The sequence below is a fragment of the Aedes aegypti genome, chromosome 2 (assembly GCF_002204515.2).
Source record: "Aedes aegypti strain LVP_AGWG chromosome 2, AaegL5.0 Primary Assembly, whole genome shotgun sequence".
Lineage (NCBI taxonomy): Eukaryota > Metazoa > Arthropoda > Insecta > Diptera > Culicidae > Aedes > Aedes aegypti.
Genome location: NC_035108.1, coordinates 71,366,874 through 71,427,821, shown reverse-complemented (window position 1 = coordinate 71,427,821; position 60,948 = coordinate 71,366,874). Strand labels below are relative to the sequence as shown.

Genomic DNA, 60,948 nt, shown 5'->3' with positions numbered 1-60,948 from the left:
AAATCACATTGAGGGCATTCAAGCCAAATGTAACTACCGTTAAGTCACCAGTCACCGTGCGGCCTCCATTCACCGTGCACATATACAAATTCCTACAAAATATTCATTCAATTTTCACAAATCATTCTTTGGTCAGCAAAATAAGATAAAACTGATGAAACGAAGTAGTTTTTGTCACAAATCATTTTAAAAAAAACCTAGTTTATGTAGACAAAATCATGTGAATTCTGTATGATAACGAGATATTGCAACAATCTCAGTAGAAACGCCAATAAACACATTTTTTATTTTAACGATAGAGTATGAAATTTTTCATAATTTCAACAAGTTTTCACTGTGGATATTATTAGTAAATGTATTTCATCGTATGATCAGTGAGATTTTATGCAAATTAGAATTTTTATTGTGTTTCAGTCGAAACCCAAATGAACGGTGAATGGATCCTTTTCTATATATGATTCCTATTACCGTACATTAGTGTAAAAGGCATGAAATTATGCGATTATATTAGATTTATTGTTATGTCGTCATTAAATTACTTCATATTTAGAATTTAAGTGAATATGGAATGGTTTGGACAATACAGTCAAACCTCCTATAACGGTTTTAATTAAAAAATAATAATTTAGCCAATTTTTAAACTTTTTATAGTTTTTATTGTAAATGAAGATTTGAATACTCTTAAAAATGAATGCGCACACTACTAGCAACATAGTTGCTCCATCAACAACGTTTCTTCAAGATACAAAATCAAATCATGACGAAAATTATACGCACGGTGAATGGTGCACTAGTGTGCACGGTAAATGGTGACATAGAACGGTACGAGGCGACCTTAACATGACATTTTCAAACATAATTTTTGAGTATTTTTTTGTTATACATCGCTAGTTTTAGATTTTTCCCTGAATTATTATATAAGGACTGTTCATTAAAGAAAGTGGACACCTGATTGTTAACATTTTGGTGTGAAAATTCCAAGGAACAATTTCAATTTTTGTTTCAGTGTGTACTCAAGTGTTTATTTTGACAGCAGAAGAAAGTTGACATCAAACAGTTGTAAATTCCAAGCGAAAGGTCGGTTTAACACGGCGACACGCAGATTTATTCTGCACAAATGGTGTTCAGAAAAGCTGTCGTTCTGAGATTTGGCTTAAATCGCTAAGTGTCCAAATTCCAATTTTTCAACACTGTATCAAAAACAGATGCTTATGACGACGTTCAATACATCCGAACAGAAAAATTTGGGAAAAAAGTTTTTTTATAGCAAGCAATTTGCTCCTGCGGTATGAAAAGTACTACATTTTTCACAACGGGTTCAATCAACGGCGAAAATTACAGAACTGAACGCATTTAAAAACGCCTTCTGCCCATCTACCGAAAGTATAACAAGCTTCGATTGTTTTGGCCAGGCCTAGCATCGACTCACTATACTTCAGCTACTTTGGAGATGATCAAGAAGAAAAAAAGTCTAATTTGTTGAAACATGGCAGATTCTACCGAATTGCCCATAACTACGCCCCATTTGGAAATATTAAGCAATAATCAAACAACATCTTAAGAAGGATGGAAAATAAGCAAGTCCCATGGATTTTCTCAAGAAAATGTGGTAAGCAACACAAAGAAAAGTTACGAAGAAAGTTGTGCAGAATCCGATGGGAGGCATCAAGAGAAAAGTCAGAGCATTAGCCAGGAATGCTCAATAAATGTTCAAAATTATGTGAATTTGGTCGAGATTACTTTGATTTCCATGTATTTCAAGAGAACTCATGAATTTGTTCGAAAATAAACAGTTTGCTTTAAAAAATACGTGTCCACTTTCTTAAATGAACAGTCCTTAATTGCCGCTACGTAGTGGTATTCTAGTACGCTTCAAATTATTTGGAAAAGTTATATAATTTTTTGAAGTGCAAATTTTTCTTATATGCACGGTGAATGGTAGCTTGACGGTAATATGTAAAATGTCTCTATCCTCTTATTAATAGAAAATCAAAACTTTGTCTTTAGAACAAGCTTTTGATATTCAAACAAATTTTCAGGCCAGCCATGTTGTATGCTGTACCAATATGGACTAGCTGTTGTAATACCAGGAAGAAAGCTCTGCAGAGAATCTATATAAATAAAAATGGAATGATGTTTGTATGTCACGAAATGGCTCACGAACGGTGCAACAGATTAGGATAATTCTTCCTTCATTTTGTTCGTCAAGGGTTCCGACGTGTTTGTGTGTTTAAAAGTTCCTGGATGTTCACCGGGAAAGTAGGGAAAATGGGACTGAACTGAACTGTCATTTTGTATGGGACGATTCATAGCGGTTTTCAACAGCCTACTTGATGGCAAGACGAAGTTTGCCGGGACCACTAGTTCAAAATAAAATTTTGAAAATGATTCTGAAGCTTCCTCCTTTGTATAGTACCAATGAGTTACATAGAATATCCAATGTTGGAACATTGGAACAAATGTCAAATAAAATAATTAATAACCAAATAAAATAATCGCAAAAATCGTTACAATCTTCTATTGCCACGATTAATGCGTTATATGTTTAGGTTAAGTTAAGTTAAGTTAAGTATATTCAAAGCGTTTTTTTTTCTCTTATAAGCAGGTGAAATCAACTCACCTGTAAAAAATTTGAACTGCTACGGCAAATGAACAAAATGTTAATAAAATCTTAAATTTGTTTTACCAAATTAGGATGATAGCAAAGATGGTTAAAAGGAAAAAGATGATCGACTCTTTATTTTGTCATATATTTTGACGAAGACACGTTATTCAAGTAACGCTACTGCCATCTGTTGAGTTAAAAGCGCGTGAATATTATATTCAGCTAAATTTAAATCATCGTGCAATCAAAAAATGAATAGTGGAAGAAATCAAAACAACCACGCTTAAAAAGTGTTACACAGAAGGAAGTTTGACTCACATAACATCAGGCTTTTCTGGACCAACACAAAATTTGAGTAATTTTTATACATACTAAGAATGTTCATGTGCTGGTTTTTTCTTCTTTTTCTCACATTTTATGCCATTTAGAGATGATTGGCAATATCGGACATCCCCGTTTGGGCTGTATACCATTTTTCAAGCGTGAATGTCATAAACGAACACCTCAACATCTGGTGGTAACTATAGGAGAACGTTGCATATTAGTTGGCTTTTGACTCACCAGAGCGGCGCTATTCATGTCGCCTAGAAAAGACGGGAGTCGGTTATCTTTTTCCTTCTAACCATCTTTGGCGACCGCTGGCGATTTTTCTTTGCAAAAGTAAGTTTTCCCATAGTAAATCCCATACAAACTTTGAACGGCTGGCGCTAAAATATAGTTTCTTCGATCGAGCTGAAATTTTGCACAGTTGTTATGGGTCCTAAATGCAATCCTAAAAGTGGACTGGAGCGAGAATCTTCTTCTTTCTGGCGTTACGTCCCCACTGGGACAGAGCCTGCTTCTCAGCTTAGTGTTCTTATGAGCACTTCCACAGTTATTAACTGAGAGCTTACTTTGCCAACGACCATTTTTGCATGCGTATATCGTGTGGCAGGTACGATGATACTCTATGCCCTGGGAAGTCGAGAACATTTCCAACCCAAAAAGATCCTCGACCGGTGGGATTCGAACCCACGACCGTCAGCTTGGTCTTGCTGAATAGCTGCGCGCTACGGCTATCTGGGAGCGAGAATCTATTTTGTTCATATAACCGTGTCCCAGGCTAGTGGTCACTCTACACACTTCGTCGGCGCATATTTTTTAAGTTGTGCCTTCAGAGCGCCAAGGTGTGCCAAGCGCGCCAAGCTTGCTATTATTTCATATGCTATAAAACCCAATGAACTGAAATTACGAAAAAACTTTTCAGCAAACATTGATATCTTAATTTTCTTGTGTGGACATTACGCAAACAAAATTGCAAAAAATGTTGTACGCAAATCGTTGCAGAACACGATTTTCACAGCACTCGTCGTGCTGTAAAAATCATTATTCTGCAACTATTTGCGTAAACTACTATTCCCGCGCTGCATGATAAATTGCAAAAACTACTTTTTCCCAATCTCCGACTAGTCAACTTCTACTTCATCAACATATGTTTCAGTTTTGTTTTGCTCTCTGTCTGCACTACCCCTACATGCGACCTGTCATCTTGCGGTTATGCTCCTGGGATAGGCCTATTTAAACAGCGTCGCAACAATGATGGTATAATAATGTCTTGAATTTCTTCACCATTTTTTTTTTCTTTCTTTATTAACGAGATTTTTAGCCCTGGGCTAGTTCATCTCGGGACCAACGGCTTTACTTTCCTTCCGAAGGAAGTCGTCACTACAACTTTTTTGTCAGTGACTATCTCGGGGATGGGATTCGATCCCAGGTCCTCGGCGTGAGAAGCGTGTGTTCTAACCACTACACCAGGTCCGTCCCCATTTCTTCACCATGATTAAGCACTAATATTTGCTTTTTCTTATATTTCCGTTACATAAATTTAAATCTTTTAAATATTTAGGTGTTTTTCTAATTCGTTGTCCTACTTCGAAGTCTTTCAAGTTTCTAAAAAAAAACTCTGATTTCATTTTCTTTGTCTTCTTTTACTGCTTGATTGAATTCTTGTCTCCAGTTTCCTGTCTGGATGTTTCTTCAAATCTTTCATGGCTACCTTCAAACGTTCGAATGCCTTCCTTCTTCTTGGTGTAGTATATTCCGGATTTTCTGACAGTTCTATTTGCTGCTCATTTTATTTTTGTGGCCAGTTCTTTATAGCACTCTTCTGTTGAATGTATTTTTGTATCTTTGGAATTTGGTAGAGATTTCAATTATTCCTTATATTTCAGTCTGATTTTATCGTCTTTTATCCTTTCCTGTCCTTTATGCCAAATGACCCCGACCCGTTGCATCTTTTGCGCTCCGATTCATTCACGTGGCGCTCCTTCTAACCAAAAAGAGGTAGGCTTGCTGTTTCTGCTTCAGCCTGTGTCGCTTCACTTTTATGCGCATCGTGCTACACCATGCATCTTCTCCTCCAAAGCCTTCAGCTTAGGTAAGCTTAGCTTAGGCAGTTGACATCAAATCAATCGTTTCTTGAGCTCTGTTCCGCTACTTACTTTAGAAGAAACTAGCAATCGAAGTTTTCAGAAGATTGTAGAAGTCCTTTCTCGACACGTCCACTTACTAGATAAGAAGTCCTAATTAAGAACTGATACGAGCTACAAGGATTTTCGGACAAATTTCAGTTAATAAAGCGAACAATTTCGAAAATCCAACAAATGACTGTCTTGACAGTGTGTATAGTTACAAATTACATAATTTAAAAATGAAACTAAAGAGGAATAGATCGGCTTGCCAGTGCCCAGCCCAGCTGGTATCATATACCTATCATCATTGGGCAAAGAGCTTCATCACTCGCACAAAGTACGCATTCATTCGAAGAGCCCACATTTCTCGACAGAACACAAAATTACAGCTATAGTGAAATCCTTCCTCCCCGGCAATATGTCTTTTAATTCTCCGTCCGTCGCATGCAAAATCCTTTGGTGGATAAAAGTTTTGTTTTTGGGCACTCATAATATCGCCTCTGACGGCTGCTTTCGTTCCTAAATGCTAGAGACTTCAATCTATACACCTGTCGCTACACGCGATTCGCGCGCTTTTATAAGATTCTATTCTCGTGATGTAATAGCAATCACTGCAGTGCACTTTCGTTCCTATTTTAATGTGGCTTGTGCTCAATATTTCAGCAGAGAAAAACTTTAACAAAAAAATATTTAGAGTGCTCTCGGTTCCAGAATATAGATCGTCTTCGTGTGGTGGAAATGGTTGTTGTCTTACGCTTACTGTTATGGGTCGAGCTTGTGGAATTGTAGATTGGCTTAGGACGACGATGAGTCACCATTTCCAACCGTTTTCCAACTGAGCAAATCGTCCAGCAGCGATTGCATAATTGGATTCTCACCTAGTCGTTCGATCTAGAAAAACGTATATGCATTTAACAAACATATCGGAAGTGAATTGGAGAATGTGGTTCAGTACGTACCTCTGCTCTAGCTTCGGTGTCCAGCATTTCCAATACTTCAGCGGTGTACTTAAAGCTTCCAAGTTTTTCGAGAAGTGAAACGCAATACCGTTTCACTTCGACGTCCTGCGTCCGTTGCCTCAGAATATCTGTGTAGAGAAAAAGAATAACTAGTATAATTTCGAAAGATTTTTTCACAAAGGCCTATACTTTTTAGCGGATTAATTTTACGGCAATAAACCCGGCAACAAATAAAGAACAACGATTGGCAGAGTGTGGAACGTGAGGACTTTGAAGGAATCCGAGCGTGTTGAATTTGTGCCTTGTGAACTGCGGAAGGTCGAGGTGAATCTGTGTGTTGAGAATGGAGGGAAAGTTCTTCAGCTACACCCTGAGTAGAATATATGCCCAAAAACTGATAAACCGGATGACATTGAGGTCGTTTGAACAGAAATCCTTCATTCCGTTACAAACGATAATGGCCCACGACTTGTAAACTTTGGCCATACACAATGGTTTCTGAAACCATTCTAGAAGATTTTTTATAGAAATCCCTTGAAGAATTCCTGAAACTTTTTCTCGAGGAATCTGAGAAGAACCCTACATATTCATGGCAACTGAAAAGTATTGTCCAAGACCGACGGAGTTCTACTAGGTTTTATATATCTACTTACGTAACACCTGTCGATCCTTCTGGTTCAGCACCGCGTGTATCACCGGAAAGCTGAATTTGCCCTCCGTCAGGTCCTCGCAGTAGCTCTTGTTGTCCGAATAGTCCTTCGACGTCAGATTGCAGTAATCGTCCCGGATCTGGAACGACAACCCCAGGATGGCCGTCAATTTGGTAAAGTCTTTCTTGTCGTCGCTGAACAGCTGCATCAGCCGGATGGCCAACATAAACAGGCCGCCAGTCTTTCGAATCACCATCTGCTTGTACTCCGCCTCGGTGGGACAGATGAAATTATCTCGCCAGTAGATTTCCATTCCCTGACCTCGGTGCAATTCCAGCAACTGTTCCGTCACCACTTGTTGGGCCTGTTAAATAGAATTGAGAGTCAATTTCCGTTAAGAAACCATCAAACCAAATGCCATCTACCTCGGGGTGCCCCAGACCATGGACCTTGGCGAGTGCCAACACTAGGACGTAGTTTCCAGCGTTGATCGTACTCGCGATACCGTAAATCTTGTGTGCTACTGGAATTCCTCTACGGAGGATAGAGTTATCTTCGATATCATCGATGCTGGATACAGTTCACAAAATGGTTTTTTTCCCGAAAAGACATTGAATGTGCAAAAAAAGAGAGGAAGAAAGATACGGATGGAATTGTGCACCCATTAGTGATGTTAGTTGTAATGGATTGATTTGGTCATTGGATTTCCAAAATTTGTATCAGTCATGTTGGGTTTATTAGCATGTACCCCCTTCTATTAAATTCAAATAATTATGAGAATATCCCATATGAGTTGGTTCTTTAAGCAGGGCTGGTAGCGAATTTTTTGGAATTTATTGTAACATTACAAATACTACTCTTCGTGTTACTGTACCTTTGTATTTTTTAATAATTTCAATTCAGATGTTATTTGAAAAATTTCCTCATAATTTTATTTAAAGGTTCTTTTACTGACTTCCTAAGGAATCCCTCCAAGAATTTTGTCCAAGGTACTTTCAATAAATCAACCTGGAGTATTTATAAGGACATCCACAGACAATTGTTGATTATCTTATCGTTTTTAAGAATTTCTTAAAAGTTTTTTGTTTTGGATATCTTCCAGAATTTGTGAACCTTCTTTAGTCTAGTGGAATGGTGCTGAAGGCAATACATCCCCACTGGGACCCTGTTTCTCAGTACACAAATTATGTCACGCTAAATTTCAACTTTTTCGACCCCTCATGACGCTTTTTGTATGAGACCTCCAAAAATTTGGTAAGCCTTGTCACGCTTGGCTTGAAAACCGTCCCCCCACCATCCCTTGGAGCGTACATAATTTGTGCATGGTCCCTTAGTGTTTTTATGTGCATTCCCACAATTATTCATTGAAAGCTTGAAAAATCCTGGACCAGGAATGCTTTCAATAAATGATCGAGGTAAGTTTTTCAGATTTCATTGGAGAAAGCCCTGGCAAAATACGGCTGGTATTTCGAAAGAAAAGCTGAAAGCAAATTTTGATATAAGTTTTGAAGACGTCCCTGATGGACTCCTAAGAGCATCTCTGAAAAAACCTCCTGGACTCTTGAGTATATTCTAGATTCATTGCTAAGAAAATATATAAAGAATTGCTCAAACAGACTTTTCCTTGCTGAAAACAGTATATTCTTTAAAATCAGAAAACAATATCTTTGAGTAATACATATTTGAATTAAAATGTCTCGTGGAATCTAAGAGGAAATTCATTAAAAAAAAGTTAAAAATCATTATTGTAGTCATTTTTTTATGAATTAATAAAAATGGTAAATTAATATTTAGAGGAATGTCTGGCAAAATGGAGGCAACAACGAAATATCTACTTTAATTCACAAATAACTTTATGAAAACATTTAAAAAGAAATTGTCAAAAAACCTTCTTTGAGGTTATTCTAAAGAAATTATCGAGAAATAGCAGAACAACATTCAATTTATTCGTAGAAGAGGTTCATTGAAATATTTTTTGAGCTTTTATTAATTTTTAGGGATAAAACTGTGGTGCAACTTTTCAGCGGTATTTTTATAGAAATTCCTTGTGAATCTCTAAAGAATCCAGAAGATTAATGAAGAATATCTTGACATAATTCGAGAAGTAATAATTGTCATTTCTCTCATAGCAGTAGTAATACAGTAATGACCCGATTTTGTCAGCCCCTTTTTCAAAACTTTTTTCAGCTCTCCTTCAAAAATAAAACAAGTTATCATAATTCTTTCTTCACTATTTTATGCATATTTACACTAACTTTGACTGAGTTGAATAAGATTTGGAGAAAATTTGAAATTCAAACCGTGGGAGCAAAAGCTCTCCGCAAAAAGGGGCTGACAAAATCGGGTCATTACTGTAGATGCTATTAATGAAGAAATGTTTCGAGAACTTCTTGAGAAGAAGATCCTTAATAAAACTCTAGCAAAATCCATAAAGAAATGCAGCTTCAATCTACCTATCTCCAGAAAATACAATCAGATTTCTGTTGTTTTACTTGTTCCATGTGGAATTCGTAGAGGGAAATCTTCCCTAGATAGATTTTCAAAACTTGCTCAGAGATTTCATCAGTAAAAAATGGCAGAATTTTGTCAAAAATGTTCTTTTATGAGTTTTTTCACCTCATGATATAATTGGAAATGTTTTTAAACTTTTCATCGAAATACTTAAAACTTTCTTATACATTGCTGAAAATCGGTTGTTTCTATTAATGACCGAAACTCATGTATAGTATATTGCCACAGTATTCGGCAAACGAATGAGTTTACCGAGATTCGGAAAATTGGATTAGTCAAAAGTCTTAAACAGTCAATGAAATCGACGAAAGGGAAAGTGCAAAAATAATTTTGGAACTCGGATTTTTCACGTATTTTTTGTTCGTTTTTCGGTGGTGTTTGTAAGATTTTTTCTATTCCCTTATAGGTATCGAATATTTGTATATGTATTAAAAAAAACTCCATTAAAATAGCTTTATTTTCAATTTTCGAATTTTGTTTCCTTTTTCTGCTTTTTTTTTCTAGTTCAGTAAACAAGAAAACAATAAATATTACTGAATCTCGGTAAAAAAAAATCCAAAATTCTCTGCTGTTGAAATCTCGGTAATTCATTTTGCCAGCCTCGGTGAAATTAATGATGTGTGTAGTTCGTCACAGAAAAAAATAAAAGAATCGGTTGAGAAACGGCGGATATAAAACTATCTGAATTTGACAATATTGAAAAACGGCTTTGGTGCATTAGACATATAGAATGATACTGTATGCCGTGTAGCAGGCACGATGTTTTTTTACGCTCATCAATAAATTTTTCATTACGAAAAGATCACAGACTCCTTCAGAATGGCTTTCCTTTGTATCAGTAAATGTTACAACTAGGCAAAGGAAGTCACTAAATTGATCAGTCATTTCTCAAGGAATATTTCAGAGTTTTTTTTGTTTTGAATTCCTTGTAACATTACAAATATTACTGTACGTATGATCATGATTTTCAAAGACAATAATCCAGCAATTATCTCAAAGTTTCCATCAAATATCATTTCGAAAGTTCTTCAGCAGAATTTCATCTAATGATGCTAGTTTTTACGGACTTCCTAAGGAATCCCTCCAATAATTTTATTCAAAATACTTCCAAAAATACAACCTGGAGTATTTCTAAGCATAACCTCATTAATTCGTCCAGAGATTCTTTTAAGAAATTTCTCAAGAAAGACCTAAGTTGTATGGAAAATTATTTAGGGATTCTCCTATTAATTTCTTTAAGGTTTCCCGTAAGATTTTTGTTTAGGACACATTCTAGATTTCAACCAGTCAGTGCTACAGAGATGGCTCCAAGAATTTCTTAGGTTTTCCCTAAAAATTGTCGTTTTGAATTTCTTTAAACATTAATTTCTCTAAGAATGCCATTAGAAATTAATTCAGAGATTTCTACTAAGACTTCTTTGGGAATCCCTCCAGAAATGTTTTGGGATAAATCCAAACGAACTCCTCAAAGAATCTATCCGGAAATTTGTGAGAGAAATCTTACAGATGTTTTTGAAGAAAGACCTTGAAAAATCCAGGTGGTATTTCTGATTATGAATAAAATTTTCTAATGAATTAGAGGTTACTCTAGACAAATTGCTAAGATCATTATCGAAAAAATAATCGAAATATCGGACAGAACCCCTGAAGAGGAAAAACTGGAATAATTGCTATAGTATTTGCCAGTGTGAAATTGTAAATTACCTTTATAAGCCGAGATTTTGTAGGCAAGATTGGAAGCGTGTGTCTTAAAAATAACAGCTTTAGAGACCTCATGTTTGAAAAAAGGCCAAAAAGAGCAACCAAGACAACAAAAAGAAACCAAAGAGGAAGTGAAAACAAGTATTTACATAATAATTTATAAGGAATTCAACCAAACTTTGCTCTATGGATATTTAAAAAAATGGAATTCCTCGTAACGTTACACATATTACTGTATGTATTTTTTTCATTTTGGCATTTTCATTAAAAAAAAAATAATTCAAGTATTTATTAAAAGTTTCCTCCAAATCTGGGCCTCGTGGCCGTGCGGTTAGAGTCGTCAGGCATTTAAGCGCATCGTGTCATGGGGTGTGGGTTCGATTCTCGCTTCAGCCATTGAAACTTTTCGTCAGAAATGTTTCTCGGCTGAGCCACTGGAGCATGCTTGTCCATTGTCTAATGTTAAGTTCCAGTCTGTGCAGCTAAATGGCTGAAGACGGTGTCCGTGTCTTTTTTAAATCTTATTTCGGAGATTTCGTCAGGAGTTCATGTAGGAATTCTTTTACTTAAAGGTGGCTGGGAACTGGGTTCGATTCCGGTCGGTCCAGGATTTGTTCGTAATGGGAATTTCCTTGACTTCCCTGTGCATAGAGTATCATCGTACATGTCACACGGTATACAAATGCTAGCTAAGAAAGCTCTCAATTAATAACTGTGGAAGTGCTCATAAGAACCCAAGCTGAGAAGCAGGCTGTGTCCCAGTGGAGATGTAATGACAAGAAGTAGATCTTCTGAAACTCAACAAGTTATTTCTTTAGAGATGGTTCCATGAATTTTTTTTTAGAAAGAATATCTCTTAGAATACCAGCAGAAATAACTGCTTCAAAGATCGTTCCTCAGACTTTTTCAGGAATACCTCCAGAAATTCCCATTGAACATTTGAACATTTTCCCAAGGCACTCATTGAAGAATACATCCAGGTACTCTTTCAGTGAAGAAACATTTTCAGAAGTTATTGAAGAAAGTTTTGAAATATTTGGGTATCTTCAATGAAATTTATACAGAAATTCTTGATGAACTCCTGCAAGGATCTTTGGACAAACTCCTGGAGTCTTGAACATGTCTTGAAGGGTTTTCTAGATAATGCATGATGAAGTTCTTATGAAATTTTTGACTATCTGAAGGCATTTTATGAGTAATTTTGGAATCATACCTGGGAGACTGTGAATTAGGGTATTCCAACATTACATTTTATCGGACAACTCGGGAACTCAACCAACAGCATTACAACACTATTTTAAAATTTTAAGAGCAGCTAAGGAGTGCACGAGAAAGAAAAATATAATCTGGATAGCTGAAAACCGTCTACCAAACATAAAATCCAGCCTTAACAACAATTTAAATGTCAAATATGATGCGACACTGATTTTCTTCCGGTTTTTAATTCTTGATTGCTTAAATATAACTAAATCCCATTTCTAAGAAATCCAAAGAGTGAAGAATAATATGTAATAGTATTAAGTTTGATAGTTTTTCATGATATTGAAAAAAACTGTGCTAAAAAATATCATAGTTGTTAAACATTCAAAAAATCATTGTGCCATATTTTCGTGCAGAACATAATGATAACAGTAAATGATTTTTTTCCTCAGATAGCTTGGACTTCGAGGGAAATTGGCTGGAAGAATAACATCTTCCAACGTAGGAGCTCCTGGAGGAGTTCTTTCAGGGTTTCATGTCAAATCCTTAAACGAATTTATAAATCTTTGTAGATTTGCGTAGAAGAGCTCATGTAAGAACCTTTAAAAGATCTCCTAGAGCAGTGATTCTCAGCCCTGTTTTTTCAAATATTGGTGTTTTTAGAAACATTGGAAATAAAGCAGCTCTCCGAAGAAAAAAAAACTGCGGAATTATCAAATTTAAGAGATATAGACATAACGTGCGGGCCGCACTTTGGTGACCACGGTCCTAGAGTAACAATAGGAGAAATCGGCGGCAGAATTTGTGAAATAATTTCTGGTGGAAATCCTGGGATAGTCCCTGGGTAAATATCCACAGGAATAGACCATTTCCTCATGCTCATGCGAATCAGTATCGTTTACGAATATCTCTGGAGTACCACAAGGCAGCAACCTTGGACCCTTGTTGTTCTCTTTGTTCATCAATGATGCATCACTGATTTTGCCACCCGGAACCAGGCTTTTCTATGCGGACGATGCTAAAGTCTATATGATCGTGAATGGCTTAAATGACTGTATTAGACTGCAGAGTTTGTTGGACTCATTCGAAGCATGGTGTGTTAGAAACTTCCTAACGCTGAGCATTGAGAAGTGTCAGGTCATTTCGTACAGTAGAAAGCGTAACCCAATCAGATTTCCATACAAGCTTTCAGGAACGACACTTGAACGTGTGCAACGGATTCGTGACTTAGGCGTCGTTCTAGACGAGGAACTAACCTTTAACTACCACTATGACGATGCCATCTCCAGAGCAAATAGACAACTCGGTTTTGTGTTGAAATTGTGTGATGGGTTCAGGGACCCACTCTGCCTAAAATCGTTGTACTGTGCTCTAGTACGTCCTATTTTGGAATTTGCTGCAGTTGTGTGGTGTCCTTTTCACGCAAGCTGGATCACGCGAATTGAATCTGTTCAAAGGAAATTTGTACGCCGAGCTCTCAGAAACCTGCCATGGCGCGATCCAAGAAACTTGCCATTGTACCACGACCGTTGCCGCCTAATTGGAATCCAGACCTTGGAGAACAGGCGACATGTTGCTCAAACAGCTTTTGTTTCCAAACTGCTGAAAGGTGAAATCGATTCTCCTTCCCTGTTGGCTGATGTAAATGTGTATGCACCAGAACGAACATTGCGTAGGCGTCACTTCATTAGTCTCGGAAGTCGGAGTACTCTTTATGGACAGCATGATCCTGTAAGATTCATGACTGCAAAGTTCAACGAAGTCTACCATTTATTCGATTTTAACGTGTCGATTACAACCCTTCGAAATCGTTTTGTGGAGTACTTTAGTAGAAATTGACTGTTCATGTTTGTGTTATGTATAATTTGTTTATGTTAGTTTATTCATTAAGACAACATTATGTCAGATGGATTATTTGAAATACAATACAATACAATACAATACAATTTCCGTGAAAAATTGTTATTGGCTTATATGCTTTCTGTCAATTTACTGAACAAACTTTCCTAAGGAACCGATATGTTTTGGAGCCTTTAAATATTAGAAAACAATGAAAAACTTGCAGCACGTTAGTTCACCCTTCGGTCCCCTACAATTTGTTTCACCTCGAAAAAATGCAGACCCCTTTTTCCCCTATGGTTTAGCCACCACGTTGTGGTGAATTTAAGATCAGCTGGCATGACCAGATGATTTTTGGTTAATGTTTTCATTCATCATAATGGGCTCCGCTGGTTTCGCTCCCTCCTTCCTTCACGATTCCTGAAGTTTCCGTTATCACCGGGGAAACCACCTTCACCGCTTCGGGCTGCTATGGCCGCACCCGGTGAACACTACACGGTTCTGTAACGCAAGGATTGTACTCGACAGATGCCTGATCTCTCTGTTTTGTGCCGACGAGGATTGGATGAGCCGGAAGATTCCCGCCTAGAGGCAGCAACAGTCGCTCAAAATTTCCTTGCGCGGCTGTTGCTGCATCAAGCCGGAAATCTTCCGGATCAACAGCCAACAGATAGATATAGGCATTTGTCGGCATGAATAGTAAAAAATAGCCTCTAATAGAACTAGCGGTACCGTAACTGTTGGGCGGATGAGAGATTTGTTATTAGGGGGTGGTTTTGAATTTTTAATCTGTGGAGGAAAATATATTTTCCAAAAGGAAGGCCTGAATCGATATGGGGTTGAAACTATATGATTCAGAACGGGTTGCGCAAGTTCCAACCTGGTTCAAAAACGTTTGATTGTGTTGCCTAACTTAGAAATAATAAACAAATGTTGTGATGGTTGTATCAAAATTAGCTTGTTTGAGTAATTTCACGTTAGTTTCGTTGGCGCTCCTGTTTGGGGCGCCCTAACCGGGATCACGGTCAGTTTGAGCGCTTTGACGTTTCCAAATGTAAACAAGCATCCCAATGCAGGGGTGGAATCGAAAAACTGTTGCAAAATCACCACGCTGATACCCATAGGGTTGAACAAACTGTGCCGCATCTCGAATTATTTTTCAAAATGTGGTGAGTATCCATGTTTTCAAAAATTTGTAAGAAAATCAGGAATGCATAGAAACAAAATCTGAAAGCGTTAATATTCATTAAAAATGATTGTCTTTCGAAGAAAAATACAAAAACTGGGCGTTAGATCTGACGGAAATGGTCTATTCCTGTGAATAATACTGAAAGTAATAGCGTTGATGTAACTGAGAAATCACTAAAAGAATTCCTGAAGTTTTTTTTTCCCGTAGGAATCTGAGAAGAAAAAATCAGTTTAATAGTCGATTGAGAATCTTAGAATATTTCACTGAGAACTTTGTAGTGTTCCATTTGTAAGAATCAATTTAAGATTATTTCAAGGAATTCTTTTAAGTTTCATCAAATTTCTTTCTTGAGATACCCTTAAGGTATTTCTTCAAACATTACTCCTGATGATTTCACAGGGACTTTACCATTATTTTTATATGAATTGCAATCAAGGATTCTTCAATCGATCACTGTCCTGATGAATTTCTTTGGAGACTCCTAATGACATTAATACAAGGATTTGATCCAAAGTTTTTTCAGAGATAAACTCTAAACAACCGCTCAGCATTTTTTACATTTATTCTTCATAACGTATCATCTAGGATTGTTTCAAAATTTAAACCAGGAATCTAATAATTTATTTTATTTCACAAATATTCCGAACAAACTCTTGAAAGTTGTCGAAATCTCTATGAGAAAAATCACCGGAATCCGTAAAATTTCGACGGCATTACGGTGTTTTATTTCACCGAACTGTTCAGCTGTTGAGATTACGGTGAAATTCACCGTAAGAGCTTAGTGTGAAAGCTCCAAAATAGATCCAAAATCTTCCTACACAAATTCAAATTACCGGGGGGTACTCTACAAACTTCTTTGAAGACGCTCAAAAGGTATTCCTGGCCAAATTGTCTGGATAGTATCCGAAAACTATTTTAGACAAATAATTGTAAAGAACCCATTTAGCAATTTCTTAGAGAATCCATACCGAAAGCAATGCTTGGAGATACACCCGATTCTGTTTTTGCACGGATTTTTTTTTACACGGCCGTGCAAAAAAAGTTTCCATACATTTTTTTCCACCAAAACCTTATTTTTGCATGAAACGTCGAGAAATGGTTTTACTTTTTTTGTACGGGTTTTGAAATTTTGAACTGAAAATTTTTTTTTGCACGGTACGCATCCCCCGTGCAAAAACAGAATCGGGTGTATGTGGAATGATAATGAAATTCCTGATCGAATTCTTGAAAAATTCCTGTAGGAATCTTTTGATGATCTTGGCAGTTTTTGGTGGAATTACTCATAATGATTGTAAAAAGTGGATTTTGATGTGAATTCTGTAAAAAAAATCCACAAGCAAAATAAGTCGAAGAGGAGTCTTAGAAATTTCTCTGAACATGTTTTTTATCAGTTTCAGTGGCATTTAATAATGACGAAATACTGAAGATATCCTAAAAAAATGAACGAGTTTTACAATTAGTAACAAAAAAAAACTTCCTAAAACGGAACTCCAGGTTTTATTCCTGACCTAGTTCGAAAAGGGATGCATAGAAAAATTTATTAAAAGAAGAATTCATCGAAGGCGCCCTCTGAGACGAGTACTTGAAAGTATCCCTATATACTTCCCGGTCTGTTCTTTGTTAGAACTCTTGGAACAATCCATGAAGAAATTTCCTGTATTTTGAAGAAAGTTTTGGCAGGATTCTAAAGATGAATTCTCAAAACAAAATTCTTTATGACGACTCGTAAAAAAATGAGGTCCTCCGAGGAACGATTTCTGGTACAAACCTAGAGTGATTATTGAGCTTGAGCTTGAGCTTGAGCTTGATTGGCCGCCCGTGGATGCACTCCAGTATCGCCAGATCAGCTGCACTTACACAAGGAACCAACCGAATGACTGTTTGGGACTAACAGGCATCCTCAGTGTATAAGTGCTGGTGATCTTTTATTTTTAGGCAACAATGGCACCTGCCACGTCAGAATGCAGACCAATGAGGGGAAGGGGGAGGAATTGATGATGCATTGAACTGGCTCCCACGTAGACCGTATATTCCACTGCATCCACGCCAGTTCATGCGGGAGTGTATGGATGGGGGAAAGGCATGGCAGAGAGGTTTGCTTTTGTGGTTAGCAGACTGCCTATGTATCAGGCGTGCGCGTGAAAGTGGGAAGCGTTAGGGAAACGGTTTCTTGTCCGTCTCTGGTTCTAGCGTTTGCTATGAACGAATAGTTTGAGTGTGATATATTTAGAATGGAAGATAGAAGCAAGTGAGAGATATACAACTACAAAGTACGAGGAAAGGGACGGGCCTGGGATTGAACCCATGACCTTCTGCATATGAAGCAGAAGCGGTAGCCATCAGACCACCAACCCCGTCTTATTCTGGTACAAACCTAGAGTGATTATTGAAGAAATACTTTAGGAATCTAGAGAAAAAAAAAACAATGTAGAGAAATCCCTGAAAAAAATTCTGCGGAATATGTTATCAAATTCTTTTGACGAATTGTTTAAAGAATTCCTTAAAGAATTCGTTTTAAGATATCTTGATAGATTCTTGACATAAACTTTTTGAGTTCCATAGTTGATTTTTTGCAGATTACTCTGAAGATATATTGAAAAAAAATTGGACAATAGTCCAATTGTTTGGTGAACTCTAAAAAATCATCATAAAATCAATCAGGACGCAAATGATTAATAGGAAGTTTATATCTAGTAAAAAAAACATCTGCTATGGAGGACGAAGCATCGGTTAATTCTAGAAGAAATCTATGAATAGACCAATAGAAGATTTTCTTGAAGCTTTTGCCCAAGTAATGTTAAGGCTAAGTAGCCCGTCATTCGTTTTGGCAACAATGATGACTTTTCAGCATGCATTTCAAAGTGATAAAACTCAGTATTGATAATTTATATTGACTTAAAAAAGTATCACTGTACGCGCTAACATGCATAAAGTATGCTGATACTTTTTCAGCTGTGTCAGTGCAAAACCCACTGATTTTCTTGATTCGAAATCGTGAGATGAATTAGCAACAATCATCAACGACGCGTACAAATTTCAATGACGGCCTACTTCGCTTTAAAAGAAATTTGAAAGAACCGAATGATTGTCGAGTAGAATTTAGCACCAGGATTCATTTGAAGTAGGAAAAATTAAAAACGAAAAATGACTTTGAAGACCATTTTGGACCTTTTAAATATAGGCTATTTAAAGACTCTTATTAAAATAGTGACCAAATGTCTAGAAACGAGACCTGCTTAAGGAATGACTCACTTTTTAGCTTTGACTAAAGAGCGTGACAATTATCCCAAGGTTTTGCATTGCAAAGCTGACTGTGAACAATTTGTCCCTGTCAAAATGCACAACATTAGCTTCTTTTGCGTCCACAGTCAAAGCGTATTACCTCAGAATCACTTTTAAGTTCAAGGACAAACTCCCAAAATTCAGTCCGTCCGTAATACTTACAGCAAACTGGAATTGTGCATCATCTGAACCACTTCGCCGATGGCCGCCAACTTCTCCTCCGGTATGTTCAACCAGTGGTTGAAGGCCAGTGCCATTTTCGCCCGGAACTGCTTGCCCGGTATCTGCTGGATGTAGGCAAACGGTTCCAGCAGTATCTAAACCGACAGCAAACAACATATTAATCATCGTGTCCAGATTCTCAAGATAAGGATGATTCAACACTGATAAAAACAAAGTTCTGATTCATACATACCGCGTCCTGTTCCTTCTGGAGCGATTGATCTCGGCACTTTTCCAGAATCTCGTTGAATTCGTCCATGTCGAACTTGGCCATTCTTGCTGGAAGATGTATGTATGTATGTTTATTTACTTAACTTTTTACAAGGTCAAGGAAGCTGATTTTGAAATTTATATGTAGGATGTGCAAATAGAACGTACAAAATAGTTGTGAATTGAAAACTAAACTACAGTGAAGATTTGGAGTAAGTTGATCCGAGTGGATGAGATCTAATGACCGTACTGTATTTGTTGGAGGCACACGCTTTATCCTAAAACTCTGATCCACTACTGGCGCCTTACTTAATTTAAATATTCACTGGATATCTACTTATGATAATTTTTGTTGCAGCTTCGAATTTTAAGTTTTAATTTCCTCCAGAAATCTTTCGCCACCGAGACGAAACGAAAAAGCAACCGATAAGCGACGAAAAGTAAATAGATGCGACTGACGAACGCAACCGATGATGACTGATGACTTGCTGATTGGAAATGTCACATTTAAAAAGAATCATCATATGCGAGCTTGCGCTATCGGCCGTACCGGTGCAGCACTAGCGCTAATGCGATGTTTTTGATCGCATAACGTGCGATGGCGATTAAGGTGGAACAGGAACAAAGAGCTTCAGGAGCAATACGCTTCCAATCACGGAGAAATAAGAATACCCGAAATATAAGTTCTTTTTACTCAAATTTGGGTAAACTGCATTTAGTTTTTACCCACGGTTGGTTTGTTTTGCTTCTCTCGCAACAGCAATGTTGTCAAAAACAGAGAGAGACGCACCGACCCAGCGTCGAAGTTCAATGGAATAAGCCAAATTTGGGTTCTTTCGAGTTTACCTAACGTTAAGTTGTTTTAACCCATCACGGAGACTTCGAAAGCTAACGGCTGGGTACACTCAGAAATAATATAAATCGTGAAATGTTTAAAATTCACTCATTTTTGATATTATGTAAAGGTATACTTGGTCATGTTTACGAAGTATACAATTTCATATTAGTATTCTAAACTAAGCCCGATTAATGCGAGGTAATTTTGTTCGGTGTATTCATTGAAGACGTCAGAACTTCAGTTTTGTTGCTAATGATCGTCGGCTAGTTTTTCTCGTTTTTCTTCTGTGTTCTCAGGTACCTAAATATTCTTAAATTCCATTACATTTAAAGGAATTAATCATTGAAGTTTTCAGAAAACTCATTCGCGGCTGCAGTTCAATACGGAGATAGAAAATAGAGGAGCAATTGAACCGAACGGTTATCAACGCCAAGCTTGGATCAGGGGAGCGCATTCGTTTCCGGTGGACAGCAAGCAAGACGGATATTTCCTGCATTAGAGTGCCAACTTCAAATCTTATTTACGGACGAGGTCCAGAAAAAACGAATTCCATGAAGAAAACACCCGCGTCAGGTCGATTTCAACGCTACGGATAGTCGGCAGCAGTTCTGTTATTCTGTACTCAATTCCCCTCGAGGTTTTTCATCAGCGCTTGACAAATATGAAGAATTTGATTTGACTCTTCCTCTCTGTGTTGCGGATACATTCATCTCGGGAAGCCGTGCCGTGCAATGTTTAACGTCGGAAGTGTTCGTGGCAACAAAGTTGTACGTCTACGGAGCAGCTCCCCCTCCACTGCCGATCATAGTAAAAGCTCGTTGCACCCATCAGATAGTTCTAGAAATAAGCTTATTCTCTGTGATTCCTAATGTATCATCTTAATTACTTATGTGTCAACATATTTTCATATATAAATAAAGAAATGTTAAGTCAATTTCATGTTGCTTCCAAATAATATGATTATCAGCCAGATATTTTAACCTCACTTTTTTTGTTTATGTTCAAGACTTATACTGAGCCTCATATATATTCAACTTATACTAGGTCCGTTTTGTCAGTAGGTAGACGAAGCTTGGGGTCAACCAGGCGAATAGAGATTTAGTGTGGCATTTAATATATTTAGTTTAGATTTTTCTCAGAGTGTAGATTTTTGTTTGCACTGAGTTGTTTGTTTCGCCGCTGTCAAATGGAAACAACCTAATGATAGGTATATATCAGTTAACCCAATTTTGGGTTATCCCACAAAAGAGCCGAATTGCGTCAAAAGAAGTCAAGGTTGAGTTGATTTGCGGCTCCGTGATCGCAAAACGCAACATACTGTTAGCCATCTATACTTTGGTAGCGCAACTAGTCAGATGATGAGAGATTTGATTTTTCACGCATCCATCACATGCAGCTGGGGGGGGAAAATGTTTTATTTTCCTGATATAAGACGGTTCATAGTGAAACAGTTAGGCGGAAAAGGTAGGAATATCCATTCTCTATGTTCTACATACGTTTGTTTTTTGTGTTATTGCACTACTTTCATAAAAATTGAGATCCGGCTGGTAGCAGCACTAGTTTGAGGTTGGTAAACCAGGATATGTGAGGTTAGTTTCATTGGAACATTCGCCTGAGCGATTTTTGCGCTTGAATAAAACACGCTTCGGGACATTATCCGCTGCCCCTAAAAATACCATTGGGTAGATAAATGAATTCTCTACCATTGAATCTCATTAAATTTCATACATAAGTGAAGTAAGCTTTGAAAATAAATATTAAGTTTTCGGCTTAAACAGATATTTGGTTCTCCAGATCCGTGCTCTTGAAAATTTGAAGTTTGGCTTCGATTCATCTTCACCTTAATCACTGGCTAAAAGTTAAATCTTCAAAATATCATCTAAATTCATAAATCTTTAAAAGCATTCATGATTTCGTCCCCAATGCCCCAATGCTAAACAACAGTTATTCATGCAACAAATTGCAAAATGATGATTTGATCCATGTTATGTTGTATTGTTCATTTTTGAGGAAGTAGATTGAATTCAATGACAGTAAGCAGTAGCCTGGGACACGGTTATATGAAAAATTTAGATTCACGCTCCAGTCCGCTTTTTGGATAGCTTTTAGGTCCAATAACAACTGTGCAAAATTTCAGCTCGATCGGAGAAACTATATTTTAGCGCCAGCCGTTCAAAGTTTGTATAGGATTTACTATGGGAAAACTTACTTTTGCAAAGAAAAAACGCCAGAGGTCGCCCATTGTCCTCTATAAAAATTCTGAACACAGTTCTCGATAGGTATTTCTACGATGAACAACATTCCCAAAGACCACAAAGCAATCCGTCGCTTGTGAAAAAAGTTAAGTTAAGTTAAGGTTTTCATTGAATAACTTTTTTAACAATTATTGTCGGATTGTTTCGCGGTCTTCGGCAATATTCTTCATCGTAAAAATACCTATCGAGGTATGTGTTCAGCATTTTTATAAAGGTCATTTTTCTTTGTAAAAGTAAATTTTCCCATAGTAAATCCCATACAAACTTTGAACGGCTGGCGCTAATATATACAAATTGAACTTTAACACTTCACTTTTGCAAAAAGATACTAAAATCACTAGTAAGGCGACACTGAAGAAGTCTGTAAGTCACAGACGAAATAGGCCTATCTGTCAAGATAAGCAACACATATTAGAATAGGGTCTTAAAGCCCTGTCCCCATTTTAGTGCCAAACGCTTAAGTTTAGGTCAAAGACATATGTTTACTCAATTTTCTAATGTTTTCCGATGGTTCAAGTCCAAAAACATTTTTTTAATTTTTTTTTGAATTTTGTCACACCCCTTGGTTTAAACTCAAATTTTGGGTGCATTTTGTTTTCCGTGTCCCTTCCGAAATGTCAGAAAGGAACAACCCCGGTGTTAAAAAGTTGAACCCCTGTGGTATTTTTGTCGACTAAGCGAACGTCAAGGTTCATTTATGAATCCAATTTTTAAATTAAAGTTTTAATATGATATATCCGTTATTTGAGCGGGAAAAAATGCTAAAGTAGTTACAGTAACATGCTCTTTCGTGTTATTAAATGAAAACAAGATTTCGTTAAACATTTTAGGACCCTATTGAAAAGTATTTGCTCGCCTTACTAGTGATTTTAGTATTTCATTTCATTTTTTTTTTTGCAAAATTACTAAATACGCGCTTTTATCATGTTTGTTCATTGTTTAAGATCCGGGCTCACAGTGACAGTTAGTGACAGCAAAATCTCAGCTCACTGTGACGTAGAGAAATTTTGCATTGGTTTCTCCGTCCCAGGTAAAAATAGCCTTCTACAGAACCAGCGGTACAGTCCCAAGCAACCAAAAGTTCGGATAAAAGGGCATGTTTTGGCTTAATCAGCTTACTTTTTAAGTAATTAACCGGACTTTACAGTTCATATAAAGTTCGTTTAAGTTTGATTTTTACCACAGACAAACAGACGTCACACTCTCATCATTGTCCATCGACCACCTTTTAAACGGTCGATTCAAAAATATGGTAGGTGGCCAATCCACCACCCGCAGCGCTCGCATCGTTTTTGTTCGCGTTTGACGTTTACACACTACCGCCATCTGTTGGCCCGTCGGCCAAACACACTCATTTTAGCATTGGGCGTACATGTCCTCGCAACTATGATTTGGATCGAGATTTGTTCTAAGTGTTACGTCTGTTTGTCTGTGTTTACCTTCAAGTACCAAATAAGTTCAATTCGACCTTGTTCTGAACTTTCAAGTTGTTGATGAGTTCAAGAGTTACTTTTCTGAGAATCAAGTTCATTTAATGTCCGCAGTGAACTCTTAATCAGCGAGAAAGTTTAACTGAAACTAGATTTATACCAAAAGTGAACTACGGAGTTCACTGCTTAAGTACAATCCGAACTATTGGTTGCTTGGGGTAACTGTTGGGTGGATGAGAGATTTGTTGTTAGGGGATGGTACACAAATTATGTCACGCTAAATTTCAACTTTTTCGACCCCCTCCCCCCCCCCCTTTGTCAAACTTTTTGTATGAGTCCTGCGAAAATTTGGTAAGGCATGTCACGCTTGGCTCGACCCCCTCCCCCCCTTGGAGTGTGACGTAATTTGTGCATGACCCCTAGGGGGTGGTTTTGAATTTTGAATATGTGGAGGAAAACATATTTTCCTAAACCTGAATCGGGTTGGAGTTGAAACTGTGATTCAGAACGGGTTGCGCCAGTTCCAACCTGGTTTAAAAACGTTTGTTTGAGTACTTTCAAGTTAGTTTCGTTGGCACTCCTGTTTGGGGCGCCCTGACAGGGATCACGGTCAGTTTGAGCGCGCACCTGATTTGACGTTTCCAAATGTAAATAAGCATCTGCATTGGGGTGGAATCGAAAAACTGTTGCAAAATCACCACGCTGATTCCCATAAGATTGAACAAACTGTGCCGCTTCTCGAATTATTTTTCAAAATGTGGTGAGTATCCATGTTTTCAAAAATTTGTAAGAAAATCAGGAGTGCATATAAACAAAATCTGAAAGCGTTAACATTAATTAAAAATGATTGCCTTTCGAAGAAAAATACAAAAACTGGGGGTTAAACAAGGGGCGGATCACTCCTGATGCATTGCAATAATTTTATACATTCAAATGCATTTAAATGCACACTCAACAGATTTTCAATTCATGGCTTGCTCCAACAATTGGTTGTTTATTTTTTTATAGTGTCAATCTCGTTTTTTCACAAACTCAAGTACAGTTGCCCCCTCACCCAAACACAAATTCAAAGAGGGACTGAAACATTCCTAATGACTTGTTCGACAGTTAGTGAGCTTTTTTAAGTTATCCGTTCAATAAATGGTGAATTATGCTTGTACTATGGATTTCGGTTCAATAATTCCAGTTCCAGCAGCCTTTATGGCAACAATCGCAATGCAACTCCGACATTCAACGGAATGACAACGATGTGGATACATTTACAACCACGTAGATAAAGCATGTCCTACTTCAGAGGATAGCTTTAGTTGTGTTCTCTTTAATTAATGTATTAATCAACCCCAAGAGTTTACCGCTTATAAACCTGTACCCAACCCAAATCGAAACTGAAGAGAATAAAACAATTTATTTGAACAAATAATTCCCGAAAATCTTTCATTTATATTTGGATTTTTGAATTTGATGCGCATTTACAATCGCCACTAGTAATGAGACCAGTAAGGCTGTGCGTTTCTCGGGGAGGAGGTTCCGATGAATCCTGATTCTAAATGGCACTGTGTCTACGGGAGAGGGAGACAATATATGCCTGCTAAGCCACCATCTTCTCCCTACCCCATTATGTTCGCTGTGTGCTCCAAGATTTCAGAGCTGCTTAAGCCAGGCTTCTAATACGAATTTAATAAAATTTCAGTTTTGAGCTTCAGCTAGGTAACCTAAAATGAATGAATTTTGTGATTAATGGAAGAACATCAAAGAATGTTATTTTTTCGTTACGAAGAGTCAAACCATCAAATAAACAGTTTTAAAACAACAAACAATGACTCGTTGCTATAGCTCAATACGCTGGTACAGGTCAAAGCTAAGTTGATGTGGATGTCTAAAAAATGCATTTAATGCAAATCGATGTGCATTTGATGTACATTGAGAAAGTGATCCACCCCTTGGGGTAAGATCTGACGGAAATGGTCTATTGGTTTTATACCTTACAATTTTGGTCAAATTCCTATTTTCGCGTAAAACAACTCTTGCTTTTTTCTATGTAGCTTTGCTGAAAGAAGTAAACATACAAAGCAAGAAATGTTGGGTGACATTAGCTGTAACGACGAATGCAACCATGGTAAATATCTTTACTTCTATAAAGTTAAAATTATTTTGCTACTTTTGGCATAAATATCCGGTAATTTGTGGGACAATCCATACAAAATACAAATTCTATACTTTTCACCACTAATTGAAATACAGTTCATTGAATTGTTTTTGTATTGTACAACAATACACGAATTGCTAATCAAGACAATACATAAACAATATATAGTATTGTATTTTCAAAATGTATGTATGAGAAAATATCTAGATTTGTATTGTTACGATAATTAACCACCCATATTGCAAAAATTTCATATACCATACAGTGAACTGTTCAAAACAATATATTGTACTGTAATTGTATTGTCATTTCACAATATATTGTATTGTATTTCCAATATATCGAATGGTATTGTGAATTTTCTTGGAAGATGGATTTGAAGGGATATTGCTTCAGCTGGTTTGAAATCAGTGGTAAATTTCAAGGGGCACTCCAATACATTTAGGCGGTATGAATATTCTCTAACTCAATAGGATTGTGGCTCGCAGTTACTCACAATTCACATAAAACATCTGTGAATAGACGATTCTAGATATATCCATTACATTGAAGTCCAGTTTCGAACACATTTCTAAATGTTTGATTGAAATTTAAGTAATTGAAAACTTTACCAAAATAAAATTTTCCAAATATGCATCAAAACGCCCCTCAAAATATGCTTCCCTCCAGCTCATAGCATAAGCAAAAATTGTCAAAAGGAATCAAAACAAACCACACAAAAATCGTGTTAGTGAAAAGGCAATCTAACGTACGTGTTGCACCAACGGCAACGGTGTATACAAAAATGTCAGAGATTCAGCCAATTTCGAATACATCTCTCTCTTTCATCGACCGACGATTTGGACGGCGATTTGAGGAACGGCGGTTTAGAACCGCCGTGTCCAATCTGGAAATCTCCGTACAATACTGTTCCAATACGTTATATTGTTTTTGTATTGTATGTTTTATCCGGGACGGTTCACAGTGAAACAGTTAGGCGGAAAAGGTAGGAATATCCATTCCCTATGTTCTACTTACGTTTGTTTTTGTATTATTGCACTACTTTCATAAAAATGAGATCCGGCTGGTAGGAGCACTAGTTTGAGGTTGGAAAACCAGGATATGTGAGGTTAGTTTCATTGGAACTTTCGCCTAAGCGCTTGAATAAAACACGCTTCGGAACATTCTCCGCTGCCCCTAAGAATACCATTGGATAGATAAATGAATTCTCTACCATTGGATCTCATTCAATTTCATACACTGAGAATAATTCGCATCTAGTTTATATGTGCGGCACCCATAGATTTTTGCAATCAAGCTTTGCACATAAATTCTAATACCGATGCAGATAAAACCAGTGAAACTGGAACCCTTAATTTTTACATGCGACGCACACCCAAAATAAGGGTGGATTCAAATGCATCCAAATAAATCTACTTTTATAATTTATGTGCGGTAACAAGTAATAAACAAATGGCTTACTTTTATTATTATTTTTTCTTTGTTTGCTTTTCTTCGATGATTAAAAAAAAAAACAAAAAGCAAACGAATAGATTAATCTTTAAAACTGAATTATGTAATAGTCATTAGGTACATGTTAAGTTATATCAAGATTGATCCACGTTCCTGCTACTGATAGTACAGCAATTCGGGTAATGGTCGGAGTCTTCGGATTGTCTACCGTTGTCTCCAGGTTTGCAGTTTCCGGCTGCCCCAAGGTACTTGTTTCTATGCCAGTCATACCAGGTCCGTCCCACTTGGGTTCAGATTGGGTACCACTTCTAGTATTGAATTTGGTCACGTCCTGTTTATAAATGGATATTTCCGATTAAATCGGTACATAGAACTTTTAGACAGCATTTACCTTGCGTTCAGAAAAACAGCCCATCATCGAACACTACCGAGCAGCTGCAAACATGTTTTTTTTTTGTTAGCAGTTACGCATGACCCACATGTTGAAAGATATGAATACGCAATTGAATTCTAAATGCAATTCATTTGTATTAATGAGCGGAGCATGTAAAAAATATATGACGAAACATTAAATTTTATTGTAATTTAATAGCATTTAAATGCTGCACATAAAATACAGTTTGAGGCTCTCGAAACCATTTTATATGTTATTCGCACATAAAAAATAATGGAGATTTCATCTCAGTGTACGTAAGGGTTTATTCACAAATTTCATAACGCCAAAAATGGCCATTTTTTACACCCACCCACCCTCTCGTAACGTATTTTGTATGAATATTTTTCAAATTTTGTATGAGCTGTAACATCTTAAGGACACCCACCCACCCCCTTCAGCGTTATGAAATTTCTGAATGGGCCCTAAGTGAAGTAAGCGGTGAAAATAAATATTTTGTTCCGAATGTTTTGAAACCATGAATGAGTTTGACATTGCTCTCGTCAACCATCATCATGACGACAGCAGCACACCCCACCGGACGAATTGCCGTATTGGGAGCGAATAGTCGCTCCGTTAGAGATGTTCTAAGGGCCTGTTCTCAAATTTCATAACGCTGAAGGGGGTGGGTGGGTGTCCTCGTAACGTTACAGCTCATAGAAAATTGGTAGAATATTCATACAAAAAGCGTTTCAAGGGGGTGGGTGGGTGTCCAAAGTGCCCATTTTCAGCGTTATGAAATTTGTGAATGAACCCTAAACACACTATTTTTTTCCCGTGCGCTTAGGGCTCATTCACAAATTTCATAACGCTAAAGGGGGTTGGTGGGTGTCTTCATTACACGGAGAAATATTTTTACCTTTTTTTTAGTTTACTTTACCCAAAATTTGTTGAAATAACTAACGACAACAACAAGGCTATTCCGCTCCACACCGCAGGCTACTGACTGATATCACTACCAGCCAGCACAACTCTTTTATTTCATGTCTGGGTAAAGATATCTACAATTCATTCACTTAAATACTACCTCTACAATTATTACCCATTGACATCTCCACTGCAGGGTGTGTGATGTACCTGCTCTCCAACACTCCTCCTCATCACACAACCTTCAAACCGCCATCTGCCACCCGAGCTCTCTTGTCCACTAAGCTCCTCCTGGCACCGAGCTCCAGCTACCGAACTCCTCCTAGTCGAGCTTCTCCTGGCCAGCTGCACCATCGTCCTCCTGGTCAACCGCGCCGTCCTACGAGCTCCTCCTGACTTCCGAGTTCCTCCAGCACTTCCGAGCTCGTCGTCCGATCAGCCAGCATCCGCACCTTCAGCCTCGTTCTCAGCATGTTGGCCTCCAACTCTTGGGCACCTCGTCCAAGCCACCTCTCGTCCAGACTCCACCTTCCGTCCAGGCTCTACCTCCTTACCGAGATTCTGCCTCCTCGTCTAGGCCATGTCTCCTCGTCCAGGTGCTTCCTCGTGGTCCCTCATTGAAGCTGCCTCAGCGTCTTCCAGGCGTTCCTGGGCCCATAACCTGTTGAAATAACTAACGACAACAACAAGGCTATTCCGCTCCACACCGCAGGCTACTGACTGATATCACTACCAGCCAGCACAACTCTTTTATTTCATGTCTGGGTAAAGATATCTACAATTCATTCACTTAAATACTACCTCTACAATTATTACCCATTGACATCTCCACTGCAGGGTGTGTGATGTACCTGCTCTCCAACAAAATTAAGTATATCGATTATAGTTTCAACCCAAAATCTCTCGGTTTTCTCTTTCTCCCACACGAATGTTGTCAAAAATAGAGAGAGCTGCATCCACCCAATGGGGGTACTTTGGCCCAATAAGCCAAATTTGGGTAAATGCAACTTTTCTTATGTTTGGGTCGAAAGCACTCAATTTTGCGTTAGATCAACCCAATATTGAGTATATTTTTCTAATGGAATTAAAGCCAAACTACCTAGTGGGGACCTTGGAAATTTAGCCAAAATTAAGTTATTGGGCTCAACTACGGAATTGCGTTGAAACAACCTAAAATTGAGTTGAATTCCGTCTCCGTGTATGTTACGGCTCATACAAATTTTGTAGAATATTCATTCAAAAAGCGTTACTAGGAGGTGGGTGGGTGTCAGAGCTGCCAGATGATTTGATAGAAAACCTGTATCCATCAGGTTAGAAAATCTGTGTCCCATACAAAAACATCTGTGTCTATACAAAAATCGTTGAAAGTAAATCTGTGTTCCATACAAATTGAATCTGTGTCAGAATAAAAATATCTGTGTAATACAGATAAATCTGTATATGTGGCAGCCCTGGTGGGTGTCAAAATTGTCCATTTTTGACGTTATGAAATAAATGAATGAACCCTTATCAAGCGTGTGCTAGAATAAGGGTGTAAGTCGCATGATCGATTTCTCTTCATCGATCCTCTCTTCTGTGAATAAAAATGACAAGATGCAAGTTTGTTAGTATTTTTTCACTTCAACCGCTGGGCAGTGATGCAATCTTGCGTCCTAAGGTGGAAAAATGCTGACAAATTTGCATCTTGTCACTTTTATTCACAGAAGAGAGGATCGATGAAGAGAAATCGATCATGCGACTTTCGCCCTTATTCCAGCACACGCTTGTCATGTTCGATTCCGTATTTCATCGAAAAACATCGCCACCGAAACGCTGATAGGGCACCGATGACGATAACGATGTTGATGACAAATTTTGACAGTTAAGCTCAAACGTGTAAAGAAATTTTTGTTTTGGTTTCGTACGCAGCAAAATCCTGATCCTGGAAGCGCTCCGTTGGATTAAAACCAGTAAAATACCCATTGAAAATAGTGTGCAATGGCTGCCGCAGTAGCTCCAATGCGTCCGTGGAATCCGGCATTCCAGCACTCGGACCGAGAACGGTGGGTTTGCATCTATCCGGCGTATATCAACAAGAAGAAAACTCGCCAGGAAGGTCGTCGCATCCCGAAGGAACAATGCGTCGATAATCCGTCCTTCCAGGAGATCCGGGACATTATGCATTCGCTGAACCTGAACGTGATTGTGGAGAACAAGCAGTATTCGCGGGAGAAGAGTAAGGTAGTGATTTTGTTTTATTGGGATTCACGTTTGAATTGTAATGGAAGTCTGATTAGGGTTACCAAATTTTTTGTAACCCGAAAGAGTAGGGTACATGTGTAAGTATTCGTCACCCCGCTAATTTATTCCCATTTAGCAAAAAAGAGTGGGGCCTTCCTAAGCCGAGTGGTTAGAGTCCTCAGCTACCAAGCAAGGTCATGTTAAAGGTGTCTGGGTTCGATTCCCGGTTGCTCCAGGATCTTTTCGTAATGGAAATTTCCTTGATTTCCCTGGGCATAGATTATCATCGTACCTGCCACACGATATACGGATGCGAAAATGGCAACTTTGGCAAAGAACCACATTAAACATTTGACTGTTCAACAGCCGACTAAATTTGTTGAAAAATCGGTCGATTGTTGCACCGACGCTTATGGAAGATTAACACAGGGATCAACCGAATATCACCCGATTTGATAGGGTGGGCCGACGTAATCCTACTAAATAGGTGGATAAATCGGTATTTTAAGTAAAATCCAAGCAAGTTGACCTACTAAACACCAGATTTCGTCGGCCACCCGATTTAATCAGGTGATTAGTCAGTTGATCGCTGTGTTAAACTTCCATAAGCGTCGGTGCAACAATCGACCGATTTTTCAACCAATTTAGTCGGCTGTTAACTGTCAAAATGTTTAATGGGGAAAGCTCTCAGTTAATAAATGTGAAAGTGCTCATAAGAACACTAAGCTGAGAAGCAGGCTCCGTCCCAGTGAGGACGTAAATGCCAAGAAGAAGAAGAATAATAAAAAAGAATAGTACACATTTTTTTAAATCAAAAAAGGGTACATGCACTCTAAAATAAATACCTACATCTGGTAACCCCGATTGACGAGGATCTTATGTTACAGGAACTGGCCTTCCGTGGGCGGATTCGGGTGCAATTGCGAAACAACGACGGGAGCCCCATTCTGAAAGAGTACCCCGACCGTGACAGCTTGTTGGTCCATTTGGGTAAGATGATTCCGCAGTTGAAAACGAGACAAGGTAAACCGGCGGAACCTCAGGCGCAGGCCAGCACTTCCAGTGGCGGAGGAGCCGCAGGAGGTGGACAGTCCCATAAGAAGGGTAAGGGCAAGAGACGGTAGATTGGTTTCGGTTTTCGGTTTGTTTCAAATTAATTTGGGTATTTAATTTTGAGGAAATGAATAACGATTGTTTGAAAGGTGATTGATTTTTGACCATTGAACAGAAAAGAACGGCCTTGGGAGGAATTGGTAAGACGCCAAGTATGGAGAATGAAGCACGCTTGTATGTCATATAAATTATCGGACTTATTTTTACAGTTAAATAGGTAAGCGGGTAATAGTGGACATTTCGAACATTTGATCACGAATATCAGTTAAATAAACAATACAGGGACCATCGACTCATGGAAATATCGAGTCATGGAACAGCAATTATTTGGAAAGCTGCTTCTAGGGACCATCATAGTAACCATGAAATTATGACTTTTAGTATGGTTCCATGAGTCGATATCGAGTCATGGAACATCCACTCATGGAGGTATCACTGTATCAATATATTTTTTCATCGTACACTTTTTGTACCATATTCAATCTTTGCGTATTATCGAATGAAATGGTAAATGGTAAATGGGACCATCGAGATAGGGAGAGATCGAGACATAGATCATATTTTTAATGAATACTAGATTGAAAAACGATCCGTTGTTAGGAAAATAGGAAAAATAATAAACAAGCAACGTCATCTCATGCTCCTCGATTTTTTGAATCAAAAAAATCTGGTCTAGTATCCTTTGATAAAGTGCTTATCGACATACGGAGAGAAAATCGGGAGCGAAAAATCAACAAAACCTCATCGAGATATGGAGAGAAAATTTATATGCAGCGTGAAGGGACCGAAGAAATCAACGACATAAGGAGAGATATCGAGATGTTGTGAAATCTTACATTTACCATTCTGATCCATCTGAAGACTTTTTGAGGGAATTGAAATTTTCACAAATTTCATCTAATTTATGCCTATGAGATGCGTTTTAAGGCACTGTTCGGAATATGAGTCAAAACGGTATATCTTATTCCTTGCCTTTCACTATCTTTACATTCACCTTTCCCTTTGCACCAGGGTTTCTCAACCGGTGGTCCGCGGACCCCTAGGGGGCCGTGACGAGCTCTCAGGGGGTTGACGAAGCCAGTGTCGTTTCTCTTGATATGAGGAATCTGTTCCTAATATTAGGCGCCCTCCACAATTTGCGTAACTCTCTAGGGAGTGATTCCAAGCAACAGCACCAAAATTTGGTAAATTTTTTAATTCATTTTTTTCTATTGAGCTGAAACTTTGCACAGTTTTCCAGTTCCATCTAAATCGTCATTTTCCGATATCAAATCTTCAAGTTGAGTCACGACTAACTTTTCAAAAGGGTGTATGTAAAAATGGTTCAAAAATATTCAAAAAGCTGCACAGCAAAAACGGTTCGTTCGATTGTTAGACAACTAAAGAAACAAAGTTAGACAACTAAATAAAGATTCAAAAAAAAATACACACAGTAAAAAAAAATTTTTTTGCATTAAAAAACATAATTTTTGACACAAAAACTCAAATATCTCAAAACCCTATCGGAATACCAACGTAATTTTTTGAGGGAAAACGGTTCATTATATTAGCTATATACCATAAAAATTTAGTGATGGTAAACCAATAAACAAAAAAGTTATGACATTTCAAACATGTCACAATTTTCACATTTAGTAGAAAAAAATTTTTTTTCGGTGTAAATTATTACGGGAACCGCAGTTTGTTGCTGATTTTATTATTAAGGGCCTTGCGTGAATTAAACAAGTCGTTTTCATGTATTCATTAGTATTATGTATATTATATGTATAAATATTATGTTTATGTATATATGTATAAATTAAAATGAATTAACAGATTACACGAAAATATTTTTTTTTTTATCAGGATATTTTTTTAGAGTATGATCGATGAGTTTCTAAATGTTATATATAAACTTTAAAAGTTTTGGATTTGGGTATGCGTTATGAGATCATGAAAACATTTTATTAATACTTATTTATTTATTTATTTATAGTTATTCAATTTTTTTACAATATCGAACACTTTTGCATCATTATCAGTACAGTTCGAGTATAGTTTTGCTTTAATTTTATTTTCTGACAATGGAATGAAACAGTGAAATTTTTGGGTTCCTTGGATCGTTTTCGCGTTATTATATTGTTCGCTGAGCTCTGATGCCGTTAATTCGTACTCTTCAGTAGTAGTAAAACAAATTGATAATTTTGTTAAATCTTCTTCTTTTCTGCGATTCGCCCAATCAAATAGTTCTTTTGCAGTTTTAATTGGATGCTCACGTTCTTTGGCTAAACTTGCTCTTGTGGCCATGCGCTTTATGGTTCCTCCAATAGCATCACAAGGACCTTTGCCATGTGACGTAGCAAAGAAATGCCATTCTGCATCAATTCCGTACTTTGATTGAAATTGACATAGGCTCGAAAAATTCTTACGGTTTTTGTACTGCGATGCTGCTCCATCAGACATGAAATATATCTTTCTGATTTCTTTATCCTTATCAACGCGTAAAAAGTTAATCATTTTGGCAATGAACAAATTTACAGATACTGAGTCGTGTCTTAAATCTTCGGAAATTACAATAAAACTAAAATGTTCAATTTGCGTACTTCCATTGAAATAAATAACGAATGGATGAATTGTAGCTTGTTGTACGTTCCAGTGATGGGACTGCACTTCATCTTGCAATACAAAGCTATAGTTTTCAGAAAAATCACAAATGACTAAAAATTCACCATCTTGTAATGTATTTTTCGTATTTTTTAAAAAGCGGGATTGCTCTGTTTCAATAAATTCGTGAGGAATTAAACTTTCTAATTTCAAGCAAAAAAATGACACAAACTCATCTACAGGTTTTACAATAGTTTCTAGGTCACACCTATCCGTGGTCACCCATTGCTCAAATGATAACTGATCAATATTATTTTCTTCAAACTCAGCGAATAAAGTATTTTCCAATGATGAAGAATCTGGACAATCCGAACAAGATCGTAGATAGCAATTTGATGTTGTATTTTCACACAAAAGACTACCAGTTAACATTTTAATATCCTTTGATAAATTGATTCTTTTCAAACTATGTAAGATTAGGTTAATATTTTCGTGTGTTGTGCACACACAAACATTATGTGTTCCTGAATTGGATAGAAGCTTGCATTGCCTTGGACGAAGGCTTGCAAATGAGGAAAAACCTACCTTAATATTTTCGTTAATTTCCTTGAAGCGTGTATACGCTTCTTTCAAAGTAGTCATCATTAATCGTTTTTGGATTGCTTGACGCTTTCCATCTTTTTTTACAGATACATAATCTTTTTGGCCAGGCATAGCTCTACTTACTTCATCGTCTTCAAAATATTGAATTATTTTTTCTTTTGTCTCATCTGTTAATGAAGTACTCGACCTAGCATTTTTGGTTGCAAGACAGTTATTTTTGAATTGTTTTGCCTCTTTTGCTGTATTTCTATTGGTTTTGAACTCATCAATGGCGTCTTGAATAGACCACGAGCTTGGCAGCATCGACAAAATCAATAATTTTTCTTTCCTTGTCGTGGCTAGATTCGATAACCTTTCCTTCATATTCATAATTACCTCATCGTAGTCTGTATTTTCCACATCCTCAGGTCCTAATTTGAAGAGGTTTCTTCGTACAGCTTCGTTGATTTCACGGTATTTTTTCTCGGGATAATTGACGGGGGTATTTTTTCTCGGGATAAAGCCGCTTTCAGTTTATCTATGGTGCTTTCGGTGAGATTTCGTAGCTCTTTCGAACACTTTTTTCTGCAAACGGCCTGCAACAGTTAAGAAAGCGACTACTCATGTTGCTCGTTAGATTTTAATAAACAAAATCACTTTTAAGTTTTTACTGACTAGTTTGGTGTCGTTTGCTTGACTGAAGAAAAATTTTACAATTAAATCTTTTATAACCATAGTGGTAGTATATTTTTAGCTTTTTCGTGAGTATGTTCATGGTATGTACCTATCATGTTTTTGATGTTGTTGAAGTTACTCGCTTTCTCCCAAATATGATTAACAAAGTCTATTCTCTAATAGGCGGGTCTATACCCAGGTGTAATCAGATTTTAACTTTGTGGAGAAAACCGACCTGCTTTACGTTCACTAGATCACCTGGGTATAGACCCGCCTTGTTCTCTACGAGGTAAACTTTTTGCAGGTAAACTAGTCGTATACCTGTATAGAAAACTTTTTTTGTAGCTTTTGTCTTCAATATTAGATTTCTTCTAGGTTTCTTTTATCAAAAGGTTTCAACACTATTGAGAGAATTTTTCTTCAGTTACGTACAATAAAAAATATGACACTATCAAGACTTTAGATCACAACACTGGATCGCGTCTAACTTTCTAATAGATGCTATAATAGTTATGAATAATTAAATAAAATATTATGAAAACAACTTGTTAACCTCATGTGGTACCCTTAACAAAAAATTCAGCAACAAAATTAACAATGAAAAAAAAAAATTTTCACTAAGTGTCAAATTTGTGAAATATTTGAAATGTCATAACTTTTTTGTTTATTGGCTTACCGTCACCAAATTTTTATGGTAGATAGCTAATATAATGGACCGTTTTCCCTCAAAAAATTACGTTGGTATTCCGATAGGGTTTTGAGACATTTGAGTTTTTGTTACAAAAATGATGTTTTTTAATGCAAAAAAAAATTTTTTTTACTGTGTGTATTTTTTTTTGGAATCTTTATTTAGTTGTCTAACTTTGTTTTTTTAGTTGTCTAACAATCGAACGAACCGTTTTTGCTATGCAGCTTTTTGAATATTTTTGAACCATTTTCACATACACCCTTTTGAAAAGTTAGTCGTGACTCAACTTGAAGATTTGATATCGGAAAATGACGATTTAGATGGAACTGAAAAACTGTGCAAAGTTTCAGATATTTTTGAAATGGTCGATCAGAATCGACTTGCATGCCTCCGTGGAATCCCTCTAGGGGGAGAGGGGGATTAGGCTCAAGCGTTATGGCTCATACAAAAATTGAAATTTTTTACGTAATAAATAGACGCTGTCTTATTACCAAGTTGCAATTTTGTTTTCAAACTTTTTTAAGCCGTAACCTTTTTTTGTAAATTTCAATTGTGATAATACTGGGAAATTAACTTCAATGTCATTCTGTCGACTTACATAGCAAGCCAGTGATGTTTACTTAACTGATATCTCTATATGTCGATATGAATACTGTCAAAGGTTACTAGACCAGATTTAAATGATTCAGATCAGAACAATTTGGAAACTCGAAATGAAGTTTGTTTGTTTATTATTTTCCTAGTAACGGAGTGATTTTCAATCTAGTGTTCATTAAATTAATGTTCTTTGTCTCGATCTCTTACTATCTCGATGGTCCCTTCGATATCGAGATGTGGAGAGGCTACTGTAGTTTAATTCTTGGCAGATTTTGCCAGCAAGATCCTCCAGAAATTTATCAGAAGTTTGTAGGTTATTGGAAGTAGTGAACAAAGTAAGTTTTAACAACTTTTATAAAAAAACAATTCGCGGAAGTCTTGTGAATTTTTCATTAAGTTTTCAAGTAAAATTTTCGAACGATTTTTGTCAAAGTGATCTTTGACAAAGCTTTCGAAAATTTCCTGGCGAAACTTCTGACAAATTCTCCCCATAGCAGAGCATAGAAACCCATTAGCAAGCCTCTTAAAATATTTAATACAGAGCACCCAGAGCTGACGATTTCTGATGAAATCTTTAATTGGGTCATAAAATGTTTGATAAAAAAAACTTGTTTTTATTAATCACACGGTAGGGCGTGTTGTTGTTACTATTTTGACAAATTTTCCCATGCAAATAACAGTTATATCCTATTTAAACTTTAATTTAAAAAATTGCTTCAAATTTGAACTTATATAATTTTGATCATGTTTGACGTTCACTTAGTCGACAAAAATGTCACAGGGGCTCAAGTTTTTAACTCTGAGATTGTTCCTATCTGATATTTCAGAAGGGACAGGGAAAACAAAATACATCCAAAATTTAAGTATAAACCAAGGGGTGTGACAAAATCTCATAAATCATGAAAACATGTTTTGTGACTGTAAACCAACGAAATGCATTTAAATATTGAGTAAATATGTGTTTCTGGCCTACACTTAAGCGTTTGGTTTAGGACTCTGTTGACTCATGGGAATATTTTTGTTGAGAAGCTAGTGGGATTTGGAATGTTGAAGAATGTATATTATCCTTTGCACTTTTGTTTCATGTCGACAGGATATTTTGAAAGCTACTAAGCTTATATTTGGGTTAAAATGCGTTGTTTTGAAGAAACGTTTTAATTTTAAAGTTTCGGCCGAGAAAAATTCACCAGCTTATAGTGAATCGTTGTTGTTCCAAGTTTTTCTCTATTCTGAAACCGGACATAAATGCGATTAACTGCAGAGTTTGAGACCTTCGGATGGAGAAAAATCCATAATGTTAAAGTGAAAGATGAAGGTTACCAAGGGGTTTATCCTAGTTGCCCTGCATTATTTTTTGTTGGATTTTGTCAACATTGTTTATGGAGGATCCTTGTCATACTTTTGAAAAGATGCTAGTAGTCAGAAATCTACTTTGCTGGCTCAATTATTAGTAAACTCCTTCAAAGCATCATAGCAGGATTCTTGCATTTGGTTGATTGTATTTGATTTCAAGAAAATTCACCTTTACGGGTCCGCGAGACGTTTTAGGATTCATTCATAAATTTCATAACGCTGAAGGGGGTGGGTGGGTGTCTTTGAGATGTTACAGCTCATACAAAATTTGAAAAATATCCATACAAAATGCGTCACGAAGGGGTGGGTGGGTATCTAAATTGACCAGCTTTGGCGTTATCAAATATATGAATGAACCCATAAAGCTTCAAAGGGGGTCGCTGCACCGAAAAGGTTGAGAACCACTGCTCTACACTTAGTTATAAACTGTGATTCAAATCTGTTTAGTTGTTCTGTTATTTCTGGTTGTTCATTTGCGTCCTCTTTCAGTTGAATCATCGATTTCAAGCTTCTTCATTCTTATGCAACCACCATCTGTTGTAAAAATTTCAACGAGAATCGAAATTGTAACTTCCGGATCGCGCATCTTCTACCGTATCACTATCCATACACATGGGTCTATCGCTGGCTGTTCTGCCGAATCCTGATAGCCGAGTCGGCGGCCTCTCATTAAGTGAGTGCTGCGTCAACATTATCTTCTCCTCCTAACCCAATTTACGGCAAAGATGGGCGTGGCCGGCTATAGGGATGTTTATACTATTGGCACAGACAAACAGACGTCACACTCTCCTCATTGTCCATCGTCCATCTTTTTAACGGTCGATTCAAACATATGGTAGGTGGCCAATCCGCCACCCGCAGCGCTCGCATCGTTTTTGTTCGTGTTTGAAGTTTTCACACTACCGCCATCTGTTGGCCCGTCGGCCAAACACACCGATTTTAGCATTGGGCGTACATGTCCTCGCGACTATGATTTTGATCGAGATTTGTTCTAAGAGTTACGTCTGTTCGTCTGTGCTATTGGTATTCTTGTTTAAGATTGGATCACTCCCCTGACTTGTTCCTGAAAGCAATTTGAATGAGATGATCAAAGGAACATAAACATTGCTCGTATCCTGGGAGGGAGGCACAGATACTACACACGAAATATAGAACAACGTTTGTTTGAACTGCAAGATAACTCCAGCTTGCCAACAACAATCAAGGCAGGCTCGGGGAAAATCGCTAGTTTTCTTTTCAGGGTGGCCACCGAACCGGGAAAAACGGGAAAAGCGGGTAAAAGACGGGAATTTGAATCTGCCGGGAAAAACCGGGAATTTGAGAAGATCACCGGGAAAATCGTTTTGAACGAATATCTTCAAGCTGTAATCTGCAAACCAACCTCCAAAATAAGTTGTTGTTGTTGTTTGAGAGGGACTTTAACCTGAAGGTCATTCGTCCCTGCCAAAATAAGTTATAGAAAGTAGTTACGTTTAATGACATTGCCATGACACATCAGCAATTTTGAACAAGTATCTTTCAAACATCAATGATTTAATTTCTACTATGCTACACCATATTTCTTAAAAATGTTTCACAATTTTCTTAGCAATGTTTCGAAATATGTTTTTGAATTTTTGTTCTCGAACTACCATAGCTAATATAACTTTTCTCTAATTTGTTTTACTAGACGTTTTGAACCAAAGTTTAATTACTTATTGCGGGTTGGCTTAGCACTCTTCTGTAATTGCTGAATACCACAACTAATCTTGACAACAAGTCTTTATTTATGAAAGCTTTTAATATGTCACTAGTTATCTGGTAAATATGGTTCAGATAGCATTCAAATTAAACTCCTGTCGTGTCAAGAGTAGGATCTGTTTTATTGGCACAATTAATCATATCTTTCCCATAATAGATAGCTCCAGAGCTCCATTGAGTTTCAGAATAAGATTCTATATAGATTAGAACACTCTAATAGTCAACATATTTCTCCAATAGTGAAACTATTGATAAACATTCAAATTACTATGAAAAGACAACTAAAAAAAATTTAAACCGATTAAAAAAAATGTGGCGGTGCTTTTCATAGACAAGATTTTCGATATAGAAAAAGTCAAAGTTGGAAAGAATGGATTAAAAACCGGGAAAATTATGTAAAATATACCGGGAAAACCGGGAAAAAAGCGGGAATTTCAAAACCGAAATTTGGTGGCCACCCTGCTTTTGTTGTGTACTTTCGATCTTTCCTGACAAACATGGGAAAAGGGCCACAGTTTTCTATGCACTAAATATTCATTTTCATTGGAAAAAGTAAAACGATGCGTTTTTCAATGCTTCAGATTCAATCAGGTTGAAAGGTGCATTATGTGCATGAATTGATTTTCATTCGGTTTTTGTCACTTTTGATGAAATGCGAAAATGTGTTTTAATTAGTTACGCGCTTTTTCCATGTTAGTCCAATGTTTGAGATCTGGGCTCACAGTGACAGTTCGTGACAGCGGAATCCCGGCTCACTATGATGTACAGAAATTTTGTATTAATTTCTCCCTCCCAGGCCGTAACTATGCAAACGCTAACGCGCTATTCATTGGACCAACTTTTGTTTCTATTCATAAAAAAAAAATATGAATATCTTTTACATTTGTAGGGAAAGGTGGAGCAAGATGAGTACCCCTTGGTTGTGTCGTTCCTACCTAAGTTTTTCAATAAATTATTAGGGGTTCTGATGAATATCATTAAATTGATATGACGGCCATAAATTCCAGCTAAAAAATCAACAAAACAACGCAAATATTGTCAAAAATACATAGTAGTCCAAAAATTTCGTCGAGTTTTTGCTTATTAATTTATCAAGATATTCTTATGTAGATAACTCTTTTGGGGTTCCTGAAGAATTCGCGAAGATAAAGGCTCACATCAGGTGGAGGTGAATATTTCGGGCATCGGAGGCGGTAAAAGGTATCCGCTCAAAGATGTCAGAATCGCACTGCGTTATATAGAGCTCGCTGATCGTTTTGGCACCTATGGAAATTGCCGGTCACTGACTTCGAATCCAAAGCTCCTAAGAATATATCTTAAGAAAATCTCTACAGGAATCCCTAAACATTTGAGAGAAAAATTCTGTCGGAATAGTTGGAAGAATACTCGCAATCTGTCTGTAGAAATTTGGGAGTTATTCCTAGAGGGGAAGTAGGAGGTATCTAGCTGAGGGAAATCTTGAAGGAACTGTATGAACTATTTTATGTCGTTTAAATAATTGGCTAGTCTGAAATTGCCGGTTAACAGGACCTCTATCAATCGGATCTTCAGGATTTTGCAAAATGAACCCGATACTTAGCTAACCGATTGAAACATGACGCGTTTCGGACTCCACAATGTGCAATGTGAAAATGGTGTGAATGATTTTCATAGCTTAATTTTTCATGTAAAAAGGGGGTGCAGAGGTTGTGTATGATGATCGTTTTGCGTGCAATTCGTTTTAAGGTCGTCCCCTATGATGACCCATGCCAGTGTCTGAAAAAGTTTTCATGAATTGGTTTACTAACAAAAAACCCTACGCCCTAGAACACGGACAAAGGGTTAAAGAACAAATCGAAAATGAGCAAACTTGTTACTTGAGACCCTAACTGCCCATAAACGCATAATTGTCCCATGTGAATAGGAAATCCAGCAAACATGGGACTGACATGCGTTTATGGGCAGCCTAAATATGTAGTATTTATTACGTTTAATTGGTGCCACTAACTCCGTCGATTATATCTGAAGCTATCCATTGCACCTATAGAAATGTTTTCACAACTATCACGTTTTCAATTTGTCAGCACAATGGACATATTTCCACATAAGCTAGGTAAATGATAGCATTAAATCAATTATCGTAAACGATTTTGTATTTTAAGAAAACAAACTTTATTCGCATCTAAACAAAATATAATTTAACTTCATCAGTCTCTCCTCAATGCTGGAAACTGAAACGAAAAATAAAAAATTCAAACTTTGTTACCCAGGTTTACTGAAAGGCTTACCAAAATAGGTCTTGGCAGAGGGAAGAACGGCCACGGCAGTATTGGTCTCCGATCGGGATCGAAAGTGGGTCGTGGCGGTAGTGGTGGTCTGCTTGGTCGGCTGGGTCGACTGGGGCGGCTCGGTCGACTTGGTGGCGAAGGTCGACTTGGTGGCGGAGGTCGATTTCGGTGTGGCGTTGGTGGTCTCCTTCTGCCCCGGGTAGTTGTGGTAGGTTCCGGAGTGGTCGTTGTCGGAGCTTCGGTCGTCGTGGTCGTTGGTGGGGCCGTTGTCGTTGTGGTCGGTGCCTCAGTGGTCGTTGTGACCCTCAGTCTACGAAACCTTGGTGGAGGAGGAGGTGGCCGCCGATTGATACCGTTGTTGAATACGAGGTCACATTCTGCGCGATCCACATTTAGGGCAATAAATACCACAAACCCCAAGAAGAGCCAAGCTGTGCGGAAACACTGCATTGCGTTTGCCGTCGAAGAATTACTGACTGAAACTTTGGCGGTGTTTTCGCGTCTACATAAACCAAATTTGTAGCGCACGTGTTTTTGTTGTTTCGACTATTGGGCAGTTTGATAAGATTCCTTTTCGTTTTGCATTCAATCAGGTTGCGTCGGTGACCTAGTTGCCATAGTTAGTTCCTGTTTCTTATTTGTGTAAGATAATTCCTTTTTCGTCTGATATCGGAAACCACTGGAAAATTCAACTTCCGTTGTTAGGCTATTTTTTTAGCACGAGGAGCCGTTGGGTGAACTTAATGTTATTGTTCTCATGTAATTTTCTATATTTTATTAACCTAAAAATTACAGTAAGAGTGGTAGGATAAAGAACTCATGCCTCATTTTGGCTTGGGGATCTTCTTCTTCTTCTTCTTCTTGGTATTACGTCCTTACTGGGACAGAGCCTGCTTCTCAGCGTAGTGTTCTTATGAGCACTTCCACAGTTGTTAACTGAGAGCTTTCTTTGCCAAAGTTGCCATTTTCGCATTCGTATCTCGTGTGGCAGGCATTGGCGTAGGAACAGGGGGGCCAGGGGGGCCTGGCTCCCTCCAGAATCATCCAGCCCCCCCCCCAGAATTTTTCATGATAATAAAAATTTAAAATAAAAAAAAGCAACTAAACATGAAGTAAAATGTTCCGAATCAATGTACATGACTCTTGTTATTGATACAAATCTCTTCAGTAGTTTATTCTATGTTGTACAACTATAGTGAGAGAACCTCGCTTGTCTTACATAGCATCAGCGTGGCGGTTCTGACTTCGGCGAACCGCGCGACCACCGAAAGCTTAACCGTCCGGCTGGTGTGAAATAATGTAACAAAACCAACCAATCAATTCTCTTCTTGATTTTGATTTATTTTTAAGTATTTTTGTATGAATATATGTATTGCTTAAACTATACTTGTCCAAGAAAACTTTTTGAAGTTTTCCAACAGATTTGAAGCAAAAATTTTCCAAAAAACGTTTCGATATTTTTTATAAAATTTAAGCATAATAAAATTTCTCAAAGAATATTGAAGGGTGGCTTCAAAACGTTTGAAAATCTCATGAAAATTTATCAAATAATATTGAGGGACTTGTTTCAAAGCAATATCCTCCTGGTGGACAAGCATTCCTTCTATGTCTACTTTATTAGTAAATTGATTATGGAGAATGTTCCCGGATTTACCTCAAAAGTGGTAGTTTATTTTGTTTCTCGCAATTCCTGCAAAAAAACATTGATTCTGTCAAATCAAATTCTTAGATAGTTCAATGAAAGTTCCATTAGAAATTTTCATTGAATTTCTTTAACCAGTTTTCTCGAAAAAAAAAATATATATATATTTCAATTTTGCTTTAAATCCCCGGCATATCATGAATTGGAAACAAAATTGTTTTTGTAATGCCTTTTGCCTTCGAATCTTAAGAGGAAATTTATTGAAAATTCCCAGTAAAACTTTTGCATCCAAAATTAGCATAGCGCTCTACAGATTGAGCAGGCCTGCCCGACCTTTTTGACTCTTTTTCGACATAAATTGTTAGTGCGTTCGCAAGAATAGACCGATATGAACAAAAGTCTCAAATGAAAGCTTGATAGTATATCTGTTCAATCCATGCCGAAAATTTTGAATTTATATCAAACTATTCGATAGCTATGCAAGCTAAGGCAAAAATTTGGATCATTTTTTGAACTTAATCGCATCGGTAGCAAAGAGGTTGATATAAATTTAAAATTTGCAGCATGGATTAGACAAATATACAACCAAGCTTTCATTTGAGACTAATTTTGTTCATATCGGTCTAGTTTTGCGAACGCACCAACCATTTATGTCGAAAAAGAGCCAAAAAGGTTGGGCATGCCTGCTGTAGAGAAACATGTAGCAAAACAACTGGGAAGGGAGAAAAGATTTATTAAGATAATCATAAAGAAATTTTTATCGATCTTCCTTAAAACACTTCTTTAGACATAACTTTACCAATTATTGAAAGAATTTATATTCTTAGTTTATTTTTTTGTGCGATACGAGGGCGGAGCTTTTAGAAGCTTTGTGGACGAATTCTAGAAAACCAGAAGTCAAGGTAGCATAGATTTCAAGAATAATTTCTAAAGAAGATCCTGATGGACCTTCTTGAGAATTTTTTTTTATTTGTAAATTCATTAGAGAGGATTTAACTATCCTGGAAATTACCTCTGAAGAAAAGATTTTAAATTATCTTTCATTGTACCATTGGCCATCTATTGTTCCACCTGTTTCAACATTTTGTTGTTTCTCCTTCCTTTGCATGACGCTCTGAAGAATTTGGTACATAAACTCAAAAAAGCAACATTTTAAAACATCTAAAAAAAGGTAAATTATAGTTTTGAAGAATTGCAGAAATCTTATACGTATGGTTCCTGATTTCCGAAAGTCCCTCAACAATGTTTCAAAGTAATGTGTTTCCCCTAAGATTTAAATTCATTCAAATCTTATATTACGAAATTTACCACAATACATCTTAGGTAATGCTCTTGAAAAATACCGGCAATATTTTCGGCAGTATTACAAAATTATCTATAATAGACTCTTCAAAAAAGTTTGTATGGAATTTCTAAGGTAGCAAAAATGAGTTCTACATCAATATGTCCACCATAGTCTCATGAAGCTTTGGAGTTCATACAATATAATATCGAATATTTTAGTGACATTCAGTAAAAATCTATCCGTTTAAATAACAATCATTTTAATATTATAAAAGAAGTAGAAAAAATGACAAGATTTTCATGTAGTAAATCCTACAAACAAGGACCACTTAAGCTTTTCTACATTGTCACATTGTCAACAAGTTTCAGAAAAATTCTACGGTTTATTTCTTGAATTTTACGACAAGAATTTAGTATTTTTTTTCCGAATTATATTTAGCAGCAATTATCCAAAAAATACCCACAAAGTTTTTTCAAACTATTTTTTATGTGTTTCTCCAGAAATCTGTTATAATGTGAATCGTAGAGGAAATTTCAAATTGCGAAAAAAATATTAATATATTCCTGGAGTAGTTTTTGAACAAAAAATTGAGCATTCGACAAAAAAAATGTTATTTCTAGGACTTGGAGGAATACTTTATGGATTTTCTGAAAATTTGTTTCGAGAAGTTCAAGAATAAATTGCAAAATTATGATAGATCTGGTGAAAAAAATCTTCAAAAAATTCCAAAAAGAATCATTAGTGTGGTTTAAAGACAAAAATCTCTGGAAAATACTTGGATGAATCTCTGGTGATTTTTTTGGATGAAGCTTAGGGAAACAACAATATAATTCTCATAGAAATTCCGGACCAAATTCCTCGGGAAAGTATTTTCGCAGAAAAGTTTTTGAAAAAGCAGTTGAACGTATTCCGATAGGAACTTTATAGGAATGTTTGAATTCTTTAAACATTTCTTAGGGGTCATGCACAAATTACGTCACGCTCCAAGGGGGGAGGGGTCAAGCCAAGCGTGACAAGCCTTACAAAATTTTCGAATGACTCATACAAAAAACGTGACAAAGGGGGGGGGGGAGGGGGTCAAAAAAGTTGAAATTTAGCGTGACATAATTTGTGTACCATCCCTTAGACGGGCATTAAAAAAAATAAATATTTTGAGAGAGTTTTGAAGGAATGTGAGATGTTGCTCATTGATTTTAGAGAAATCTAAAAAATAACACTACGAAACTTGTAAACATCAATTAAACCAATTTTGAGTACAACTTTGGCAACCTGTAGCTGGAAAATGTGACGTGCAGGGACATTTCTGAGAACGACATCAGATTCAACAACCCCAAATCTACTAGCGACACATAACTTGATATTTGAGGCACGTCATTTATGTTACGCTGTGTAATTATCTATAAAAAATACAGATATAGATATGCAGGAAACTTCTCTGAGAAATCATGAATAACATTTTTTCAATTTAATTCTTTTTAATTGCTCATTATTTTTTTTATATTAAGAGGAATCCTTACAGCAACATCTGGAAGTCATTTAAGTTTTTGCAGTGTTGATAATTTTTGCTGCGATTTTTTTCAAATAATCCTGTAGGTAAACTTTAAGAGAGCTTCAAAAGCAAAGTTGGAAATACTATTGGCAAACTTTCCGTTGAATCAATCCTTGCTTGATGATGTTGAAGACATGTTTGCTGAGACTCCTAGAATTTTTTGTACTATTTTTTGTAGCAATCTTCAGTAATTTCTTAGAATCCTAAACACATTATTAATGAACAACTGGAGGATACTTTAAACTAACAATTAAAATTTATATGTAATAAGTACATAAAGGGCCTTCCAGGAGGAATGATTAAAGTAGTTTTTAATACATTCTCTGGCGGAGTTCTTTAAGAGATCTTCTAAGGTTTTCGATTAAAATTCTTTGAAAAATTTTCTGGTGAGATTAAAAGTCAGGGAATAATTTCCCATGGGAATCCCAGGACGAACTCCGTGAAAAGGAGTTCTTGGAGAAAGCACTAAAAAGTACGGAAATAATTCATAAAGAAATTCACGTATGAATTCTCAGAGGATTCTCTTCGAAGCACATGGTTTAATACCTGAAAAGTTCGCGGAAATATCACCAAGGACATTCTTTGAGAGTTTTTTTTTTGCTAGAAATCTTGAAGGATTTTTGACTGGATTACAAAAAGAATGACTATTTTTGGTAGCAATAATTGAAAACCAAAACAAATCTGTTAAAACTACGAAATATGTGAAAATCGTGATTATTGCGACCGACATTACCTCTGTAAAACAATAATTTGCTAGGCCCCCCCTAGGCCCCCTCCAGAAAAAAATCCTAGCTACGCCAATGGTGGCAGGTACGATGATACTCTATGCCCAGGGAAGTCAAGGAAATTTCCATTACGAAAAGATCCTGGACCGACCGGGAATCGAACCCAGACACCTTCAGCATGGCTTTGCTTTGTAGCCGCGGACTCTAACCACTCGACTAAGGAAGGCCCCGTTTGTACTTTTATTCTATCAATAATATATTACACCTGCACACTTTTTGATAACCTTGGTTCCTTCAATGATGTTAGATTATTCCTCCATTTCCACAGTTCTGTACCCCACGACACTATTGTATGTATTCGGTCACAATAATAGCAGCCACAATGACGAAGCATATTAAGTTTATTTAGCTGCATTGGCACAATTTTAAATTTTGAATTATATTTGAATTATACCACTGAGTACTGATAAAATAATAATAAAATCGTAATACCATACAAAGTATACAACAACAAGTATATGACAGCGACTAGTGATTTACTAACTTAATGTTTCATAGTAATAAATATAAGGTGACCTACATCTAAATCGTATCATCATTTCTACATATTTTGTTTCACATTTCTCTAAAAAGTGGTGTATGGGAAAGTTGTAGATCTAGCTTAATTCTACAACTTTGCTGATGGCAGCAAGCCGCTAACATTAAAATCTTGTGAGTAAAAGGTTAATTTCGAGTTTTTAAGTGTATTTTTGATGTGACTTTTCCTAATTTACAAAAATTACGTTCTCCCAATTTTTACAGCAAAAGTAGCCTATTGTAAGGCCTTTCGACTGCCGCTAAACCGCTTGTCAAACCAACTCCATGAGTTATGGACATCTAAAGATTTCATAGTTTTTCACTTAAATTTGCTTATAACTTCAAAATCACAAGAATCACAAACTTGCAATGTTCAGCAAGAATGTGTATCATTACTTCCTCTGCAACTCATCTGCAGATCACATTCACGTAAAACAGAAAATTAAAAAGTTAGACCAACATAACTGAATTTTCGGGACCACCCTAAGTTGAAACTTTCAAAATCAATTTACTTAGCTCAAATGGAGAGTTAGATCAAAAGTGTCTTCCAAAAAGTTGTTCAAAATAACATTTTCTAAAAGTTTGCAGAAGAGCGCAGCCGCAAATTTCATCAAACAAAAAAGTTTGAGTCTAAATTCAAACTTAAATAAGGGCCAGCCTATTCAACATTTTTCTTCGAAGATGCAAACCTCAATTACGAAAAACTTCTTTGAAGACACCGAATGTCTGGAATCGACGAGAACAGAGAAAACACTTTTTTCCTGCTAGAATGTCGATTAGGACCATTGTGCAAGCTGAGCAGAGTTTTGATGCACTTGTTTACATGTTCCAGCTGATTGCCAGTGGTGCCAAAAGACAACTATGTATTTAAGCAAGTTTAACTCGTTTTGTTATGTTATTGCGCCATGTTTGTGGAAGTGATAAAATACGATGCAATATTGATTATCATAGGAAAAATCTCTCTAAATTTCTATTGAGTGTGTATGATTAATTCGTGCTTTTACTTATGTTCCATTGAGAATATCGCAAAATAATACTGGCAACCTGAAGGATCAGCTGTACCGAATAAAATCATTGAACCACACGAGAGAAGTTGTGAGTTGACATTGACGAGTTTCAACTTTTTATTTTGAAGCAGTGATTTTTTAGCAGCATAGGTGGTGTAGTGGTAAGCGTGATTATCTCTCACTCCAGTCGGTCAGGTATCAATTCCGGTCTTAGGCATACAGTTTCTGATCACGCCTTCCTTTGGAAGGGAAGTAAATCTGTTGGTCCCGGCCCATGTGTTGGCCCGAAAAAATAAGAAGAAGCAACGATTTTACAGACTTTGTTGCGAGTTTTTTTTTTGTGATTTTGCGATAACCCAATCTAAATGCTAACTTGATGTGTTGTTAAAATGACATTTAATGTTTTCAATGCAGCAGAATGTTACAAACTAGACTGGCTAAAAATTGTGTGTTGTGTCTGAAGAATGTGTTCGTGAAGTGTTGTGATATAGTATTTGGAAATTGAAGAAAGAGTAATGCAGTGCGATAAAATTTTGCAGTTTTTCATTCGAATATTGTGAAAAACCTCCCTAGAACCAGTAGTTGCCTTCGTGCTCCAGAGATGATCTTAACGTTTCATTCGAAAGATTTTAGTTTCTGCTTCGAGGGAAAAATGTTACAAATTTGTAAAAATCAACAATTTGGTTTACAATTCTTTGTATCATTACCGCTACTACTGGAGCACTAGCGCAATTTTTGGAACACGTGTACCAATAGTGGCTTAAGCGAAAGATCTCATTCAGGACTTTTCGTTATTACGTTATTTTTTTTTTTTAGCTTAGCTACACGCAGAAGAATTTCTGTATGTTAAGATAACATTCCTGTCAATTAGTTTTACTTATGCACAAATAGTTGTTTCGAAATAAAATTAACTTATGCCAACACTAAATTAACGTCAAATCAAATACACACACTTCTTTGATTGAGCTATCCACTTGTACTTATAACAATTATAATTTTGATAATTATCACTATTCGGAAACATTCACCTCCCTAGACTTCAAGTCATGCTCACAAATCTACTTACTTCTAACTTGCAAGGAATAGTGTAGGTACTAAGATGACCACCTCTTACGCAGGAGACCACATATCAAGTTTGTCGACTCGCCCTTTGTTTTCATTTTTGAAATGTTATTTTTAGATCGATAAAGCAGCACCGAATCTTTTCAGATATGTTGATAAAGCAGAACAAAATGCTGAGTAAACATTGCAAAATATTGTAAACTCAATAAAATTCACTTTAAGTCAGCTAAAATATAGTTAAATTTTGACGTTTGACGTTTGTAAATTCAATCAAAAATATAGTTATCAACAACTATATGGTATAGTTATGCTTAACAATATACTGTCAATTCAACTATATTTTTAGTTATCTCCAAATTAACCTTAAAATATAGTTAAATTGACCGGAAAAATGATTACGAACACTATATTTTGTTCTCCGTGTAGTTCACTATTGGCACCGGTACCCTATTGTGTAAAACATATGCAATTTGGACTGTATGGTGAGGTAAATGATATATTATTTCGTTAAAGTCCTTATTTTCAATTTCGCTATTTCACATAAAAAAAACTATAATTAATATTCTCTATCAAAACACCTTTTTTTTTGGCGTTTATATGAATATGTTATTTTTTTAAATTAAACCTAACAATATGAAAGGTGCTTTATATTTATTTTTTGCGTGCAAAAGTCCAAAAAGTTACTATTTTTCGGGAAAAGTTAGCGGTTCGATTCTCTCGTTTGAAATATGGTTGCTGAATGAATAGATTGCACCTTCATATATTTTTCGAGGAATTCTTGAAGAATATCTCCAGTGCTTTAGGTTTGACGACAAGCTAATCGCCAAGAACTCCAGTAGAAATTGCTACGACAACTGAGGTAAGGGATCTTCGAGACATTTTTAGGATAATAATGCCTTCGTTTAGCTTTGGGATCTATGAATTCTAATCATACTAAAAGTTTGGAAGTCCTAGCGGGTGTTCCTCCTTTAATGATTAGGTAAATTCGCAGTGAAATCATGAATCCAATAATCATTGCAAACTTTGAAAAATTTTTGCCATTAATGGTACAGTCCAGACGAATGCCGCTTTGTTATTGGCACATGTCTGAACTGCCCATACTCGCATAACAGTCCCATATTCTATGGGATTTCTTATAAAAATTGGACTGTTATGCGAGTATGGGCAGTGCAGATATTGCACCTGATGTAATCGATTCTGAACAGCTCAATATGAATTTGCTTCAGTTAAACAATAATATAGTTACATATGACAGTTCTATGAAATAGTGTGTCCATCCCGGAACATCCCGGGTCAAAAAATCCCGGGATTTGACAAATTTCGGGAATTCCCGTTTCCCGGTATTATATTTCTGACATCCCGGGAACCCCGGGATTCCCGAAATGTACGTAGAATTTGATGAAAACCACTTAATTTTAATGAAAAACAATTACGTTTTCTCACACTATAAACCTTATATGATAAAATAGAAAAGCGTAATTAAAAACAGAATAAACGAGTAATCATTCTCCATAAGAAACACATATTTTTATTTGTCTAGTTGCAAAGTTTTAATGCTTTTCTTTTCAACATTAGCCGTTATTGCTGAGATAACAAATTTGAAAGTACACCTCAACTGCCGCAAATCGCAAGTCAGTACCATCTGTAAAAAGTAAGCATTGAGAAAATTGAAAAAGAAGTTTTAATCTCATTTTCCATACAAATATTCCAAAAATTCCAAAAGATTGCAACATGTTTCGATATCAAGAAAAAAAAAACATAATTTAACTCCGTTACCTTTCCAAGAAAAATATGAAGATGGCCAAATAACGATTCATTTTTGTGTTACACCAGGGCTGCCCAACGTACGGCCCGCGGAGGGTTCGAAGATTTTTTCCATATTAGGCCTGTTGACTATTCTATCAACCCTAAGTTAGAACATACATAGACTATTTAATTTTCAATTTAGTTTCAAACTAATATTTTAGCTTGGTTATTATTTAAATTGTTTTTTAATCATCTTAATACTCAATTTTATGAATGATTAAATTATAAATCTCAAATTCTTGATTTTTAACAACGTTCTATCATGACTTACATCGAAATTCAAAAACTACAGCCTGAACAAAACTTATGGATAAAAGGCTAAATTTTCGTACATTATTTCACATATTCTCTCAGGATCCTGGAAATAAATTTAACCAACAACTGAGACGCAGAATCCATGACAGGATTATAAAAAGGGCTTTTCACAAAATCTTGAAAATTTTTTTTTCAGAATTATGAATACGACTTTCGTGGATAACAATGGCAAGATTCTCACAGAACTTTCACCAGGATTCTTTTGATTTCTAGTCAGAACAACAAATTCCATACGTATTTTTTGTAAATCCTGGGCAAGATTACAATGTAACGCTAGGTAAGATTTGGCAGAACCTTAAGCGAATTTTTAATACAATTTTGAGCAGATTTATTTTGAAATTCTTTAAGTATTCTGAAAGATTTCAAGGTTACATTTCGAGACGATTATTGAGTGAGATATAGAAGGAATCCTAGGCACGATTCTTGTAAAATTCTGGAAATTCTGACCAAGATTGTTGTTGAAGCTTGATCAGGATTTTAATGCATTTTGGGTCACGCAAATACTACTAGGGCAGATCTTGACAGAATTCGGAGTATGATTTTGATAAAATCCTGGACATTATTCTCACAAGATCCAACATTTTTGGGCTAGATTCTTAAAAATATTATGGGCAAAATTATTATATAATTTTTAAAGCAATTCTCACAATGTCCAGCAGGATGCTTAGCAGCAATTATCTGTTTTTTTTTTTATTTCTTCAATTGAAATTTTTTTCATTCACTGATTTGCGTCAGATTATCAGATTATAAGATCTTTTTACTGACCTTTGTCAAACTCCAACATGTGCGTTTAAAATGTGGCCCGCGACACACAATTGTTTCTGTGATTTGGCCCGCAGTTCAAGAAGGTTGGGCGGGCCTGTGTTACACGATGCGAAAATTTACAGTGGGACTGACATGCGTTTACTTTTCATTATGGGACAATTCGAATTGGTGTGTTTTCTCAATTTTACTGAACAAAATGTGATTTCTCGTTAGTGCAGCAGAAAGATCATTAGAAGATATAATGAAAACTGATATTAATTGAATTTTGACCAAAATGCAGATGAGACTGACTTGCGATTCACGGCAGTAAACTTCATCCAATAATTTTCAATAATTAACTTTTAGCTTGATCTACAATACCTTCAACGATCTATAATTGTTTCTTTTCTCCTAAAATTTTCATGATTTTTCAAATGCTTGAAGCAAATTGCTTCAAAATTATGACTTAAGTTCTCATAAGTGTTATAGAGAATTTAAAAAAAAAAATCCATAGCAAACCCGTTATTAGTCAAGCTAAGTTTAGATATTTTTAGGTTCAAAATAAGAAAGTATTATCTGAAATGTGAGTTGCTATGATTAACAAATTATTTTAAAAAGTTACATTATCTGTTTAGTTTATTGAAAAAAAAAAAAAAAAAAAAAAAAAAAAATATATATATATATATATATATATATATATATATATATATATATATATATATATATATATATATATATATATATATATATATATATATATATATATATATATATAAATATAAATTTGTACTTCCATTTCAACCGAAATGCTAGTTTAAATGAAAATTGGATAAATCCCGGGATTTCCCGGGACGAGCATAGATTTTTGTCCCAAATCCCAGGATGAGCAAAATGGCCGGGAAATGGACACTCTACATGAAACAAGAAATAAATAATATTCAAGATTACTTGCGATCTAAAATAATACCTTCAATATTTTGACTTAATAAGAAAAAAGATTTCATCGTAGTAATCCACGGCATGTCAGTGAAAAATATTACCTCCACTATTGGTACACTGTTCCTTTAGTTTCGGTATATTTTTAATTTGTGTTCCTATAGTTGCGGTATCCGTGGTTTTCTTATGGGATCCTCCACTATAGGAACACTTTACCGCAACTATTGGTACAAGTAAGACAAGTTTTAGCAATTTGAGTGATATATCATCAGTTTTAAAGCAATTTGAACGCTCTTTCCAACTATTCCGTGTATCAACAAGCCAATTCGTCGATTGGCAGTGCCGGTTCTGTGGCTAGTGTAATAAAATCAGTGAAAATGGCACTGCCGCAACTATAGGAACACCCACAACTAAGGGAACACTTACCCTAATACATGATGGACTTTCACATATAAGTGAAATTTATCATTAGTAGGTATCCAGCAGTCCTTCTTTCAGCACCATAACAATACTAAATTGAGATGTGGACAATAGCTGGACCAGTAGACAATTCCTAATTATTACTGGGGTTCATAATATCGTTTTTGATCCATACCACTTATTCGGTTTAAATTCAGATTCTGAATGTCCTCTCAAAATGTGAGCTCATGGATGAAAACTGAGACTACACAAGCCCTTCAAAGTTTGTACGACATTTACTATAGGAAAAGCAAGCAATAACTTCTCCGAAGACCGTATTCAAATCGGATGTCTCAGTAGTTTGTTATTGAATTGTATTCAATAGGAAATTCTGAAATAATGCTCATTTATCTTCTAAAGCCTGGTTTTCTGCTGAAAAAGAATTTTTTGGCCTATCTTGATTAGCGATGGGCGATATTGAATCGATGTTCCGAAAATCGATTTTTTTTTGTTCCTATTAATCCATTGAATCCATGTTTGGAGCACTCAAAATCGAGTGAATCGATTTTCTTTATTCGATTATTTGTTTCGATTCAAATTGATGTAATTGCTTAAAATTTTTCAAGGAGTTGACATTGTTTTGAATCAGTCTTGAAGTGTTTGATATATAATTTTTAATTTCACTCGTCATTCAATCGGAGGAATTTAACAATTATATGCACTCTTTAATGAATGTTCGAATCCTCTGAGCAGAATCTCAAATAGAGAAACTTAAAAGTAGATGGAGTACCGTGTACCTTTTAATTCCGCTCCTAAATGCTTATCTTTGACAGATACGCGTATTTCGACTACCACTTGCAGTCTTCTTCAGTTTCAGGTACTCGTATCCGCGGTTTTGAGCAAAGCTTATTTTTTGAACCACCCTGCTAATTATGGTAGGGGGATTAGAGCCATAATGAACACACGGGGTGAAATGGACACCCGCTTATTTTCTGAGAATATGTATACTCAGTATGAAGAAGTCTTCTTCAAATGTTCATACACTGATATACTGTTTAATGGTATAAAAGTCAATGTTTGCTTCAATTGTTCTCTGAAATTTGACTTTATTTTTTCACAGCTTCAAATTGGTTTATAAGCTAGTTTTTGAGAAAAGTAATTAACCCAGAGAAGTTTTCTCTTGCTAATGTGGTAGAGGGGGAACCTTTTTGCATATCAAAAACGTTTTACACCCTTAAATAATATAGTTTTCCCTAAACTCTACAAAAGTGTTCATTGATTAAATTTTCTATCGTTTTTTTTGACACATGATATGATTTTTTCACCATGAATGAATGCAACATATCGTACCATTACGAACCTGGTAACTAGCCGAATGTAACTGTAAAAGATTGCCTTTTCATGGTCTGCTATATACAGGTGCTAGTTATACGTTTCTGCAGGGGTTATCCAACATTGTGTTTACGCATTAGATACTTCTTTGATTAACCAGGACTTGTGACACAATCGATGGAACACATTTATTATTAATTGTGTATTTAGGAAATAATGGCCAAAATATTTATGACTATTTTATGGTCAACCAGGATTTCATCACAGCTTAGGATGTTTCCATATCGTCCTCTGGCTGTTGCTGGCTAGATGGCTGCTCTTGGCGGCGTCGTGGCCCCCTCATGTTCCTCCTTGGTCCAGGACCCCTTGGTCGAACCGGTGCAACGGGTTCCGGATCTTTAGCGCCTCCCCCAACTGGTTCCTCAACCTCTCCACCAATCGACAGGACTGCAACCTTTACATCATCTGCTTCCGGTGCTACGACTTCTTCACGTTTCAACCGTTCTACAGATGCATCCTTGCATCCGCAAGCGCAATCAATCGGACAATCGATGCAGTTGCAGGGCTTTTCCGCGCCAATGGCCACCACCAACAGAAGCACTCCCAAAGGTAACCACAGCTTGAGCTGCATCTTGTAGTTCTTCCCTAGGCCGACGACGACGAATGATTTGTCTTCGGGTGCGTTGGTGAACAAGGCGGCCTTATATTGGCTTCCGCGACGTGACTGAATGGGGATTTGTATCGAGACAGCTAATCGACTGGTTCTGTGATTCAATAGAGGGTGATCCGGATGATGCAATCTTGGCGTACGTGACTGATGAGGTCAGGAATGATGTTCTTCAATGTTCTGGAATAATGTCACTCTTGTAAAGCTTCAGTATCAGTAGCATATGATGCAAATCCATATTCAACGTACCGTAAATCTGGATATTTCTACAGTCCGTCTTCAATGGGTGCATGATTGGAGAATAACTATAGAGAATGTGGATTGTATGTTATGTGTTGAAATATTTTAAATTTATAGGAATATTCAAATACATAAAAGGGTTTTCATTGAGTAGTATTATTTTTATATGTAAATGTTATTGTTTAATGTTGATTTCAAGTTTATTTAATCGTTCTTTGAATATATATTTTGATCAATATGATTAGAATTGTATAAAGTTATAAAATCATTGCATACATGTAGCTATTCAATATTATATGGACATATTTCACTTCAACAACGAATCATAAAATTGCTCTATGTTAATAGATTTTATATACAGTAATGACCCGATTTTGTCAGCCCCCGATTTTATCAACCCCCGATTAAGTACCCATTTCGACCCGATATTGTCTACCCCCGATTTTAGCATCCTTTTCTCCCGATTTTGTCTGCCTAAAATTTATATTTATTTTGATTAGACTGAACACGTTTATACTGGCAATATTGGGTGCATAAAGTCAGTTATGACCTTGGCCACGTCTATGAACGAATATGAATCGAAGCCAAACCTCAAATTTTCAACAGCACAGATCTGGAGAACCAAACACCCGTTTGAGCTGAAAACTCGCTGGTGGTGACCAATCGATTAAGTTTTCAGCTCAAACGGGTGTTTGGTTCTCCAGATCCGTGCTCTTGAAAATTTGACGTTTAGCTTCGATTTATCTTCACCTTAAATTAAACCTAAAACCAGTCGAAAAATTGTATCCTGATTTTAGCTCTTTCCCGATTTTGTCAACCCTAAATGCAGCATGGGGCTGACAAAATCAGGACATTACTGTACTGCTTTTCCTTATGATATGACCACTAAAAGGTTTTGATGTACAGCAAAATATAAATGAGGTAAAAAATCTGATACCCAGCTTTGGTTAAGGAAGTATTTTCTATTGAAAATTTTGGTGTAAGGATCACAAACGGGTAGTTCAAGCTTTTAAGAGGTATCCCAACAGTTCAGCTCGATTCAGTTGTGGCGAAGAAACTAAATCTACCTACCCAACATTTTCGTGCAAGATGCGAAAAAACGTGAAGGACTACATACGTACAAAGTCCAAAAGGCTCCTGATCACGGTGAACGGCAGAATGCGGTAGGTAAAACACGTGCACGGAAGCTCTACACTAGACTGATGCAAATTTTGAAGTTTTTACTCCCCTATGCTTAGGGCTCAAGAATCCATCATTCAATCATCAGCAATCATCGAAAACTAAAAACCAGTTTTTTCGTTCAAATTTAAAGAAATCTTCATGGAAATCTATCATTGAATTACAGACTGTAAGTGTAATGTAATTATAGATTTTTATGAAAATTGCTCCGATTTTGTGCGAAAAAACTCGTTTTGAAAATTTGAAAAAAGATTATGGTTACTTTCCTCTTATAGGTGTCAAATATGATGAAAATCATTCTTTCAACATTTAAGGAGATTTAAAAGAAATTTGGCTGTGCACACGCCATTTGCAATTTATATGGAAATTACTATGGAAAAGGCGAACTCCACTTTTGCCTGTTGAACAGTTGGTGAAGCATGCTACATGCAAACCCACTTTATGATGATGAAAATTTCAAATTTGCATCACTCTACTCTACGAAAAATCGCTAAAAGGTAACGCGAAAAATATGTGTATGGCGAAATGCATATAACGAATTATTTCTCAAAACTGCGAACTATTTTCGAAATGATATTTGGTGCCAGTTGTACGTAATGATGATGGCTATCATGCCTACCAAATATTTTCCGTATTAAATTCCATACAAAATAAAATGAGAAAACTCATGCTGATCAACTGTGGGCAAGACCAAAGCAGGTAATCCATTGAAAAGTACTGGGCCACCATGAAGCAGGCACTTCAAAGCATCTTAAGGAAGTGAAATCGGAGGAAGATACGAAGAAAAAAAGTTGGTACAGGTGTTGTACAGGACCTTATGAGTAGTATGTAGAGAAAAGTTCGTGCATTTGAATATGGAATTGAAATTGAATAAAACATACATGGGAAAATAGTTTTATTTTACTCCCTGTAAGTTTGAAAATGATTGGCTGAGCGCGTAAATTTTGCCAAATATTTGTGTGTATGTGTGTGTCGCTATTTGATTCCGTACACCCTTTAAGTAGGTAGATGTGTTAAAATTTTACTATTTTTTTCGTTGAAACTACTATTTCGAATGTATTCTATCAAAATCAAATTTTGTGTAAATGAAAAATATGTGTTTTGTATCTTAAGGTGAAAGTTCATTGAGAACGTAAACATAATGTTGCCAATCACTCGAGCCACCCGCTAAAACACCCTCTCGAACCACCCAACAAGGCGGAGCATAATGTTATGTGCGTCGGCCAAAAATAAATCATCATATTCCATGTGTACCTCCACCCACAGAATTATGTAGGCAGTATTACTAGCACACGTTTCATACAAAGGTATTATACACGATATGAATTCATCAACAAATTCATAAAAGCTCAAAATAACAATTTATTTCATTTGGTAGTAAAACATATTTTTTGACCAAAATTTTAAATATTTTTCACACCATGCGTGCGTTGTTTACTTTTTTGGCAGTTTTCTCCTCTCACGAACCTCTCGCTTCTCACGGACGGAAAAAGTTGCCATCAGTATGCATTTGAATTCTACAGTCAATTGTAGGGTCGATGTACCATTAGCCGCATAGCTAAGAACAAATATTCGTATAAAATCGAAAAATAACGCTAGCGTCATTATTTTTACATCATCTGAAAGCTTTTTATCTTGGTTTTGTGGGAAAAATATGAAAACTGAGAAAATTCATATATTTGCATTTATTATCGCTTGTGCCACTATAGGAATACATGTGCCTATAGTAGCACTATTTCTAATTTCTGTTCCTATACTGCCCATACTCGCAATACAGTCCCATTAGGAAAATCATGATGTCGAGAAAAACGCTTCTAAACATAAAACCCTCCATTTTCGTTTTTCCGCTGCTGTAAGTAGTAAATGCCGGTGGCATTGCTCAATATACTATCATTGCAATGTGCAAAAACCGTAAATAATTTAAATTTAGTAAAACTGGTTGTTTTTTCTCTCCAAATTAGGGTTATTGCAGATGGGACTCGTTATCCGAGTATTTTTCTCACTAAACGCTTGAATACCCGCATATCAGTCCCATTACTGAGGATTCGCTTACTTTGATATCGTGCACCTTGACACATTGTTGTTCAAGTTTACGATCGATTGCAATGCACTTTTCTTTTTGTAGCTTTCAGTCATCAACTATCTTTCAATAGTTATAATGTCCCTTGAAGTTCTTAAGCTGTACAGTGGTGATAGTAAATGAGAAAATGGTGAAGATTTCCTGAATTCAAATTTACCGTTGCGATCGGCCATATGGAAGGCTTGCTGAAATCGCTGCACGTGATGGGTGAAGGATTTGAAAACTATCAAAGAAAGGTGAATAGAACATGTTTTGGTCCACTTGATGAAGGCGAATGGTGGTTCCCATGATATAGATAATCCTGATGAGAGTCAGGAACATTTCTGTTTCTCGGCATTTGGTGCTGCAAACACTTAGTTTGACCATGTAGATACTGGCGACGATGTGCGTAATCTTGCGGCGGCCAAAGAAGCATTTCACTTCTCGCTGTTGGACTTCAGCCTGCCAGAGATTCTGATAATGATTGGCCGCAGGAAGCAGTAGAATGAATGGAGCAGTAGAATATTCTCAGGAAAACTATTTTGCTTTATTTTAATTTACAGGCAACTAGCCTGATGTGGTGTTAGTATAAATCGAAGAACAGAAGAAGTCGTTATGGTAAAACCTTTTTTAAACAAAAATAAGAGTTTTTCTTGATAATAGTTGATTTGTACTTTCCTGATTTGTTTGATTGTTTCTATAAGGATATGAGAATCGCAATGCAAGCTTACAGAAATGATCACAGGAATAGGTTTAGTTTAGAGTGTCCATCCCGGGACATCCCGGGACAAGATATCCCGGGATTTGTTACATTTCGGGATTTCCCGTTTCCCGGGATATTAATGATGCCGTCCCGGGAATCCCGGGATTTCCCGAGATGAATGTAAAACTTGATGGAAACCAGTATATTTTAATACAAAACATTGATATTTTTATCAGACTCAAATTTTATTCGATAAAAAAGAAAAGTATCATAAAGTAGAACAAACAAAAAGGTAATAATTTTCATAAAAATAGTAAATTACCAAATTAGTAAAAGCGATTTTTGTTTTATTGCGTTACTTTACAACATTTGTAGTTATCATAACTGTGAGCTAATCTGGTTCCCCTAATTATAATAATTAACTTCAAGTACAGCAGTTTCAATGAACTTCAAAACGTTTCTCTTGTACTTGATGATAATTTTTTAAATTTTCTGGACCAAATTGTAGACTTAAATGTTTAAGAGTCAGAGAAAAATAATATATGATTATTTTCAAGGTTTTAATTGTACTATGGTCGGTGTTGAGACATACCGGACTAGATGATATTTTGACATTCTAGAGAAACTTTAAGAACGCCATCATTTATGATTGTTTCGATGCTATT

General features: G+C 36.5%; 2 protein-coding genes and 1 long non-coding RNA gene across 6 annotated transcripts; 2 read left to right on the top strand and 1 right to left on the bottom strand.

The window, feature by feature from the left end:
• Positions 1 to 5,230: 5,230 nt before the first annotated feature.
• Positions 5,231 to 19,300, bottom strand: LOC5565667 (geranylgeranyl pyrophosphate synthase). Of its 4 annotated transcripts, none has more exons than XM_021841189.1 (7): positions 18,987 to 19,300; positions 18,802 to 18,887; positions 18,549 to 18,703; positions 7,090 to 7,234; positions 6,668 to 7,028; positions 6,015 to 6,142; positions 5,231 to 5,946 (listed from the first exon to the last, which is right to left on the bottom strand). In XM_021841189.1, the coding sequence occupies exons 2-7, from the start codon at positions 18,880 to 18,882 to the stop codon at positions 5,851 to 5,853; spliced, it is 966 nt and encodes a 321-aa protein (XP_021696881.1). In that variant the 5' UTR covers positions 18,883 to 18,887; positions 18,987 to 19,300; the 3' UTR covers positions 5,231 to 5,850. The 4 variants fall into 4 exon arrangements, with proteins under 4 accessions (XP_021696881.1, XP_021696882.1, XP_021696883.1 ...); XM_021841190.1 differs by having other exon boundaries at positions 19,069 to 19,300; XM_021841191.1 differs by having other exon boundaries at positions 19,128 to 19,300.
• A 427-nt stretch (positions 19,301 to 19,727) lies between these two features.
• Positions 19,728 to 20,590, top strand: LOC110677027. Its single transcript, XR_002500905.1, has 2 exons — positions 19,728 to 19,952; positions 20,012 to 20,590. It is a non-coding gene; the product is annotated as an uncharacterized LOC110677027 (long non-coding RNA).
• Positions 20,591 to 30,101: 9,511 nt separating this feature from the next.
• LOC5565657 (signal recognition particle 19 kDa protein) lies at positions 30,102 to 31,665 on the top strand. The gene is made up of 2 exons (XM_001649965.2): positions 30,102 to 30,459; positions 31,347 to 31,665. Exons 1-2 carry the CDS (start codon positions 30,217 to 30,219, stop codon positions 31,581 to 31,583), a joined length of 480 nt encoding a protein of 159 aa, XP_001650015.1. The 5' UTR covers positions 30,102 to 30,216; the 3' UTR covers positions 31,584 to 31,665.
• The last annotated feature ends 29,283 nt before the right edge of the window (positions 31,666 to 60,948 follow it).

Coding starts and splice junctions, on each gene's coding strand:
- LOC5565657 (XM_001649965.2), top strand. CDS start 30,217: ATGGCTGCCGCAGTAGCTCCAATGCGTCCGTGGAATCCGGCATTCCAG. Junction 30,460..31,346: donor ATTCGCGGGAGAAGAGTAAG/GTAGTGATTTTG, acceptor CTTATGTTACAG/GAACTGGCCTTCCGTGGGCG.
- LOC5565667 (XM_021841189.1), bottom strand. CDS start 18,882: ATGGCCAAGTTCGACATGGACGAATTCAACGAGATTCTGGAAAAGTGC. Junction 7,235..18,548: donor ATGCACAATTCCAGTTTGCT/GTAAGTATTACG, acceptor AACTGTATCCAG/CATCGATGATATCGAAGATA. Junction 7,029..7,089: donor ATGGTCTGGGGCACCCCGAG/GTAGATGGCATT, acceptor TCTATTTAACAG/GCCCAACAAGTGGTGACGGA.